The sequence below is a fragment of the Onychomys torridus genome, chromosome 1, assembly GCF_903995425.1.
Source record: "Onychomys torridus chromosome 1, mOncTor1.1, whole genome shotgun sequence".
In the NCBI taxonomy this organism is placed as follows: Eukaryota; Metazoa; Chordata; class Mammalia; order Rodentia; family Cricetidae; genus Onychomys; species Onychomys torridus.
In genome coordinates, this window is record NC_050443.1 from 98,669,947 (window position 1) to 98,741,772 (window position 71,826).

General features: G+C 42.0%; 3 protein-coding genes across 4 annotated transcripts in view; 2 read left to right on the plus strand and 1 right to left on the minus strand.

The window, feature by feature from the left end:
• Positions 1-7,011: 7,011 nt before the first annotated feature.
• On the plus strand, positions 7,012-38,729 carry LOC118585792 (cytochrome b-c1 complex subunit 2, mitochondrial). The gene is made up of 14 exons (XM_036190723.1): positions 7,012-7,140; positions 9,930-10,013; positions 10,116-10,265; positions 12,449-12,513; positions 14,341-14,397; positions 15,968-16,092; positions 21,583-21,680; positions 27,482-27,539; positions 29,246-29,341; positions 29,623-29,822; positions 32,966-33,046; positions 35,217-35,293; positions 36,899-37,052; positions 38,474-38,729. The coding sequence occupies exons 1-14, from the start codon at positions 7,108-7,110 to the stop codon at positions 38,555-38,557; spliced, it is 1,362 nt and encodes a 453-aa protein (XP_036046616.1). The 5' UTR covers positions 7,012-7,107; the 3' UTR covers positions 38,558-38,729.
• Pdzd9 (PDZ domain containing 9) lies at positions 38,157-52,403 on the minus strand. 2 transcript variants are annotated; one of them, XM_036190729.1, is made up of 4 exons: positions 52,207-52,403; positions 50,253-50,432; positions 45,409-45,598; positions 38,157-39,808 (listed from the first exon to the last, which is right to left on the minus strand). In XM_036190729.1, the coding sequence occupies exons 1-4, from the start codon at positions 52,235-52,237 to the stop codon at positions 39,409-39,411; spliced, it is 801 nt and encodes a 266-aa protein (XP_036046622.1). In that variant the 5' UTR covers positions 52,238-52,403; the 3' UTR covers positions 38,157-39,408. The 2 variants fall into 2 exon arrangements, with proteins under 2 accessions (XP_036046622.1, XP_036046632.1); XM_036190739.1 differs by lacking the exon at positions 52,207-52,403 and having other exon boundaries at positions 45,409-45,461; positions 50,253-50,324.
• A 6,405-nt stretch (positions 52,404-58,808) lies between these two features.
• Positions 58,809-71,826, plus strand: part of Mosmo (modulator of smoothened) — a 57,311-nt gene continuing 44,293 nt past the window's right edge. The window contains exon 1 of the mRNA XM_036176988.1: positions 58,809-58,968. Within this exon, the coding sequence (XP_036032881.1) occupies positions 58,863-58,968 (106 nt within the window). The 5' untranslated portion in view covers positions 58,809-58,862. The remainder of the gene's footprint in view (positions 58,969-71,826) is intronic.

A 71,826-nucleotide genomic window follows, 5' to 3' on the forward strand; every position in this document is an offset into this window, starting at 1 on the left:
AGTCAACCTCCTCAAAAACTACAACAATCATCTATTGACTCTTAGTCAATCAATCAATCACACTTCCTAAGTTGTCACTTGACAAGTATCATTTTAAATCCCATTACTTAGTTCTCATTGGCTTACCTTCTGCCTGGAAGAGGAAGTGCTGATTTCCTATGAAGACTAGAAATACACAAACCAGAATGGTTGTTCTCCGGTTATTCTGCCTTCTCTCTCACCACTCTCTCACCACTTTGGCCAGCTCTCCTGCCTTTAGTATTATTCATGGCTAGCTGTGTTCTTCCTCACCTCTAGTGTTAGCATGGCATTCTCCTTTATTCCCCCGGTATCGGCTTATATAACACCTATATTGTATACAGCACGAATCTTAAGGAGTCTTATTAATAAAAACAAACTCAGAGCCAGGTATCGGGGTAAAGCTGGAAGATCAGAAAAGCAGAACAAGCCACAGCCACCTCAGCTCACAATTCCTCAGCTGATCCTCTTTCCTCAGACTGGAAGCCTCTGAGTCCTTATCCAGAATGAATCTCAGCTGAACTGCTACTAAAAGCCTTAAAGCTTAACCAGCCCTAGTTCCTGGTCCTCTTGCCTTAAATACATTTCTGCTTTCTGCCATCACTTAAGGGATTAAAGGCCTGGCTGTTTCCAGTGTGGCTTTGAACTCACAGAGATCCGCATGGATCTCTGCCTCCCAAGTGATAGGATTAAAGGCGTGTGTGTGCCACCATTTTCTGGCTTCTATATCTAGTGGCTGTCCTTTTCTCTGACCCCAGATAAGGTTATTAGGGTGCACAATATTTTGGGGAACATAACATCACCACACTACACCAAAGAGGCTACAATATCAGCACAACATTGGCATGTAAATCCCTCTGAGTGTTGCAGTGTTTCCTGTATATTTACCTCTGTATAGAAACAGCATGTCCATCTGATGCAGGGATGAAGTGATTATTGAGAGTTGGAATATATCTTCTCTCATCTTCTCAGTACTCATCACAGTAGCTTAGTACATGGTCTCTGAGTAAATGAGTGAAGAATGAGAAGGCAGACACTCAGCCCTGATGATAATTAATTCACTGTGTGTATATATATATATATATATGAACAAATTATATTATTAATGTTAGTTTTGTATTGTAGTGGTACATACATATTTGTTATTTTTATCTATTATAAGATTCTCAGTCTTTTTTTTACTGACTCCTCCTGTTAACTGTGACGTCTCCAAGGTAAAGATTGTAATTTTTACTTTTTCTTTCTAGTGGCAGCTGAGCTTGAGTGTTGGTTCTTGGAAGCTTGTCCCTCAGGATCTAAATAACAAGTCAAGATCTACTTTAGGGAGATAACAAAAATATGCACAGATTGAAAATAAATGTATTTTCTGAAAGAATACATTTTAATGACTGTTTATATAACATTTAAGTAGTTTCCCATTAAATACACTATGTGATAACTGTATTGAAGGAATGTTTTTGTATCATATATGTATGATTAAATTCCTGTATTTAGGGGCTGGAGAGATGGTTCAGGGGTTAAGAGCACTTGCTGTTCTTGCATAGGATGAGAATTAAATTCCCAGCATCCACAAGTCAGGTGACTCACAACTGCCTGTAACTCCAGCTCAAGAGATCTAACACTCTCTTCTAGTCTCCAAGCACACCTGTATATAAGTGTGTACACACACACACACACACACACACACACACACAAGTATTTTAATCCTATTTTTAAACTGTTTCTTGGCATAAACTAATTTTTAGTGTATTTTACAAGTGAAAACATATACTACATACCTCAAATGCCCAAATTCCAGCCACTTAAACAGAATCCAAACAGCCAAGTTGTCATTCATCATTTTGATGGTGGCTTACTTTCCTTTCCCAGTATTTACCAGTATAAATGCACCTGCAGATGTGGACATCACTCTGCCACAGTCAGTGCTTTGATGTGTTACAGTCATTATAGCTCCAGCAAACGTAGAGAATTTTGAGTTTTTATCCTTTTAACTTTAAACATTGATTTATAGCCCTTCCTCAAAGAAAAAACAACTTTTGCTGAAGGCATTTCATTTTTTCTGCTTAATTCTTTTGAAAATGTCTTAATATTAGAGCATTCACATATTACCACAGTTTGCCCTGAGCAGTGCCTCTAGGACTGAGTGGCACCAATGGACTCACAAGTGCCGCCTCAGCAGGCAGGAAGAAGCTAAGGGCCTGCCCAGCGACAGAAGACACCAGCAGTCGGGTGCCATTATGGTGAGTTGCTGTGGGATGTTCTGTGTAATAAGTGTGCTGCTCTGATTGGTTAAGAAATAAAACACTGATTGGCCAGTAGCCAGGCAGGAAGTATAGGCGGGACAAGCAGAGAAGAGAATTCTGGGAAGTGGAAGGCTGAGGCAGAGAGACCCTGCCAGCCACCACCATGACAAGAGAGATGTACGGCACCAAGGGAGATGTAAGGTACCAGTAAGCCACAAGCCACGTGGCAACTTATAGACTAATAGAAATGGGTTACTTTAAGATAGAATAAGTAGATAACAAGAAGCCATTTGGGCAAGAATCCTGCCATGGCCATACAGTTTTGTAAGCAATGTAAGTCTCTGTGTGTTTACTTGGTTGGGTCTGAGCGGCTGTGGGACTGGAGGGTGAAAGAGATTTGTCCTGACTGTGAGCCAGGCAGGACCAGAAAAACTCCAGCTACGAACTCCATTTCCTTTTCTTAAGGGGAGAGTCATCCATTATCAGGGCACAGATCCAACTCATCTAAACTTCATCTCCCCAAAGGTCTCATGACCTCATGCCATCACATGGATGGTTAGGGCTTGAACGTGGATCTGGAAGACAGACACAGGCATTTGTGGGGCATGGAATAGAATGGATTTCTGAGTGATGTAGCCTGAGCAGGAGGTGAAAAGTGTGGACTCAAGGAGAAGCAGGAGGCCTGAAGCTGAAAGCCTTGGCCATTTGGTCTGCAGTGGAGGGCCAGCTGGTGCTGGTCTCGCAGGTAGCTACTCTGCCACGTGGCTCTGAGCTGGAAACCAACTCGCAAGGAACTTGTGGGAAGTAGCAGCGAAGTCAGCTTTGATGCTCTGCTGGCTAGACTCATGCTGGGTTAGGAGGCTGTGCTGGGTGACTACAGACCTGGACGTGACCACTCACTTGCATCCTGAAGGGCAGGGGGCACTGCCTTTGGCCAGCACCTGCAACCACGTTGGGGTCCAAGGAATGTGCAGCTGCCGGGACCATGCTGATCTGAGTGGCCTGCACTGCCACCCATGGAGTTGTCTGGGCCAAGGCTGCTGCTGAGGGCCATGTCTGTGTCCATGGCCCCATGGCAGCCAGGGTCTGTGTTGAAGGCAGTGAAGATGCCCAGAGTCTGGACTGACAACTGAGGACATGTTTATGCCCAAGGATCATGCTGCCATGCGGATAGGGATAGGGGTGGGTGGCCTGAGCTGCTACCTGGGGCCAAACTGACATATGGGCGGAGCTGTGGCAGAGGGCCATGTCTGGGCCTGTGGTCCTACCAAGCAAGGCCAGAGTCTGTGTTGATGTCTGTGGCTCTTTCTGCCATTGGGGGCCATGTGACTGGCCATGTGACTGCTCAGGGTCTCTAACACTACCTGAGACCATGTTGGAGTCTGGAGACCACGCTGCTGCTGGCCCATGCTGATCTGAGAAGCCTATACCTATGGTGGTGGAGGGGGACCCATACCACAACAACAAAATAACAGTAATCAACAAACATTGTTCATTGAGAGTTCTCAATCTCGATGTTCTCAGTTCCCCAATAAAAAGACACAGGCTAACAGATTGGATTCCATCCTTCTGCTGCATCCAAGGAACACAACTTAGCATCAAAGATTTCTCTTCAGAGTAAAAGGATGGAAAAAGATATTTCAATCAAATGTACCCAGGAAGCAAGCCAGTGTAGCCATTTTAATATCTGACAAAATAGACTTCAAATCAAAACTAATCAAAAGAGATAAGGAAGAACACTACATACTCATCAAAGGAAAATCCACCAAGAGGACACTGCAATTCTTAACATCTGTGGCCCAAACACAAGGGCACCCATGTTCATAAAGAAACACTACCACAGCTAATATCACATATTGACCCTCACAGTGGCAGTTGGTGACTTCAACATCTGATTCCAGCCAATAGACAGGTCATCCAGGTAAAAACTAAACAGAAATTCTAGAGGTAAATGTACCTGGCAGATATTTTTCTTCACAGCAGCTCATGTGTGATGGGTACCTGTTCCACCTAATGACCTTGAGGTCCAACCCCTAGGGCGTGGCCTCGGGGATTAGCTTAAGACCTGAGGGGCACATAAGACAGCGGCACTGTCTTCTCTCCCTCCTGGACTTGGATGGTGAGGACGACTCAGGTGACCGGAGTATCGTGGCACAGGACATCAGCCTTCTAGGACTTTGCGATGATTTTTTTTTGCCTTATTCTGTTTAGTGAGTTGTTCTCTCCAATTTATGTCCTAATAAACTCCCTATACCCCTTAAGCAGACTCCCTTGGATTTCTCGCTATACTCATGTAACTTTCTCTAAAACTGACCATGTACTTGGATACAAAGCAAGTCTCAACAGACACAAGAAAACTGAAATAGCACCCTGCATCCTAGCTGACCTTCACAGATGAAACAACACTCGATATCAACAACAAAAAACTTACAAACTCATGAAAACTGAACAATTCACTACTGAAGAAAAATGGGTCAAGAAAGAAAGAAAACTTGGTATAACTGAATGAAAATGAATGCACAACATACTCAAACCTGTGGGACACGATGATGGTGGTTCTCATATTCATGACACTAAGTGCCTACATAAAGAAACAGATATCTCACATTAGTAACCTGAAAACTCCAGAACAAAAAGAAGAAATAATACCTAGGAGTAGATGGCAATAAATAATCAAACCCAGTGCTAAAATCAATAAAATAGAACAAAAAAAGAATCAATGAAAGGCGTTTTGCCTATAGATCTGGTAGCAAGAAAGGAAACCAATCTCTTCCTGCAACACGATTTGAACTTGCCTGATAGTTTAGAATGCTCCCCGTGAAAACCTGCCAGGATAAAAGACAAAGGTCTCAAAGAGAACTCAGCCTTTCAAATTCTATGTTGAATTTCATCGACTCTTTTCACCTGCAATAAAATGTTAAGAGTTTTATGGCAGAAGCCTCCATCTAAGCATCAGTTACAATGCTGTGTAGGGCCTGACATATAGGAAGTGGCCGTCTGTCCAGAAGAAGATACTCCTGCTTTGGAGCTTAAAGCTAAATAGACAAATCTTCAATAGTCTAAAACATAAGATAACGAGACTTTTATTTACATAGCAGGTACCATGAGTTATACCAAATTTTGGACAGAATTTTTCCGTTTAGCATATTTGGGTCACAGTGTCCTGTATGGATAGTGTTATAAGCTAAGAATAAAGGGACCTTAACAAACAGGTATAGGGTATGTGTATGTGCTGGCCTGAACTGTGGCATGATGAAGTACACCCAAGTTAGGGCAGTGATTGCATCATTTAAAAATTTTAAGCAGTTATGTGGCTTAATGCAAGCAGTAGTTCTCAAATTTGACTCAATAGTGTAACACAATGATTTGTGTCATACATATATATCACCAAAAGTTAAACATTTTTGTTTTGTTTTATTGTTTTCTTTTTGTTTGTTTTTGTAGGCAATCTTAGCATGTAGCCTGGCTCACCCAGAACTCACTATGTAAGGCAAGCCTGCCTCCAGAGCGTAAGTGCTGGGATTAAACACATACACCAATAGCTAAACATTTTAAAGCCAACTTTTGTTCTTTTATAAATGCACTTAAAGAGGAAGTTTATTACTAGAATTGCTTGCCATAACAAGTATAAAACCATTAAAGTAGGTCAGTGTCCATTCACATACTAATTTAAAATCACCTCCTGTGCCAAGGTTGTAAATTACCACACCTGGATCAACTCTACCTCTCCTTGCTATGGAGGACCACCCAGAAGGCAAGCGTTGGCAACATATTTAATGACTGGATCTTGGATGACATTTAGTCAAACTGTAGTCACAGAACAATTCAGTCACCAGCAAAAGAGAACATGTCTGTCTATTATCTTGTCCTGCCTGCACTATCAGCCTTTCTGAAGCTTTAATGTGCATGTAAGTTACCTCGGAATCTTGTAAAAACAGATTTGGATCCAATCTGGAAACTGGAGATTCTGTATTTCTAACAAACTCCCATAGTTACTGACGCCTGATACTGTTTTGTTTCCCAATCATGCAAGTAGCGTGGTAAGAGACTATTTGAATTTGAAGTCCCTGAAGAGCGGGCCTATGCCTTACTTACACTGACCACACACACACACACACACACACACACACACACCACACACTACACCACACACACACCACACACACACACACACACACACACACACACACACACACACACACACACACACACACACACACACACACACACACACACACACACACACACACACACCAGAGTATTTCTTTTTCTCACGAGAAAACAATCGGATTTCTTTTTCTGCCCCGGGACGCAAATTCCACGAGATTGAGCACTTGCTGGTGACTATCCCCTTGGGTCCACCTACAAGTGTGTCGAGCTGTCACGGGGGCAGTCGTCTCGCCAGTCTCGGCGGTCACCCAGTTCACGGGTCGGTGAGGACTACAGTAAAGGTGACGAGGGTGGACCTCCGGGGAAACAGGAGGTGTCACGGAGTTCACGGACAGGCCGGGTCTCACGGGACGAGAGTCCAGCGCAGCTGGCGTGACCGTGATGGTTGCAGACGCAGTTCGGGTTACAGGCTGCGTGCTCTTGCAGGAAAAGAACACAGAAAGAGTACCCGAAGCCCCCCGCTGCGAGCTCGCCTGGACCACGGCTAGCGCTTCTCACCCGCAGGAGCTGGACGGGTCCCGCCTCCAGGAGCAGTGGAGCACGGCGCGTGTAGAGAGTCGCCCGGCCAAGGGGGCGTGGGCAAGCTCGCAGGGCACGCCGGGAAAGTCGGTCCTCCGACACCATCTTTCTTCGCTGCGGGCGGCTGTGACCGTGAGGAAGGGCACACGCTAGAGCCATGAAGTTCCTCAGCAGGGCCGGGTCCTTCTCGGTGAGCACGAAGGCGCGCGTGGGGCAGGGCGGGGGCGGCCTGTCGGCCACTCGGGGGCCGGGGGGCGGCGGGGGCGGCCCTGGCCTCGGGCCTGGGTCTGCCCTTCAGGTGAACCCGGCGGAGAAGCGGGCTGAGGCCAAGGGGAAGCTCAGCCGGCCGTGTCAGCCGCAGAGAGCTAACGCGGGGAAAGCCTTGAGAGTGGCGGCGGAGCGACTCTCGGGAGACTCCTGAAGGTCACTGGAGAAGCAGGTAGGGCGGAGGCCGACGACAGCCAGGCCGCTTGCTTTCCAAGCTGCGGCCTCTGCTCCTGAGTTTGTCCTGGAGCATCAGTTTCCCCAGAGCTTGCGAGTGTGATAAGTAATACACTGATGCGGTGCGACGCTTATCTCAGTGCCGGTACCTTCGTTCCTGTCCGTCCTGAGTCCCGGCATTCGTAACAGGCGATTTCCTCGGCCTCTTATTTAAAGGCTTTCCTCCTGAGGGGGCTCTTGATCTTTCCTCAAGGCTCCTTCCTAACGCTAAATTATGTCGTTGTCAGTTGCACAGAGGGGTGTACCTCCTGTGGCAGGCAGCGCGTTATCACTGTAAAACGGCGGCTATCAAGAGATGAAAATGGAAGCACCAAAATTTCAGCATGGGCTAATTTGCCCCTACTAGCCGGTTACATGTGGAGCTTTTTGTTCCAAACATCCCTTTGAGAGGGTGCTTTTGGCACCTAAAGGTCAGAGGTGGTGCTAAACATCTAACTGTACAACGGCAGCCCATACAGCATAAAATTACCAACACCAAAATGCCAGTAGTATCTGTGTTGAGAGACCTAGACAGTGATGCAAAAATCCAGGCCTTGGGAATGATGTTTCCATGCTACTTACATAAATGTATTGTAGAATTGCATAGATAGAGGCTATAGTTGTATTCCTTGTGCCTAGACCAACCAATTGCTAACAGTCCTTTGAGGGTAGGACTGTCTTTCCTACCATGAGGGTAAATTGACATGTGTGTTACTAAAACAAAATAGAAATTATATGGCAATTGAGAGGTTAAGTCTTTCTTGAAAGGAACCAAGAAAAGGGCAGAATTTTAAAATGTCACTACCCAGAAACACCTAAATCTTGCTTGGTAATGGGACTGAATGTGGACTGCTATACTTGGATATTGTGAAATTCTATCTTGGGAAATTACAGCCAAAAATCATAAGTGGCTACATACACCTTATCCAGCAAACTAAATTGATAATGACAAAGAGCTCCTTTTGATTCATAATTAAAAAGCAGGGCTAAAGGGAAATTAGTAATACTAAAAGCAAATGAAGACCAGCAGCCAGATTAGCCCAGTACTAGGTGGTACAGAGTTAGGAGCATTGTAGGCCTTTATTGGGCCTTTTGCCAAAGGACAGCAACGTGTTTATTGAGTCTTGGCAGCATGAAAATTTATTTGCTTGCATGTCCATTAGTAACTCTGCAAACCCTGGACACAATTGGACTGTCAGAATAACTTTATGCTCTTATGTATAACTTGTAAATATATATGCATATGTGAATAAAGTCAATGCATTTTAGATCCATCATCCAAGTTATTACATATTATACTGAGAATCTGCTGTTGATTTAATAGTTCCTTGTTGATCTTAGGATGGTGTTGGTATTTGGTCAAAGAAACTAAGAGCCTTCCTTGGTTGAATATGATTTGTGTAGCATATAAAAAGATGGAAGTGAAGTAGATAATGTTAGGGGCTTTGAGAAAAGGCCCTTAAAATGATTGGGGAGATGGAACTTATTTTAGCTGGAAAATAAAGAGACCGACAGATTGAAGAAGCAATAGTGTAGTTGGAGAGCTTCTCTCCAGGTGCCACCAGGCCCCTGCGGTCCCATAACCCACGTACAAAATAATCATACAGACACTTATGTTATTTAAACTGCTTGGCCATTAGCTCAGGCCTACCATTGTCTAGCTCTTACTCTTATATTTAGCCCATTTCTATTAATCTATACTTTGCCACATGGCTCGTGGCTTACCAGTACCTTACATCTTGTCATGGCCGCGGCTGGCAGTCTATCCCCTCAGCCTTCCTGTTCCCAGCCTTCTCCTCTTCCTTGTCCCGCCTACCTTATCCTGGCTACTGGCCAATCAGTACTTTATTTAGTTTAACCAATCAGAGCAACACATTTGACATACAGAACATCCCACAGCACAATAGTGCTGAAATCTATTCTTAAAAGTGTTGACAGGGGTTGGGGATTTAGCTCAGTGGTAGAGTGCTTGCCTAGCAAGCGCAAGGCCCTGGGTTCGATCCTCAGCTCCAAAAATAAAAATAAAAAGTGTTGACATAACAATCCAATTGTTCAAAAACTTTGAAAACATTACAACCAGAAGGAAACACTTGAAACTTTAATGAAATAATTAAAAAGTACTTAGTTTTTTTTAAAAGATCAAAAACTCAATATTCTCTATAAATCACAAATAGGTAGAAGTTAAAGAATGACTTAGACCAGGCATAGTATAAACCTGTAGTCCCAGAGGAATTGTGAATTTGAAGTCATCCTGGGCTATATAGCAAAATTTTTTTCAAAAAAGGAAAGGAAGAGAAGAAGAGAAATACAGAGGAAAAAAAATAGCTTGGGTAGACTGATTAGCTAATAAATTTATTAATGAGTTACTTGTCTGAACTTCCCATGAAGCCGGTGATTTACATGAGATCACTGTGTTATGTGGCATTGCTGATTGGATGCTTTTACATGTAAAGGACTGTTCTTGTGATAGCACATATAAACTGTCTTTGTTGTTTTTAGAGATTTTATTCCCTCAAAGTTGCCCCAAAGGTTAAAACTTCAGCTGCCCCTGGAGGAGTATCTCTGCAGCCTGAGGATCTTGAGGTTAGTCCCACTGATCTGCTCACTGGAGAGCACATCTACTTTACTTAAACTCTTCAGTAAAAGACAGGCATTGGTCACATCTCTATTCTGTCTTAACTACAGTTTACCAAATTACCAAATGGTTTGGTGATTGCTTCTCTGGAAAACTATGCTCCTCTATCAAGAATTGGCTTATTCGTTAAAGCAGGCAGTAGATATGAGGACTCCAGCAACTTAGGAACTTCTCACTTACTACGTCTTGCATCTAGTTTGGTAAGTATCTTTATTATTTTAGTGTTTGAAAATGGTATGTGGTCTTAGGCCTGTAGGGAAGAAGAAAAATAAGGGGCCAAGGAGATGATTTAGGAAAGCCCTTGCTGTGTAAGCATGAGAACCTGAGTTCAAACATCAGCACCACCTGGGCAGTAGTGCTGCACGGCTTTAGTCTTAGTACTCAGTAGGCAGAGGTAGGTAGATCTCTGAGTTCCAGGACAGCCAGGGCTACACAGAGAAACCCTGTCTCAAAAAAATCAAAAAAGGAAAAAAATCCAAACCCCCAGCACCCATGTAAAGAAACCAGTCCTAGCCATGTATGCCTGTACCCCTGGCAGAGATAAGCAGACCTTGTGAGGTTGCTGTCTACCAGCCAAGTCAAAAAAGCTATCTTCAGGTCAGTGAGAGGAGACTTTGTCTCAAGGATCTAAGGCAGAAAGCAACAGTGGACATGGCTACTATTTCCTCTGGCCTATGCGTGTATGTGTGGACACACGTAAAAAATAAAAGCAACCCAAGCAGTGAGGAACACTCCTATAATCCAAGCACTTGGGAGATGGAGACAAGAAGTTCAAGAGTTTGAGGCTAGCCTGAGCTACACCAAACCTTGTTTTGATAAAACAGCAGAAGCCTGAAAGAAATGCCCCTGTATTTGTTTCCTTGAGTTGTTGTGTCATATTTACACAAACTGGGTACAAAGAAATTTATACTCTTACAAGTTTTAAAGGCTTGACATTAAAGTCAAGGTGTTAATAGTAAGTCAAAGCATTAACAGGACCATACTTCCATAGGAAAGAATCCTTCCTTGCCTCTTTCTAGCTTCAGATAATCCTCAGCGTAAAGCTGCATCGCTCCAGTACCTACTCTTCTTCTCACTTAGCTGACTTCTGTCTGTCCTTGTGTCCAGATATCCTCTTATGAGGACACCTCTCATAATGGGTTTAGAGCTCCTGCTAATCCAGTATGATTTGACCTTGATTCATTTACAAGGACCCTGTTTCCTAATAAAGTCACATATCCAGATTTTGAGTGGACATAAACAGGGCTGCTGTTCAACCCTGTAAAATCCCATCATATAAAATGAAAAACTAAGGATATTTGCCACAGATAAAAATTGTTATTATCCAATTAGATGCTGGTGTTAAAGCATAAGAAATCAATAGGGGGGAAAGCAACAATTTTTTAATAGAAATTTTTCAATTTTTCAAAAATTGAAAAAAAAATAGTACTTTCCCATATTTGTCTTCCCCTCCCCCCTCCTTTGAGATTATAAATATTTCTGTCTTCCCTTTCGTCCTGCCAAACTCTCCCATGTCCCCTCCCTGATCTCCTTCAAATTCATGGCCTCTTTTCTCATTAATTGTTACTATATGCATTTATGTATATGTTTCTACACATATATTCTTAAATATAATCTGCATGTTACTTGTATGCATGTTTTCAAGGCTGACCGTTTGTTACCAGACAACAATTGGTATGCTCTATGTGTGGGAAGACCACCTACTCCATTCCCAGCTGCCTTCAGTTGCCTGTAGTTCTTTGTAGGATTGAGACCTCATGGACTTTTCCCCCTCTTTGACATGGCCATTGGTGTCATTCTTGTTGGATACTTCTACAAAACATTCCTGCACCTAAAGCTAAGGAAACATTGTAGAAGAAAGTTTGGGAAAACTGTGTAAGAGTCAGAGGATCAGGAAGTTTTGAGTGAGATTGTGTCTCCTAATAATGTCAGAAACTACACCAGTAAAGTCTCACCAATATACAAGTCTAGTAAGCTTATATTTGCTAATGGAATTTTTACACAATTATGTTTTGTATTAAAATCTAAGCCAGGTGTGATGGTGTGTGGCTTGTAAATGCAGTACTTAGAAAAGCTGAGGCAGGAAAGTCCATTCTAGAGTTTGAGGTAAACCTCCTGTCCTACTTAAAAGTTACAAGCCCCCCTGAAAGGAAACTTTGTCTCAGAAAAACAAAACAAAAATACACATATATATGTACATTCATGCAATACATTTTGTTGAATCTCAATTTTTATTAAAAAGTACATGTTAATTAGGACCTACTTAGTAAAATTCAGTTTGGATCTGCTAATAACAATTAAGAGCATAGATTTTGATATAGTGTGATGTGTGGCAGACCTAGAATTGAACAACTATTAAGGAAAGCATCCTTTCTTTTTCAAGACTACCAAAGGAGCTTCGTCTTTCAAGATAACCCGTGGAATTGAAGCAGTTGGTGGTAAATTAAGGTTTGTTAAATAGTAACAAGAAATAGCCAGGGCTGGAGAGGTAGCTCAGGAGTTAAAAAGGTACATTGTTCCTGCAGAGAACCCCAGTTTGGTTCCCAGCACACACACATCAGGCAGCTCACAGCTACTATAACTCTAGTTTCAATACCTTCTAACCCCTACAGTCAGCTACATGTATGTGCACATAACCCCCTATCAGACACATATTTATACACATAATTAAAAATAAAGTCTTTGGCGTAGAGGGTGCTGGGCATGGTGGCATATGTGTTTAATAACAGCAGTTGGGAGGCAGAGGCAGCTAGATCTCAGTAAGCTCCAGGCTTAGAGTAAGCTAGGACTACACGGTAAGATCCCGTCTAAAAGGGGGTGGGAGGACACAGAAATATTCACTTATAGGGTGACTCCTCTTTGTTAGCAAAGGGAGCGAAGATCGCTTAAACAGAAGGGGAAAATTGATGAATTGTCATAAAAAATGTGAAACATGGCTAGGCGTACAGTAGCTATATGTGTCGGATCTGGAGTAGATACTTATAGTACACACAATATGCAGAAGATTTCTGATTGGGAAAAGTAAAAGTCATAAATCAGGGAAAAAAGAAAAACTAAAAGGAGAGGAGACAAAAGTAGAAAAAGGCTATTCACCAAAGAGGAAAACAGTAGAATCAGCAGTGTGGTGCTGGGATGCCACACCTGTGTTGTTTTTTTTCAAGACTGGAAGCTAAAAGTCCAGTTCAAGGAAATGGGTAAAGAATGCTAGCCATGATAGAACTAATAGAACATGACAGAACATAAAGAACTAATAGTTTGAGGCTAGAAATACCTCTGTGGTTAAGAATGCCTATTGTTCCTCCAAGGGACCTATAACACCAGTTCCAGAGGATCTCACACCAGCATCTGGCCTTCATAGGCACCTGCGCACACATGGCACATGCACACATATCAATAAAATAATCTTTTTTGAAAAAAGAACTAGTGGTTCTTTTTTACAAAGCAGTTAGGAAGTGAAATAAATCTGTATATCTACCTAAAGAGTTTAAGACAAAATACTTAGGGTTATGGTTTCTAGAGTTAGGGAGAATAAGAGAATTGTTATCAAAGAGTTACAAAGAAGTCTTGAATATTTGTCCTTTTGTTTTTTCATTGTAAAGTATGTAGAACATAAAACTTGCCACTTTAAATGTACATACGGTTCTGTGGCATTAAGAGCTTTTTGTTTTGTTTTGTTTTGTTTGTTTTTCGAGACAGGATTTCTCTGTGTCGCTTTGATGCCTGTCCTGGCTGGCCTCGAACTCACAGAGATCCTCCTGCCTCTGCCTCTCGAGTGTTGGGATTAAAGGCGTGCGCCACCACTACCACCTGCCAAGAGGCATTTGATAATTATTACCACTGTCTAACTCTGGAACTTCATTACTGTCCTCAGCTGAAACTCTTGTCCATTAAATTGTGACTTCCCATTCCCTTCATCCTTGGCCACCATCATATTTTTTCTGGTTTTGATGTCTTTTTTTATTGGAATGTTAGTTCTACATTTTACTCATTTTTTTCTTCATATGAACAAATTATACAAAGTATGTTCATTAGTAACTTACTTAATATAAGGTCCTCAAGGTTCATCCATTTCATACTATGTGTCAAAACTTGATTACTTTTTAAGGTGGATTTATTTGCCATTCTTTTTTAAAAAATACTTTAAAATTATAATTGAATAAATATTTTTTCACTGTTTAGTAGTACAAAGAATTGGATGCCTTAACAAAGAATATATATATTTTAAAAAGCTATTTTCTGATTCAGATTATTTACTGTCATTTATTTTCAATTCAGTGTGACTGCTACAAGGGAAAACATGGCTTACACTATAGAAGGCATGCGAGATGATATGTAAGTACTTGCATGTATTAGAACGTCTGCTTTTATGGGGATACTAGGGACAGATAGTACAATGCTATATATGTGTCATAATGAAATTCACTATTATATTAATCAAAAAAAAAAAAAAGTTGAAAAAAGAGTTTAGGGACCAGAGAGGTGGTTTAGTGGTTAAGAACGCATACTGCTCTTGCAGAGAACCTAAATTTGGTTCCAACACCCACATCTGGAAACTCACAACTGCTTGTACCTCCAGCTTTAGGGGACCAGTGCCTTCTTTTGGCCTCCACAGGTACCTGAACTCAAATTTATGCATATATGCATAATAAAACTTTTAAATCTGAAGAAAAAAGTTTATAATAAAATTAGAAGTGACATCTGCTTTTCTAAGAAATATCAAGCTTGTTGGTCTGTTTGTGGGGCTTCTAGCAGTGGAATCAGGACCTGTCCCTGGCACTTGAACTGGCTTTTGGGAACCTATTCCCCATGCTGGTTTGCCTTGCCCAGCCTTGATACAGGGGGAGGAGCTTGGTCCTGCCTCAACTTGATGTGCCATGCTTTGTTCAAGCCCATGGGTGGCCTGCGGAGTGGGAGGAAGGGGGTAGATGGGAGGCAGGGGGAGGGAACAGGAGGAGAGGAGGGAAGAGAAACTGATCAGGGTATGTAAAAGAAATGAAAAAAATTTAATTTAAAAAAAAAGAAAGAAACCACCAAGCTTGTATTAAACAAATACCAAATTCTCTCAGCAGGTCCTAGCTTTTAATGTTTATATGTGTGTGGAGGTGTAGTTCATGACACTGGAAAGGGAACCACAAGGTATTAGAGAAGGCCAGGAGGACAGTAAAACATCTGTGACATGAAAGGAGAAAGAAAACGACAGACTATGGAAAAGTACAAGTCGAGAGGGGCAGAGGAACAGAGGAGAAGATGAGAGAGGAAGATCAATAAAAGTGTTTAAAAAGGCTGTGATGAAACCTAATACTTTGTATACTAACTTAAAAAAATAAAACAAAGACTAAGCTGCTACTCAATTGACTTTGTCACTGTGACCTTACTTGTATTCTGGAATATTATTCACAAATTTGGTGTTGATTAGGCTCCTAGCCACAAATAAGATTACAGTTTAGTATCTTAAATATTGATTTCACACTTTGTTGTGGACCTGAAGATCACCTAGAGCAGTGGTTCTCAACCTGTGGATCATGACCACTTTGGGATCAAACAACCCTTTGCAGGGTTCACCTAAGATATTTATTTACATTACGATTCATAACAGTAGCAAAATTACAGTTAAGAAGTAGCAACAAAAATAATATTATGGTTGGGGTCACCACAGCATTAAAGGGTTGTACTTTAGGAAGGTTGACAACCACTGACCTAGAGCTTTGGGGCATGCCAAGCCAGCATTCTATCTATCCTTGAGCTCCTACCCAAGGCCTTGATTTTTCAAGACAGTATTACTCCCTAGCTTAGGCTATCCTGGAAGACAAAGTCCCCTAGCCTCCACTTACCAGATGTCAGATTGAAGGTATGGGTCATAAGACCAGCATATATCTTTTACCTCATCACCTGTTTTCTACAGTGAAATTCTGATGGAGTTCCTGCTCAATGTTACCACAGCACCAGAATTTCGCCGTTGGGAAGTAGCTGCCCTTCAGTCTCAACTGAAGATTGACAAAGCTGTTGCCTTTCAGAATTCACAGACTCGTAAGTTTAATAGTCAATTCCATTCCATTACTTCCAAGATACTAGTTTTGAGAAGATATTTGTGAAGAAAAACCTATATGGACATGAAAATAACTCCCAAAATGTGCTCTATTATTTAAGAGTCCTGTTTGTTTTGTTATTACTAAACATTTGTATTGTTTTCCACATTTGGTGGTGAGCAAATTGATAGTAAAATCCTGCATGCACTCTCTGTCCCTCATTGTGTTGTGTTCTGGTTTTGTTTTGCTTAGAACAAACCCAACAGCAGTTTATTTTAATGCTTCTACTGTTGTAATTTACTGTTACTTGTTGCTGTTATCACTTAGCAGGATCCTTCCAAAACACACCCCACATGTTTTGTCTTATTGGTCTTTTGCTTATTTATTTTAATTTCTATTTTGTGGGAGTGTATGTGTTTCTTGGTTTTTGTTTGTTTTTAAAGTGGGGGGAACAAAGTTGGGTGGGAAGAACATGAGCAAAATACATTATATGAAAAAATTTTTCACAGTAAAAAATTTAAGAAAAAACATACTTCGTAATTCTTGAAATAACTTTTGTATTGATGTAATCAAACTTTTGTAATGTTTGATTATAGAACTTGACAGATACGGCTAGCCAAACAAATCCATAAACAAACACTGCTAACTTTTAGAATCATACAGCTTCTGGTAGGAGCAAGGATGGACAAGTGGACAAGCGTGAGCACCAGTTACAGTGGCTCTGTGTAGCACTGGGGACCAAATGCAAGGCTCTCAAGAAAGAACCTGTCTGTAACTTAGTAAGAGGTTTATATGGCTGATACTTTGTGGTGATGCTTTGTGTCACAGAGGGATGTGATCAAATGACAGTTGTAGAAAAGATGCCTTACAGCCAGGCTGTGGTGACACAGGTCTTTAATCTTAGCACTTGGGAAGCAAAGGCAGGTGGATCTCTGTGAGTTCGAGGCCAGCCTGGTCTACAGCGCAAGTTCAAGGACAGCCAGGAATACACAGAGGGAAGCCCTGTCTCTAAAAGCAGAGAGAGAGAGAGAGAGAGAGAGAGAGAGAGAGAGAGAGAACGAACTTATATGTGTAGAGTGGCTGCTTTTCAACAGGAGGGTTCCTGCCTTCATCTTATTCTGACAAAACATGTCCTGTTATGTCTCTTGGTGCTGTACTCATCTCCACCTCTAGGATTACTAATTTAGTCCCAAATCAGAATTCCTTGCCAGTGATCTTTCTGCTATGAAAACCAAGTGAATGTCCTTTAAAAACAGCTTGTAAGTTAGAGCCCAAACTCTTGCCTAGCCTTTAAAGTGTTCATCTGACCCCAACCCCCTTCTCTTAGTTTTGTTATGATTATTTGTATATAAAAATTGTGCTTATTAACAGGAACCATGTACATTTTGATACTTGTCTACATGTTTAATGTTCAGATCAGGTTAAACATACCTATCTCCTTAAACAATTTTCATTCCTTAACAGTGAAGACTTTGAAGAACTTTTCTTCTTTCTAACTATTGTTTCCTGCCCTTACTTTCTTTCCTTTCTATTGGTGACTCCTGTAGACAGATTTTACCCCCTGCCACCAGTCAATCCCAAGTAACCACACAAAGGCTTATATTAATTACTAATGCTTGGCTGATAGCTCAGGCTTATTACTAACTAGTTCTTACAACTTAGATTAACCAATATCTATTAATCTACATTCTGCCATGTGGCTTTTACCTCTATGCCATTTTTTGTGTCCAACTCACTCTGCATCTGGCTGCAACTCCTCTGACCGCCCTTTTCCTTCTCAGCATTCTGTTTGACTCTCCCATCTAACCTTATTCTGTTCAGCTTTTGGCCAGTCAGCTTGTTTATTAAACCAATCATAGTGACATATATTCACACAATGTAAAGGAATATTCCACATTTCTCCCTTTTTATCTAATTAAAAAGGAAAGTTTTAACTTTAACATAGTAGAATTATATACAACAAAAACAGTTATCAAGTAAGAATTACAGTTACAATATCTAGTCCATTTGTATTTGGCAAAATTAGAAAACGTATTCTATTTTTGCCAGACGTGGTGGCGCACACCTTTAATCCCAGCTCTCAGGAAGTAGCCAAGTGGAATCTCTGTGAGTTCGAGACCAGCCTGGTCTACAGAGCAAGATTCAGGACAGGCACCAAAACTACACAGAGAAACCTGTCTCGGGGGGGGGGGGGGGGGGAATTCTATTATCTATTTTATCTTTGTGACTCTAGAGTTTTATATCTAATTTATCTTTTATCATAACTAAGGAAAACTTTAACTATGACTATCTAGTCTTCAACTCCATCAAAGACCCCAGAAAGATGAAATGTTACCTAACAACAGGGACATCTGGCTGCCTGGACAGTCACCCTAAGTTCCTCTGTGACATTGGGGCATCTATCTTTGACCTACAGGCCTAGAATATCTGACAGATTTTTCTCTGAAGCAGGAAATTTTGAAGGACCGTCCTACCCTGTCTTGGCAAAGTTAGGCAGTCTCTTTTCTTTGTGTCCTGCTTGTACAGTCTAGACAGCATACTGTTAGCAGTTGAGGCAAGGGCAGTTTTTTGCCCAAATGCTTTTGCCATAAGGAAGGCCAAATTCCATATAGAGTTTCTTCAGTGTCCATTATCTTCTCTGAAGTAAATTGGTGCTGCAAGTTTGACTATTATGAGTTGCATAAACACAATACCTCAAACAAGAATAGAAATATACAGTATAAAAAAATTAATTTTAAACTTGTATCAGTATACCAAAAATCAATACCAATGTGAAATATTTAAGATTAGTAGTTGGGTTTTTGGGGGGTTGTTTTTGTTTTTGTTTTTTGTTTTCATTTAAAAGTAGATTAAATAATCTACTCTTTTATTCTATGATATCTATATACTCCTCCCCTTTTCCTTTCAGAATGAGATCCCAGTAATCTAGTCTCCTTTGTTTAATTTTTTTTAACCATTATCAATAACAACTTGTAACAACCCCCCCCTTAAGTGATAATAAATATCTGTAACTCATTTTTTGGAAATGCGGGTGTCATTCTCTAGACTACTTCCTGTTGTTTGAGGGCGCTGGTAATCTTTGGACCCTAAGAAAATTTAGGATAGTAGTTGAGTCTTGGCTATAGTATTCTGTGAGGCTAGATCATCTCAATTAGCAGCCTTGAAGCCGTTCTAGATGCTGGATTACTTGGGCCATCTGTTTTTATTAGTGTCTGGTCCCTTGTTCTGAAAATACATAAACTTTTAAAGGTAACATACATATCTATTTTAATACAAGTATAGACTGTGCATTGTACACAAGTCAGGCAAAGATGATGTTTTTGTTTTATATTTGAGCAGGTAAAGTATACATTACATGTTTTATAGTTTTTTTTAGGTTTATTTCTTTGTCTATAGCCAGGATTTCAAGAGGTCTTCCTTGATCAAACCTGATCATCTTTAACCTTGAACGAATTCATAGCCTCTCATTTCCTCTGGAAATAAAAGCATAACCTCTTCCCAAAGTAACATACCTTTGACTTCCATTTTTGAAGTCAAGACATTTTTTAAATATATAGGTTGATTTAATCTAGTATCTTTTATAATCCAGTGTCTCTTAGCAGCCAAAAAATTTAAAGACAACCCAATAACATATGGGATCCAAATCCTGCGTATTTTCCATCTTTATGTGTATTATTTCTTTTACATTACTTTACTCCCTTTTTAAGGACTTTATTATTTTCAAACCATATTGTTTAATCTATGACTATATATACTCTTTATCTTCTCTCTCCCAAGCCTGTGTATATTTTTAAACACACTGTAATCTGCTTAGAGGTTTTTTTCTGTCTGGATCAAGCATCTGTATTGTTTTTTGATCACATGAGGCAATTTTTTTTTTTTTTTGAAGTTTTTCAAGACAGGCTTTCTCTGTGTAGCTTTGCACCTTTCCTGGAACTCATGCTGTAGCCCAGGCTGGCCTTGAACTCACAGAGATCCGCCTGCCTCTGCCTCCTGAGTGCTGGAATTAAAGGTGTATACTACCACTGCACATGAAGCAAATCTTAAACTATTATATCAGCTACCAGCATTGCTCAGTTTAGCACATGGCAGTAGCACATAATGATTTACACAATGGCCCCCTCTCACAGGCAGTTTCCAGGAGATGCTTTTTTGTACTGCAGCCAGCATGAGAGACTACAGGAACCCGCCACTCAGCTTAGCTCATGACTAGTGTGAGAGAATGAGCTACCATGTAGGTGCTGGGAATTAAACCTGAACCTCTGGAAGAGTAGCTAGTGCTTTTAACCTCTGATCCAGCTCTCCAGCTCCAATAGCCAGTGTTTCTTATTTTAGAAACAAAGTTCTAAGGCATATATTTGTCTGTGATTTATGATGAACCTGGCCTGCTATGTTAATACATGTATAGACTATGCATTGTACACAAGTCAGCAAAGATGATTTTTTGTTTTACATTTGACTATGAGAACCCACCACTCAGCTTAGCTCATGGCTCACTAGCAACTCAAGCCTACAGGCAGCAGCCAGAAAATGCACCCCTGTACCACAGCCAGCATGAGAGACATGAGACCCTTTCCCAAGCTCTCTTAGGTTTTATGTGGGTATAGTTGCCAAATGTTTGGTCACCATTTGTAGGCAGAGTTTTCCTGTCCCAGCAGCACTCCTAAATACCACACAAAAACTTAATATTAATTGTAAGTGCATAGCCCATAGCTCAGGCTTGTTACTAGCTAACTCTTATACTTTAACACATATTTCTTATCTACCCTCTGCCACATGGCTTGTTATTAGAGTTTTCTTTGTCTCTTCCTCTGTATCTTATTCTATTCACAATTATTCACCTGGGAATTGCTCAATCATTCTAGAAGACTTCCCAGATTGTCTTTCTTTCACTGTTTTCCATTTCCTACTGTTGTTTCATGTGCTCGGCTGCACACTTCCCTGCTAACATTGTATTTATAACCATTTTATTTCATAATTTTCCCCATCAACATTTTGAGAGTGGCCATTATGTCTGAATCATCTCTATGTTTCTAGTAACTAACACAGTGCCGGGTATCTTGAGGTATGTCCAAATAATAAACAGATGTAGGAAATATAGTTCCAGAGAAGGCACAGAAGCCAGGAGGCAGGGACAGCAGTGCCAGGGCACCGGTAAAGAGTAAGTCCAGGTCAATGGTAACTTGACTCCTCAAACTAGTGATTAACCTAAGCTTGCCACTTTCATAGTTCCCTGTGTCCTAGCAACTTTCTCATTTCCCAGCCAGGGAACCTGGAAGTAAAGTCAGATTCAGATTCAGAGACAACTGCTTATAGTCTCCTTTTTTCTGTGCATTCCACAGGCACCACTTTAACTATTACTAGACATTGTGTGGTAGTAAATTTCAGGTCTCTGCAAATTTGAATCTGAACTCTATATAGGCTTATTGCTGGCTCTTAAATACCGCAGTCATCCATACATTTGAGTACCTGTTGCTTACCTGTCTTTCAGGTGTCATTGAGAACTTGCACGATGCTGCCTACAGGAATACCTTGGCTAATCCCTTGTATTGTCCTAACTATAGGATGGGGAAAATAACATCGGAGCAAGTAAGTGATGGAACTGCATTTTAAGATTGTCAACGCCTAGCCAGCAGACCATGTTATAGTAAACATTCTATTTCAGGAAGTTTTAGTTTTTGTTTTACCTTCTGATTTTAAGAAATCCCATAAACAGAGGCAGAGTTTTTCTGTCCCTTCCGCCTGGTCCCAAATAAACACACAGAAGCTTGTATTAATTACAGATTGCTCAGCTGATAGCTCAGGCTTGACTAACTAGCTCTTATAACTTAACCCGTTTCTATTGATCCATGTATTGCCCTGAGACTCATAGCCTTTTCCTCTATCCCATTTTGTATGTCTGACTCATTCTCTCCCTGGCTCACAACTCCTCTGCCTTCACCCGTCCTCATCCCATCATTCTCAGTTTGGCTCTCCTGCCTAACTTTATTCTGTTCAACTATTGGCTAGTCAGTTTGTTTATTAAACCAATCACAGCAACAAATCTTCACAGTGTACAAAAGGATTTTCCACAGTATTTCCCCCTTTTTTTTCTAATTAAAAAGGAAGGTTTTAACTTTAACAACAAAGTAGTTATTAAGAATTATAATTACAATATTCAGTCCATTTGCATTTGCAATTAGAGAAAATACTTAATTATCTATCTTGGTGAGTCTAAAGTTTTATATCTAATTTACTTTCTATTATAACTAAGGAAAACTATAATTATAATTATTTAGTTTTCAACTCCATCAAAGACCCCAGAAGGATGAAATGTTATTTAATAACAAGAACATCAAGGCTGCCTGGATAATCACCCAAAGTTCCTCTGGGACGTTGGGTCATCCAACTCTGGCCTAAAGGCCTAGCATATCTGACAGTCTTTCCTGTGAAGCAGGGAATTTTGAAGGCCTAGCCTACTTTGTCTTGGCAAAGTTTGGCAGTCACCTTTCTTGTGTCCTGCTGGTCCAGTTTGGCAATAACTGTCAGGAATTAAGGCAAGGGCAGTTTCTTTGCCCACATGGTTAGCTTTTGCCATAAAGAAACAAACTCCATATGGAGTTTCTTTGATGCCCATCATCTTCTTTGAAGTAATTGGTGCTGCCAGGAGCAGATGTGTCTCACTGTTAAGAAAAGTCTAAGTTCTTGAAACATTTTAAATACCATATTCTGCAGGTCCCTGAAGTGTTTGAAGATTGCCTATCTATCTAAACGATATCTATGTTTGACCTTGAAAAACTAACTAACATGACTATAAGTTTGCTATTATACATGACTATTCTGTATTTCTTAATTATATATTACATTTTTAAATGAGCTGCATAAACATAATACCCTATGAGTAGAAATATACATACAATATAACAAAATTAACTTTAAATTTGTATGAATAAACCAAAATCCATACTAATATAAAATATGTAAGATTAATAGGTTTTTTTGGATTAAAGTAGGTTCAGTAATATACCCTTTTATCCTGTCATTTCTATATCATATCCCCCTTTCTTCTAGAAAGAGATCTCTGAATTTAACTCTTTTGTTTAGCCTTTTTTTTTCTACTGTGACCGATAACAATTTGTAACCAATCTCCTAAACAAAGACAAATCTATAATCCATTTTTTGGGAATGTGGGCATAGTTGTCTAGACTACTTCTTGCTGATTGGGGGCACTGGTAATCTTTTTGGGACCCTGAGAAAATTTAGGGTAATTGTTAAATCTTGGCTGTAGTATTCTGTGAGGCTGGATCATCTCAGTCAGCAGCCTGGACGTGTTCTGAATACTGGATCACCTGGGCCATCAGTTCCCATTTGGAGATTTTTCAAGGGGTCTTTCTCGATCAAACCTGATTCTTTTGTTTGGTTGAGTTTTTTATTTTGTTTTGTTTTTTGTTTTCGAGACAGGGTTTCTCTGTGTAGTTTTGGTGCCTGTCCTGGATCTTGTTCTGTAGACCAGGTTGGCCTCAAACTCACAGAGATCCGCCTGGCTCTGTGTCCTGAGTGCTGGGATAAAAGGCGTGCACCACCACGCCTGGCTCCTGGCTATTTTTAACCCAGAATGAATCCACAGCCTCTCATTTCCTGTGGAAACAAAAGCATAACCTCTCCCCCAAAGTAACATATCTTTTGACTAAAAATTTGAAGTCAAGATAATTTTAAAATGTACAGGTTGGTTTAATTTAATAGCTTCCACAATCAAATATCTTTCAGTAGTTATCATTAGCCCATTAGCAGTCAAAAAGTCTAAAGAGAACACAATAAAATATAGAATCCATATTTCCTATCTTTATGTGGCTTATCATAATTTTATTACTCCAGGTCCTTTTTAAGGACTTTATTTTTAAATCATTTTTTAAATCTGTGACTGTTTTTACCCTTTCTCTTCTCTCTCCCAAGCCTACCTACATTTTTTTAACATGTTGTGACCTGTTTAGAGGCCTTTTTGTCTGAATCTGCCCTTTCTGTGTCTCTAGCCCTTTTTGCCTGTATGAATGAAAACTCTAAACCCGCCATGCCTCGTGTTGGCAGAGCTCTCAAGCCTGCAGGCAGAGGCTGAGGAGCCTCTCTGTACTGTGGCCCATGTTGGAGCATGTGGGAACCTGCCATGCTATAGCTGAAGCCCTTGTGCTGCGGCCAGGCCCATCTCATACCATTGCCCGCACGAGAGACATGAATTATGAAGCTGCTCTTGGCCTTGTTTGTGTGTCTAGAATCCTTTTTTTTTTTTTTTTTTTTTTTTTTTTTTAACTTTGTCAGGCTTTATGTGAATGTACATGTCCCCACATTGGGCATCATATATAATCAGAGGCAGAGTTTTTCTCTCCCAACCACCCAGTCCCAAATAAACACACAGAATCTTATGTTAATTACAAAATGCTCATCCATTAGCTCAGGCTTATTACTAACTGGCTCTTATTAATTTAACCCATTTCTATTAATCCATGTACTGCCCCTAGACTCATAGGTTTTACCTCTGTCCCATTTTGTATGTCTGACTCATTTTGTCTGGCTCGTGGCTCCCCTCTCTCGGCCCTTCTTCATCCCATTATTCTCAGTTTGGCTTTCCTGCCTAACTTTATTCTGTTCAGCTATTGGCCAGTCAGATTTCCCCCCCCCCCCCCCCGAGGGTTTCTCTGTGTAGCTTTGCACCTTTCCTGGAACTCTGTAGACCAGGCTGGCTTCAAACTCACAGAGATCCGCCTGCCTCTTCCTCCCCGAGTGCTGGGGTTAGAGGCGTGCGTGCGCCACCACCGCCCAGCCAGATTGTTTATTAAACCAGTCACAGTGTACAGAAAGGATTTTCCACAGCAAAATCTACCCAAGCGGTAGTGGCACACACCTTTAACCCCAGCACTCAGAAGAATGTCTAGTCAGCATTACTGTATAATTGTAAGAATTAGAAACAAATTATTATCCAGCATTAAGAGATTAGTTATGTTTTGGTTTTTGGTTTTTTGGTTTTTCAAGACAGGGTTTCTCTGTAGCTTTGGAGGCTGTCTGGAAACTCACTTTGTAGACCAGGCTGGCCTCGAACTCACAGAGATCCACCTGCCTCTGCCTCCCGAGTGCTGGGATTACAGGCGTGTGCCACCACCACCCGGCAGATTAGTTATGTAAGCTCCCTGTTGTACAATGGCACATTGTTTATATGTTGAGAAATGTTAACTGAGGGCCAGTGAGGTAGCTAACAGGTAAAAGCTCTTGCCACACAAATCCAGTGACCTTAGCTTGATCCCACCTTTCACCATGGAAGAAGAGAACCAACTCCCCAAAGTTATTTTTGGCCTCTTCATATTTGCTATGGCACAGGTATGCCTGTACTCATATACACCCTAATAATTAATGCAATTTATTTTTTAACAAATATGTAAACATTCCATAGCATATTTTAAATAAAGGCAGTTTATAAATTTTGATAGACCAAAAAGTCCCATTTAAAACAATAAACTATTCATAGACAAATACTAGAATGTTAACTATGATAAACTCAAAGGTCATTAATGTTTTGGTTTGTGAGGTTTTTTTTTTTTTAATGTATTCCTCAACTAAGGAGAGGCTAAGGAAATTAGTGTAATATACTTTAGCAGTTCAGTAGAAAAACATCCATAGAAAGATAATAGTTTAGCCATCTAAGGTGACTCCACAGATGTTTACCATTCTTAGGCCACAGCTTCTTGATAAACTGGTGCATGCTGAGCCAGTGTTTCTCATCAGTAACACTTCAGGCACTTTCTGAACCCCTGCAGGAGATACTGTGCCTCTATGGTGCAGAACAGTGTGTCTCTGCTTATAAACTTGATTACATGTACACTTTTTCTATAAAATGAGGGGTTCTTTCCTGACCCCAAAACAAATTTTTGCCCCTTAGAGGTAGTATTACTCCTAATAAGATAGATGCTAGTCCTGCTTTTTGTCTGCTTAGGCTAAGATAGTCATATAAACCAAGATTCCCAAATCTCACTAACTTCTGGGAACCTTGTGTGGCTGTCAGATGAATGAGTAGTTGGGTTTTTTCCTCCATATAATAACCTACACTGACCTCAGACTCACAACTTCAGACATACCAGGATCACAGAGGTGTACACCACTGCATCTGGATTCAGTTGACTGGTTTTTAAGATTCCACCTAGAATTGACTTCATCCATCTATAGTGTGATATCAGAAACAGTAGGAGTTTAGGGACAGTGATAATGTTATTTTTATATTACATTCTCTAGACAGTTCTGTCATCTGTACTGGAAACTGTATTGGTAACTTTACATAATCACATTCTTGATAAAAAGCACCTTAGAGGAAGAAGAAAGTTTATATTGGCTCAAAGTTTAAGGATATTGTCTGTCATGGCAGGAAGGCATGACAGTGAGGTGTGAGACAGCTGGTCACATTGCGTCTGCAGTCAGGAAGCAGATTGACAAATGTTGGTGCTCCACCAGCTTTCTCCTGTTTGTTCAGTCCTGGATCCCAGCCCACATTTAGGGTGGATCTTTTTGATCAATTTGATAAGCTGGATTAACCATCACAGAAACCCTGGTAAAGTAAAGTTTTAGACAAATTGGTTTCAAAATGGGTAGGACAGATCTACCACAAAAAAGAAAGAAAAGAAAAAAGAAACAATGGGTAGAAGTATAGTAATAGTAGTTTTATCACAGGGTGATTATAATGTATGATTCTGTGTGTCTTTACAGTAAATTAGATGTTGTGTTTAAAACTACATTATAATACTAAGGGCATAAATTTAGACTCATTCTTGATTTCAAGCCAGTGTATATTTCACTCATTTTTTTAATATTTCTTTCATTTTGTATCTGTGGTGTGATGTGTGTGTGTGTGCGCGTACGCGCACATGTTTTGCATGTATGTGGAGGTATACATGTGGGGGTTCAAAGCTGAAGTCAGGAATAATCCTCGATCACTCTTCCACCTTACATATTGAGGCAGGAGCTCTCAATCAGACATAGAGCTCTGGGATTGCCTGTCTCTGCCTTCCATGGCTGAAATTACAGGCAGGCCACCATGCCACCTGGCATCTCCGTGGGTTCTGGGATTCAAACTTTGGTTTTGACACTTGTATGGCACATTGAGATACAATTCTCATACTATTCATTCTGTTTAAATTCCGTGGTTTTATTAGAATTTCCATGAGAGTTGTAGAACCATGAGCACAATGAAGTTCTTGTTCTTCTAAAGCTATAGTTTTTAGTGATAAAGTCACACAGCACAATGAGCAATACCTAATCCTCCATACTCCATTATGTCAACATTCAAACCTGGGAATTTTTTCCTCCCATGATGTACATTTTTAGCTTTTGTGTTTATATTAATGTGATCTAATAGCTCTTCTTTACTTCCTCAGTTACATTACTTTGTTCAGAACCACTTCACAAGTGCAAGAATGGCTTTGGTTGGACTTGGTAAGTCTGAGATTGCCTGTGTGTCAGTTTGCTTCCCAAGAGTAACCCCTTAAACTCTATGACATATGCATGAGGTTGAACATTTTAAAAACTGTAAGAAGATGGTATAGATAGGATTTTAATTACTAGTTGTTTGGGAAACAAATTCCAATATTTTACTACTTCCTTTATAGTCTTGACAATGTTTGCAAAATTTGTGACAAAGATAAATTTTTATAAGCAAAAAGCATCACTAATAACTAAGAAAAGTTTAATCTGATATTAGCAAAAATTAAAAGATTGGCACTTCCTGGTATTACCTAGGATTTGGAGAAGTACACGTTGTCAAAAATTATTGGTGTGCTGAACAGGTGGCTCATGCATTTAATCCCAGCACTCCAGAAGCAGGTAGATAGATCTCTCTGAGTTTGAGGCCAGCCTTGTCTACATAGTGAGTTCCAGACCAACCAGAGCTACATAGTGAGACCCTATCTCCAAAAGAAAAACAGTTACTGGTGGAGTATAAATTGACACCCTTTGAATACATCTATTAAAGGTTCTTTATTTTTAATACAATATAGCCCCTTATCAAGTATGTGGCTTGCAACCTATTTCATGGGTTGTCTTTTCACTCTTGATTGTCCTTTGATGTAAAATGCAATATTCTAACAGCTATTAGAAACATATTAATGTCAATTAGGAAGGTATTGGTTCAATAAATGATGCCTCTGTAGAGTAGAATATTTTATAGCCATTTCTAACCACTTAGAAATATACAAATTATGGAAGACAAGTTAGAAACATTAAAGAGAATAATACCACTTTTATAATAGGGTGTTGGGATGTAGCTCAGTCGTAGAATATGTGGTATTTAGCCTACTTGAGGGAGGCCTTAGATTTAGCCGCTGGCACCACAAAAGAATAAAAGTGAGCTGGGCAGTGGTGCCACACACTTTTAATCCTAGCACTCAAGAGGCAGAGGCAACGCTGGACGGTGGTGGCACAAGCCTTTAATCCCAGCACTCGGGAGGCAGAGGCAGACGGATCTCTGTGAGTTTGAGGCCAGCCTGGTCTACAAAGCTTCCAGGAAAGGCGCAAAGCTACACAGAGAAACCCTGTCTTGAAAAAACCAAAAAAAAAAAAAAAAAAAAAAAAGAGGCAGAGGCAAGTGGGTCTCTGAGCCCAGCCTGGTCTACAGAATGAGTCCCAAGATAGCCAGGGCTACAGAGAGAAGCCCTGTCTTGAAAAATAAGGAATTAAAAGGAAATAAAATTAACATATACTAGTAACTATACAGAAAAACATCTAGATGAATATAATAGTTAATAACGAATTATAAATTGATACCAGGAAGAGTGGTATTTTGGCAAGATTAATGTTTTTTCTTTGCTGTTTATTTCTGTAATATTTGTGTACTTTTTTATTTAAAAAATAATTTATTCGTTTGTATATTTACATGATTAGCAGCTAAGCACATGCCACCAACACCACGTGTGTAGAGGTCAGAGAATAACTTTGTAGAGTTGATTCTCTCCTTCCACCCTCAGTGGGGTTCCAGGGATCCAACCCTGGTCTCCAGACTGATGCAGTTAGTGCCTTTGCCTGCTAAGCTGTCTCGAAGCCTGTATTTGTGTTTAATAATTACATATTTTAAAACAAGGAAAAACAGATGCTTTATAATTATAGAAACAGTGACTCTAACTTTGTTTTTGCCTCTATTGAAATAGGTGTGAGTCATTCTGTCCTAAAACAGGTTGCTGAACAATTTCTCAACATGAGGGGTGGCCTTGGTTTAGCTGGTGCAAAAGCCAAATACCGTGGAGGTAAGTATTCTTTCTCCTGGTTTAATAGCGTATGTCAATGGCATTTCTCTGCAGAAATAGCATGTGGTGGCAGTATCGCCTTGATTGTTACTACCAAATCATTTCAGTACAGAAGAAAAGAACTAGATGGCTCCACCCAAACATGCTTTGAGTGGAGAAAACCAGGCAAAACACAGACCCTAATTTAGTTAATTAGTACTGTGTCATAGAGAATGCTGATTAATAAAATCAATGGTAATAAAGCTATTTTTTCTTACTCCTCCCTCCTTACATGATCCCAGGTGAAATTCGAGAGCAAAATGGAGACAACTTGGTCCATGCTGCTATTGTAGCAGAAAGTGCTGCCATTGGAAATGCAGAAGCAAATGCATTCAGTGTACTTCAGCATCTTCTTGGTGCTGGACCACATGTCAAGAGGGGCAGCAACACCACCAGCCTCCTGAGCCAGAGTGTTGCCAAAGGAAGTCACCAGCCTTTTGATGTGAGTCCAAGCAATCACTGTTACCTGTTTTAGCTTTCAGAAACATGTTGTTTGTGATAACAGTCTCGATTATCTATTAATGATAGTCTGATTTTAAAATTCAGAATGAACAAATATAAGCTCAAACTTAGTATTCCAGCAGAGGGGAAGAGAGGGGTAAAGTGCTTACTTTGCAAGCAGGAAGACCTAAATTCAGTCTCCAGAAACCATGTAAGAAGGCTAAACGTGGTGGCACATGCTTATAATCCCAGTGCTGGGAGGTAGAGACAGATGGGTTTCTGGGACTCCATGGACAGTCTGCCCTGCCTACTACATGAGTTCCAGGCCAATAAGAGACCTAGTCTCAAAAAACAAGGTAGTCATTGTCTGACAGATGATACCCAAAGTTGTTGTCCAGCCTCTACACACATATACACACACGCATAACAAATACATTAGATATATAAAGAAAGATAATAATAATAAAAGAAAGACTTCATGTTCCTTATTTCCCTAATTGCTATTTTCCTTTCTGTTTCTGAGGCTGCTTCCTGAGTTCTGCTGGTCTTGTTTTCCAAGCAAGTGGGCAAAAAAAACCCAATGAATTGTTTACAGACATACACCTCCAGCTTGAGATTAAATTTACACAAAAATGATAACAACAAGAACAGAAGGCAGCCGGGTGGTGGTGGCGGCGGTGGCGCACGCCTTTAATCCCAGCACCCAGGAAGCAGAGCCAGGCAGATCTGTGAGTTTGAGGCCAGCCTGGTCTCCAAAGTGAGTTCCAGGAAAGGCGCAAAGCTGCACAGAGAAACCCTGTCTCGAAAACAAAAACAAAAACAAAACAGAAGGCTCAGGGCTAGAGAGACAGCTCAGTAATTAAGAGCACTGACTACTCTTCAGAGTTCCCAGGTTCATTTCCTAGCATCTACATGGCATTTCACAACTGTCTGTAACTCTAGTTCTAGGAGATACCCTCACACAGACATACATGCAGGCAAAACACCAATGTATGTAAAATAAGAATAAATAAATCATTTAAAATTGCTTAAAAAAAAAAAGAATTGAAGGCTCATGATAATGTTTTTGCTTTGGTTTGTTTGTTTGTTTGGAGACATGGTTTCATGTATCCCAAACTGGTCTCAAAACTTGCTATGTAGCTGAAGATGACCTTAACTACCTAATATTCTTGCCTCTACCTACCAAATGCTAGGATTACAGGTATGTGCCACCATGCCATGTTAACTTTTCACACTTCTATGACAGAAAAATGCTTTCAAAATGTCATCTTTGCATCAAGAATGTATGAAATGTCAACGAGGCATGGTAGCATACTCTTGTAATCCCAGCACTTGGAAGGTGAGGCAGGAGGATCAAGAGTTTAAGGCTAGCCTGGGCTACAGACTAAGACCTGCCTCAAGTGAGAAAGAAAAAGAAATTGTGATGTGTCAACCAAGTATTTATAACTCATTGGCCATTAGTCTGCCTTTAAAAGACAGATGAGCTGAGTATGATGGTGCACATCTGTAATCCTAGAACATGGAAAGTCAAGACAGTAGTAGTAGTTCAAGCAGGCCCAGCTAGGTAACAAGTTTGCAGCCAGCCCAGACAACATAACACTCTATCTCAAAGAAAGAAAGAGACAGACCAAGAGAGATGTACTTGAGATTGTAGGACTGAACAGTGGTCAGTTTCTAGTACAGTGCACAGAACATGTAGGTTTGTGCTTCAGTAAATCCTCAGTCATTTGACAGCTCAGTGGAAATCACAGTCTACATTCTTCTGGGGTTTGCCCCTCTGTTTAACATTTGAGTGGTACTTTTCAACCTTTTTAAGCAGAGAAACTTTTTGTATATTATTTCCCAGTTAAAATGCACAACACAAACATTTTAACTTACAAAGAAATTTTGAAGACAACTATGAAACCCTTTGAATCTTCTGTTCCCTGGAACACAGTTTGAAATCCTTTGTCCTAAATTTAATCTCCCGCAGATTTCCTTTCCCTTGATTCCTCATCCATTATTGTCTTGATGTGTCAGTTTTCACCAATGTATGTTACTGATGCTCTTGTGTTAGAACATCAGACTAAGACTTGTTCAGAAATGAGCCAGAAGATTGAGTGTATCTAGGATTGTCTTAGAATACAATTAAAGTTTATACTTTCTATAGAATATTTATGCTTTACATAGACTAAACCAAAGATTTTCAAACTTCATTGTGCATAAGAATCATCTAGAACACAGGTTTGAAATGTGGGCTTTTCAGACTGCATTCACAGGAACATGAGTTAATAAATCTGTTTCAAGAATGTGAAAATCTGTATCTTTTAACAACTTTGGTAAGATACATATGTCTCTCTCTCTCTCTCTCTCTCTCTCTCTCTCTCTCTCTCTCTGTGTGTGTGTGTGTGTGTGTGTGTGTGTGTGTGTGTCTATATTAAATAGTCCGCATAAATACTGTACAATGCTGTTCTGGCACTCAAGGTCAACTGCAGGAGCTTGAAACTTGACTAACCCTGTCTGTTATTCATAAGTTAAATTTCTTGCCACCTTAGATGTCACTAGGCAAAATTGGTGTCTAAGGCCTTTGCCTTTAGTTTGTAGAAGTACAAGTAAATTGATGAGATGCTTGGTACCAACAGCAGAATAAAAAATCAATCTATCACATGCTACAGTCCTCATCACTCAACCGTACTGTATGCTGTAATTATATTTGTACTGCACCTTAGTCATCAAGAGAAGCTTTGAAAAGCTCAATAAAGAGGATGGTTTAAATGACACAAGCACTTTTTTTTTCCTTCTTTTTTGGTTTTTTGAGACAGCGTTTCTCTGTGTAGCTTTGCACCTTTCCTGGAACTCACTTGGTACCGTTGGGGATTTAGCTCAGTGGTAGAGCACTTGCCTAGCAAGTGCAAGGTTCTGGGTTTGATCCTCAGCTCCACAAAAATAAATAAATAAATAAACAAACAAACAAACACAAACACTTTTTAAACCTTTGCAGTTCAGAAAGGGAATTTATACAGAATATTTCAACCCTCACCAGAATTAAGTTACTGTCTGTCTTGCTTATATCACAAAGGTATAAATTTTTATCCAAACCACATAGAGGAAACTGTGATCTCTTCTACCAGGAAAAATATATAGTAAAGTTCCATTGTATTTCAGGTTTCTGCGTTTAATGCCAGCTACTCAGATTCTGGGCTCTTTGGAATTTACACTATCTCCCAAGCTGAAGCTGCTGGAGATGTAAGTACAAACTCATTAACTCCCAAAGCTTTTCTTCCATTGCCTTGTTTTTGGTTAAATGTGAAATGTCTGAATACGATGGTTTGTAACGGATCTCTATGGTATGATACTGTTGAATAATCTGTTACAGGGAAAACTTTTTCAAAATGTATGTTAATGCTTACAGGAAAAAGGAGTGCATACTTTGGTTCTGCTTGGACATGTGGTTCTGACATCTGTATTTCAGAACCCAGGAGAGGTCAAGTCTAAGATGCATATTTGTAGGTCTTCATTGTAGAGATGGTGTTAGTAAGAAGGCTGGCGGTGTAGCTCAATTAGGATTCAGCATCATCACAGAAACAGCGAGTGGTGGCACATGCCTGTAATCTAGTACTCTTTACCCCAGTACTAGGCAGGTGGAGGCAGAAAGATCAAAAGTTCAAGATCAACCTCCACTACATAGTGAGTTCTGGGCCAGCACTGGGCTACTTGAATCCTTGTCTCAGAAAAAAGAAGGGACTCAGAAAAAAAAACAGAAAGAAAACCAGCTGAGGTTCTGAGAAATAACATGATTTGGGGGCATGGAGGAAATAGCAAGAGAAGAGAAAGTAGTATTGAGTGCAAAGGAATGAAAGGTTGTTGGAGACAAGAGGAGCTAGGTCTATAAAAAGGAGGCTGGAAGAGTTATAGGGCAGTTTTTACATGGAGAGTTTTAAGTTGAAGGAAATGTTCATAAAGATAGGTTCAAGCAGATACGGAAGTTAGAAAACAGTAAATGGTTCAAATTTGGGAAAAGAGCAGGTAATCTAGAACACAGGACATTTTAGTTTAGCAACAAAAGCTAATATTGGAAGACAATACTACATCACACATGGAGGGTAAGAGAAACTTGAAAGTATGAGACTTGGGGAAGTAAATGGCTAAAAGCAGGGAATGGGCCTGCAGCTTGTCCAAGGTCTCCTTTAAACAGTGACCATGGATTGAGAGGATAATCATCCAGTATGGGTTATAAGCTTTATTCACTGGCATTCACTCCCTTGATAGGAAAATGAAGGAGGTGGGTAATAGGATTCATGCCAGGTTGGAGTCCTGAAAGTAGGCAAGTTAGAACTAGGAAGAAGATCCAAAGTAGTTGAAAAGATTGTCAGGAGTTACTGAAGGGATGGTTTGTGAATATGGGCCAATTGGAGAAGCCAGGGGGCCTGACAGATTGAGAGGAAGTAGACAAATTAGAGATCTTGATAAAGTGTGGGAGGATAAGGACAGGATGGTTAAAGAGTGAGGCCAGGGCTTTGGAACTGGAGACTGAGGAAATTGTGGAACCTTAGGCAGTTCTAGGTATGTACAAGGCTGGGATTTTGGCCATGGAAATGAGTAACAAATAGGAAGGGAAATCAAAGTCTTAGAATTTAGGTGGTTACAGAGAATAATAAGCCACGGTCCAGAATGGTCATGATTGAGGGGGAGAAAATCCCGGGTCAGATCCTGATTTATTTGTTCAGCAAATATGTACTGAGTACCCATGTCAGTGAAACTTGGGATTCTTTCTCTTTTGATTACTGGACTCTGGTGTCCAAGGTATGTACAAGCCTTCCAGGTTAATGTTTGCATGTGTTCCTAGTAAAGCATAGTTCTGTCTTCCTCGAGGAAGAGACATCTTCTTCAGCCAGTCTCTGCCCTATGCCACTTGATGTTTATAAGAAGCTTAGCTGTGTGGATACCACCAGTTGTATCTTTATATATTATGTAAGTGTGTGTAAGTGCAGCTTCATTTCTCATGGCTGTGACAGAGTCAACATCTAAAGGAAAGGGCTTTATTTCAGCTCAGTTTCAGTTTGTCACAGAAAGGGTGTGGTGGAGGAGTTCATGAATAAGATGCAGAAAACAGGAGCAGGGGAGCTCTATCCCTCCAGGCCCAGCCCCAGTGGCTGTGTCCCAAACACTGTGTCACCTCTCAGAGCTGCACCACCAGCTGGTACAGGTTCAAACAAACATAGGAGCGTCAGGAGAACATTTCACATGAAACCCACAGATCTGTATAAACAGTGGCTTTAAGGAGCACATGGTGACCACAGCGTTCCAGTAGATACTAGAATCTTCTGTTGTGTTTTTGCCTCGGTACACGGGCATTGATTACCTTGGAAGCCGCAGGCTCTGGCCACTGATGACACTTTCCACTTGTGTGTCCTAGGTTATCAAGGCTGCCTACGACCAAGTAAAAGCGGTGGCTCAAGGAAACCTTTCTGGTGCAGATGTCCAAGCTGCCAAGTAAGTTTCTATATTTGTATATTTCATACTTACTTAAAGGCTGATTTTAAAAAACAATACTGTACACTCATAGAATTGACAAGTAAAGAATATATTAAAAAGGAAAGGCTATAATTTAGTGGTGGTGACTTGCCTTACATGTACACAACATGGGTTCTTTTCTTAACACAGTAGAAATGACCCTTGTTTCCCTTCTGAGGGTTCTTTTCTTAATTTATTTTATGTGTATGAGTGTTTTGCATGCATGTATGTGCATAACATGCATGCCTGCTACCCTCAGATCAGAAAAGGGTGTTGGGTCCCCTGGATCCAATGGTTGTAAACCACTGTGTAGGTGCTGGGAATCAAACCCATGTCCTCTGCAAGAGCAACAAGTTCTTAACCACTGAGCCATCTCTCCAGCCCCATCTTTTTTTCTTTTTTGTATGTTTGGGCTCAGCCGTGCCATTACATTTGTGTGGAGGTCAGAGGACAAATTGGAGGAGTTGTTTTCTCTTTCCACTGTGGGTTCCAGGACTGAGTTCGGGTCACTCTGTTTGGCAAAAAAGCACCTTTACCCCCGATAATTCATCTCCAGTATAGATAACTCAAGTGCCTTTTGAGGGTGTGCTTGTAAGGAATAACAATTTCTTCACAGCATAATTGTGAATTGAGTTTGTTTTATTTTTAAAAAATGAAGCTTTTGCATCCATATTTAAGCCGTGGAGCATAGAAGACACCATATCTCACCATACTTTGCCACGTGCCTTCTCCATCATGCTCTTCCCTCATTGAGATAAATCCTGATGGAGTAATGGGATCTGGGGTGTGTGTGTGTGTGTGTGTGTGTGTGTGTGTGTGTGTGTGTGTGTGTGTAAAATTATCAGCCAAGTGGATGGTGCATTAAGAGTCCACATACATAGATATTTTTCCTCATTAGAAATGCATGGAAATAAAATAAAATAAAAACACAATCATAGCAGGACATGAATGTGCACACCTTTAGTCCTAACACTTGAGAAGAAGAGGCAGGCAGATCTCTTTAGTACAAAGCCAGCCATAGTGAGTGCCAGACAGCCAGGGCTATGTAGAGAAATCCTATCATTAAGAGAGAGGGAGAGGGAGGGAGGGAGGGAGAGAGAAAAAAAATGCAGCAACAACAAATATATTTTTTTCACAAGTTCAAAGTTGCTTTATGATCCTGAACGTTTGTTTTGGGTTTGTTTTTTTTTTTTTTTACTTATTTATTATGTATACATTGTTCTGCCTGCATGTATGTCTGCAGGCCAGAAGAGGGCACCAGATCTCATTACACATGGTTGTGAGCCACCATGTGGTTGCTGGGAATTGAACTCAGGACCTCTGGAAGAGCAGTCAGTGTTCTTAACCTCTGAGCCATCTCTCCAGCCCCACCCTAAATGTTTTACATAGATCTGTAGATCTAAGCTATACTCCAAAATCAAAAGGCAGCTTTTGTTGAGTGTTGAGTACTTTTTCGTATTGATAACTTTACAGACAGTGATGTGAACTAAAGAAACACAACAGACTATTCAGCCTATTTGATGTACATTTAATATCTTGTTAAAAAGAAATAAATAAAACTGATGCCTGCCTTGTATTGGACAGGAACAAGCTGAAAGCTGGTTACCTGATGTCTGTGGAGACTTCAGAGGGTCTTCTGAATGAAATTGGGTCACAGGCTCTAGTTGCTGGCTCTTATATGTCACCACCCAGCTTCCTTCAACAAATTGATGCTGTGGCTGATGCTGATGTCATAAAGGTAAGCAAATAAAATCTGTGTTTCAGCCTTAGATTGTTTAACCTTAATGACCCACTTTCAGAAGAACTGCATAAGCTTCCTTGGGGCCTGTGTGTTGGTGCAGAGAGCAGGAGAACTCTGCATCATGTCTACGGTCAGCTTCCCTAGCAACTTGGGTGTATGTGTCTTCCTCATTCAAGGAAATGCCCATTAGGTTGAATCACTTTAAACTCTTGTAGGTCAGGAGGAGTCAGGTAAGCAACTTCACAGTTTCGTGGCTGTTTGCTGCTCCTTTACCCACAAGAAGCACCTTGCAAGTCCTTTTCCATGCAGGGTCTCATAGTTTTCTACATCCTTTCAGCATAAGACCTTCTATTGCTAGTTTTCCTCATTGACTTTTAAATATTATTATTCCCTATAAGATGGAGTTGTTTGTTACAGCTAGGTATGGTGGTGCATGCTTTTGATCCCAGCACTTGAGAGGCAGAGACAGGCAGATCTCTGAGTTCGAGGCCAGCCTGGTCTACAGAGTGAGTTCCAGGACAGTCAGGACAACACAGAGAAACCCTGTCTTAACAAAAAAAAAAAAAAATGATTGTGTTGAGTACTAATAAGGTGAACTCCGGTATACATCTTCTGCAGTGCTTCCTTTTCTACTGTAGGTTTCTTACCATCTTCTTACCATCGTGTGCTGACAATGGGATAGGAGAGACAGGCTGCTGTAGATACTAACCCTGCCTACATTTCAGCTGGCCCCAGAATTCATTGTAACATAATCTAAAAAGTATACTTATGTATAAGGACTGTGTGAATCCCTGCTCACCCACATCCACCACTTTCTCTTGCATCAGAAAAGCTAACCTAGGTCACATAGGAGCTCTTGCTTTACCTAGTCCTGCCCTTTGCTGGGACATATACTATAACCTTTGAATTTGAAATAATGACGTGGAGAATACCAGGCCAGCCATGGTAACATGCCTGGAACCCCCTAGTATTCTGGAAGCTAAAGCGAGAAGATTGTGAGTTTCAAGCAGCTTGAACTACATACTCTTCAATACTACCACCAACAGCCCCTCTTCCAAAATAAAAGGGACACCAAGACATAAAACGTACTTTCATGTTAACAATGAGGGTATTTTATTCGACCTAGGCCTTTTGCCATCATCATACAAAACAAAAGTGCAGCCTAGCTGCAGCCATCCTGTCCTCTTTTGATTGTCAGTAGGGTTTTTCTTGTACCCCTTTCAAAACTGTCCTCATCCAGAGACCGTCTACTGCCTGCTTAGTTCCCATTCAGAATAAAATACCAACCATCTCACAGTTCCTTGTCTTATGAGGATGTATTATAGAATTGCTGGCTTAGAATGTCTTGTCCATAAATTCAAAATACATGGTTTACTACTTGATGATAGCATTATTTAATTTCCTGTGTTTTGTTTAAGGCTGCAAAGAAGTTTGTTTCTGGCAAGAAGTCAATGGCAGCAAGTGGAAACTTGGGACATACACCTTTTGTTGACGAGCTGTAACAAGTGTATTCAAGTGGAGCCGGCTGAGCCTTTTCTCAGCCCAGACCAGCAAACACATGAAAGTCAGGTCTCTTAACTTAACATTCAACACTTTTTTCAATGAAGTACTTAAAAGCATAAATATGGATAACTATTGCCAGCTGCCCTAAGACAAATAAAGCATTGTGTGTAAGTGTTTTTCTTGCATTCTTTCTAGGCAGTCAACAGTTATTTATTATATGATGAGATTTTTGTTTTAAATGCTTTAAAGAAGATAGTCATACAGTAGTTGAGTTTACCAATTACATCAATTAAGAAATTTCACAAACTTAAAATTGAGGCAGCTCAAGTTTAAAATTGCTCATTTGGGGGTAACAACAAGTGAAGGGTCTGGGTTTTGCCCTCTTTATTAGATATGTTTCTAAGGACCATCCTCATTTGTGTCTGACTTTGCTGCTTTGTGGCAGTGTTTTCTCTCCTGTCTCCTTTCAATAATTCTCAGCGTGACATTCCAAGTAAAAGTATCACTGAAAGGGTGGGGGGCAGGGTTGTAATGTAAACAACCAGCCCAAAACACAAAGAAAACTTTACCTTAAAAAACAAATGGTCAGCCATGATGATTGGGTTCCTCTGCTTGATATTCTAAAAGCTGAGTAAATGATGATGTGATTCTGAGAACAAATCTGTGGAACCTGTGAGACCACAGGGAAGGAGGTCCTGAGCTATTAACTGAAGGTCTATGAAGGCTTATTTGTAGTCCTAGAAGAGCTGCTAAGTGCTGTAGGAACTCTACAAACCTATACATGGTAAGGCACAAAAATTGGATATTTAAAAATAAAAATTTCTGTGGCCACAGATGTACAAAGCAATACCTAACCAAACTTTGATACCTGCTGACCTTCACCCCGCTCCACCTGTGCATAGTCCTCCAGCCAAAAGGCATCTGAGTTGGAGGAAGTGCCAGAGGAGGAGGAGGAGAAGGCATTGTCGTGCTCCACCATTGTCCAGTATGGAGAAGGGGCCCTCAGGTCTTTCTTGTCATCTTTGTGAATTACAACATCGTGGTTAATACCTTTCCCAACACTAATAGTGTGGTCCTTCTTTTTATATCCATGCCATTCTGTGGAGATTGATATCGGTGTCCTTACGGGGTGATTCCAAACTGATCGAGGATATCTGTAATACTTGAGTCTTTTATCTAGAACTATATCTTCATGGTCATCTCTGCTTACAAAAGACCCATCCTTTGCCTGCTCCGTTGTCTTTGATGAGCTGAAATGAAGAATGAATACAGTATATTCTTAATGTCTTAGCAGAGTTCACTAACAGAACATATTATAGACTACTTTGTCTCATAAATTTCAAAAAATAAATAAAATATTTGGGGCTGGAGAGATGGCCCCTGAAAGGCAGCTCACAACTGCCTGTGACTCTAGTTCTGGAGGACCCTGTACCTTCTTCTGGCCTCTGTGGACACTGCACTCAACTTACACACACACACACACACACACACACACACACACACACACACAAAATCAAAAATAAAGCCATTGTTTTTCTTTGTGTGTGTGTGTGTGTGTGTGTGTGTGTGTGTGTGTGTGTGTGTAAACCTAAAAATACAAATTACCTTCATTATTTTCTGAGTGTTGATGAAATGGATTCTTGGTGCTTGAATACTTTGAGATTTATTGATTTTATGTGGAGTGTTTTACCTGCATGTATATATGTGTGCCATGTGTATGCTGGTGCCCATGGATGTCAAATGAGGTTGTCATATCTACTGGAACTGGAGTTATAGTCAGCACTTAAACATTTAAAGTCTCCTAACAAAACATTTTATAGCTTTCTTTAATAATCTACAGACATAGGTAAGTACTTTCTGATTCATTGATGAGGCTGCACACTGCTCTAGAGCTCATCCCACCCCCTAGCTTCAAACACTCAGATCTCCCTACCTCTGCCTCCCAGGTGCTGGGAAGTTTTACCCATTGAGCTGGAGAAATGTCTGGTAAAGATTCAGGATCACATTTTAAAATATCTTTTAATTTTTTCCCCAACCGTAAGTATAAATCCTGCCTTATTATTTCACACTACTTTAGAAGAAACCTTTACAATTTAAGCCAGACCACTGACTAGACTCTTAGGAAGCCTTAAAGAATGAACTAATTTAATTGTGCTTTGAGTGACAGGTTCAGTCTGGCCCTCTAGACAAGAACTCTGTTCTCATGGGTCATATAGCAAAGATACCCCATTACCAGGGGAGTCAGTCCATGGTGAGCTTCAAGATTCTTCAGCTTGGTAGCCATTAGTAATTCTGGGGTGTGTTTCTTTTTCCCCTAGACAACATTACACAGGCTGTCATTCTACTTGTTGGTGTGGATCACAGATACGGGTTTGTACAGCATTCTTTCCCACATCTGTTATCACCAAGTTTTCAAAGCTTTTTTTTTCCAACTTGCCCCTGTCCATGGCTTGATCATTGAAACATGGGTGATGCTTGGACCCTGCTAGCTCACCTTGCTGTTACATTCCAGAACAGATACTGGCCCCTGACCTTACTCATCCTGGTGCTCCTGCCCAGCAGACCCAAAACTGGCCCTGTGATTATAGCTCTGTTTCTAAGAATTTAAGCAACTTTTCCTAAAGTTTCTCTCTTCTATTAATGATGGTATTGAGTAGAGTTTTATTACACACAGCTAGTCTTAAAAGGTATGAAGAGAAGTCAAATGATCTCGGGACTACAATTGTTTCTCTCTGCCACATGCAGACCTCCCTGAACAGCCAAGGAATTGAGGTAAAAAACAATCCATGTTACCTTTTTTTCAGCTTCAGTAGGTACCCTTGGTTAACCAAGGGTACTTGATAAGTCTAGGCTCTTATTAACCTGGCACTAGATGATAAAGGCCCAACCAGCAATTCAGGGTTAGCTGGAAACAGTTGACCTCTACAGAGTGATAGATGACAGGAATAGCCTTTACCATGTGCACACAGCATCTGCCCCTGACAGTCTACTAACTGAAAGAACTTCTCCTACCTCCGTCCCTTCCATGTCCCTGTCACATATGTTACTAAGATTCTTTAACTGTGCTTTGCCCAATTGAGGAAGGAATTCAGAATATGCATCGTATTGTTTAGGGGCATTAGCCTTATATATAAGTTATGCTACTTATCTCTTTGCTTTTAAAGAAAAAATCTTACGTCCTTAAATTTGATACTCTGATTTCAAATTTCTCAGTGTGATATAAATACTTAAGAGTTGCCAGGTGCTGGTGACACACTCCTTTAATCCCAATACTTCAGGAGACAGAGGCAGGTGGAGGAGCTGTGTAAGTTTATGGCCTTCCTGATCTACCGAGCAAGTTCCAGGATAGTCAGAGGTACACAGAGAAACCCTGTCTCAAATAAATAACAAACAATTAAAAGCTTAAGAGTAACACTCTACAATATGAGGGCTTCCAGCTCCATGTGACTGTTGATCTTAAATTAATTACATTTGTATAAAATTTTAAGTTCCTTAGTTGCATATCTAAGTGCTTAATAGCAAGTTTATACATATTTCTGGACCCTTCATTTTTTCTAAAGTGAGAGTAAAATGGTAACCAGAGCCAGGTGTGGTGGCACATGCATGCTTTTAATTCCAGCACTTGGGAGGCAGAAATCGGCAGATCTATGTAAGTTCAAGGCCATCCTGATCTGCATAGTTCCAGGACAGCCAGATAAAAAAGATTGGGGGCTAGAGAGATGGCTCAGTGGTTAAGAGCATTGACTGCTCTTCCTGAGGATCAAGGTTCAATTCCCAACATCCACATGGCAGCTCAAAACTGTCTGTAACTCCATTTCCAGGGAACTTGACACCCTCACACAGACATACACACAGACAAAACACCAATGCACATAAAATAAAAATAAATAATTTTCTTAAAAAAGGTTGACAAGAGAATTAAATAGTACAGTACTTAAGAAGTACTGTTGCAGTGCACAGGGTGCAGTAAGCAGTGGATAAGTATTCGCTGTTACTTATGATTTATAGTCAGATACTGATTTAAAAAAGACTTTTTCCCAGTCAGCTCCATCTGAAGTGGCAGTTGCTCTCCCGCTCAGGCCTGCATCCCACTCAGGCCTGCACCGTCACCACGTGGGATCACAGGTCCATCTGATTTCTCAGGAGAAATCAAAGATACTCTTTCCATGAAATATTTGTAGACTTGGCATATAATGCAAATACTTTTCATTTTTAAAATTTTGAAATGTGCAGAAAACCAAAAACAATTTTTTTTTAATCTACAAAACCTTTGATGGCTACCACTTGGGTCAAGAAATATTGTTACAGCTACTGGTTAAACCTCCCACACATCTTCCTTGCTAAGTCACTGCTCTTTCTAGGTGGCGAGCTGTGTGAAGAACACCTGTGGGCTACATCTGACTCTTGGGTCCCAAGTTTGGGCATCTGAAGTAAGGCTGATGTGTAAAGGTCATTTCCTGGTCTTGGTCTTTAGCCGTATTTCTGAACAATGCACAGCTACAGAAACCAGCTCTTAAGAACTTCTGATGGATTAAGAGCTGCTCTTGTAGCAAAACCCTGGATTTAACATTGTAGAAAGAGCCTCATGTTCTAAGCACCCCTGGCATACCGCTTTTAGAAATGTGATCACATCGGTGATTTAATTAAAATTGGAATCATTATGGAGAGACACAGTGCCATGAACAGACATGACAGGTGGTTCTGACTGTACCAACACTTGTAGGAAGGCCTCTCAGAAAGTTTGCACTGAGCTTTGTAGAAATGAACAACAATGTAAGCATGGCATAGAACAGTGTAAGCATGCATGTGAAAAGCTGAAGGACCAGAGAACTAGACAGATGGGAAGAGCCTAATGAGATGGAGCTGAAATGGGACCCCTTCAGGCCACAGAACAGCATTGAAAACAGTGTATGGATTTTGGCATTTATCCTAAGAACAAGAAATCCTAACGTTCTTAACCTGGAATATGCCATGGTCATATTTGCATTATAAAAGGCTCGTCCTGAGCTAGGCGGTGGTGGCACATGCCTTTAATCCCAGCACTGGGGAGGTAGAGGCAGGCGAATCTCCATGAGTTCAAAGCCAGCCTGGTTTACAAAGATCCAGGACAGGCACCAAAGCTACACAGAGAAACCCTGTCTCAAAATGAACAAAAAAAAGTTCTTTAGCCACACATTTCTCACCATTACCATGTTCTGTCAAAGCACATGGGACCAAATGACCATTGACAAAACTCTTTGAAACCGTGAATGAAAATAAATTATTAAGTTACTCTGGCATGTGTTTTGGTCAAATAAATGGAGAAAGAAAAAATAAGCTGATACAACTGGCTTTTGATTCCAAGGATAAGTTGGCGGGGGGGCCATGCCATACATCTATTGGAGATAAGTGGGTGATTTAAGATGAGTGGAGATAATATATGTTGCAAGTGCTTGGTATATGGATAGTAACAGAAACCAAAGGCACTGAGACAGCCTCGAGAACAGAAGAGCCAAAGACAGCTTTGAGGAACTCAAGAGGAAGAACCCTGAGGTAAAAGGAAAATAGGGGAGAGTGATTGCACAGAAACCTGGAGAAGATCTGTCAAGGGTGGGAATAAAAGGATTGGGTAGTTGCAAAGAGTCTAATGCTTCTTAAAAGGCAAGCAAAATAAAGATGCATCCATTGGAACTGTCATATGAAGGTAGCAGATGGCCTGGGAATAGGCCTCGGCTGAGAAGAGATTAAAGCAATGCCTATATTGGAGTGCCTGAGGTGTGTGTCCTGAGGAAATGGAGCGCTCTGTCCGCCTTCTCATCGAATTAGAATGGGGAGCAGGAAGAGGAGTGGAGTTAGTGTTTACTAAGAAGGGAGAGGCTTATAAAAGGGCATTGTGCTGGTTGGGTTTTGTCAACTTGACACAAACTTAGATATATCTGGAAAGAGGGACTCAATTGAGACAAAGTCTCCATAAAGTTGGGTATTCCCTTGGTATGGGAGGGAGGGCCTAGCCCATTGTGGGTGGTGCCACCCCTGGCCAGATGGCTGTAGATGGTATAAGAAAGCAAAGTGAAAGCCAGTAAGCAGCATTCCTCCACATCCTCTTCAGTTCCTGCCCTGACTTCATTTGAATGGTGGACTGTGATGTGGAAGTATAATCAAAATAAACCCTTTCCTCTGCAAATTGCTTTTGGTCGTGGTGTTTTGTCATAGCAATAGACACCCTAACTAAGACAGGTATGAAAGTTATTGAGAAGGACCCAGAAAGTTAATACAAGAGAGAGAAGAGGAAGTAGGATTCTCAGCACTCTGTGTTCCTGCCCCTATGGAGGTCAGGTTGATGGCAGGTATCCCTTTATCACATTCTACCTTTTTGAGAAAGAGTCTCTCACTGAACTGGCAGCTCACCAGTTGGGCTAGACTGGCTGGCTGGCCAACAAGCTCTGAGAGTGTTCTGTCCTCCCTGCCACCTCTGGAGTTGGACATACTCCACCACCCCCAGCTTTCCTGTGGGTGCCAGGGATCCCAACACAAGTCCTTACGCGCTCACAGCAAGCACTTCACTTACTAAGCCAGTCCCCAGCGCCATCTCAACCTGTGTTTCAGGGCTGACAGACAGGCTGCACTGATACTGCGCAGGGAGATTTGGGGACAGAGTGCCCAGTTAAAGACTGCTGGCTGAGTGCCTTTGTAACTGCACTCCCTTGCGTGAGGTCCTGTGGAATGTCCTGCGGAATGCAGTTCACCAGGCCCTGGCAATGTCGCCAGCACTCCCACCACGGTTCTGACATATGATGGTCTCACATTAAACCAGAACCCTGCACCTCACAGGCCTGGGTTTCATGACATCGTCCTAAAGTAAACTACTTACTGTGGGACTGGAAATTTGGTCTCGGGGATTAAGTCATACACATCTTGCCATTCCTGGGGGATGTCAATAAAGTCTCGGTAAGCCTTGATTTGTAGCACTGTTCCTATGGTGATATTTTGCAAAAGCTTTAAAAATTCACGGAGGGTATATCCTAACACGTTAGCATGTCCAACACTAATCAGAACATCACCTGAAAAGGGAAAAAAAGGTTAAATCACGATAATGGGTTGAAAAGAGCCATACTGATCAGTGGCTTTATTGAAACATTTTATGGATTCATATGCTGGTTCATTTTGACTAAAGCCTGGCTTCCATCTTGACTTACTAAGAACATTCTCCTCCCGCATGAGTGTTCTTGGTATGATAAAGATACCTACCCTAGATTTTAAAAGCATTTTTGAGACATTTCTGAAGTTCCTAGCTGGTAAGTTCTTAGCCTCTGGTAAAGAAGCTAAAACCATTTAAAACCCAAAACATTTAGATTTAAGATTCTAACCATAGTGAAATGGGTGGCTGTAAGTAGTAAAGAGAAGCCACTTTCCATCCTGCCTGCCTGGGATCACCAAGCTCTCCACAGCAAATAAGCTAAATTAAGCACAAAGCCTTCTGTTTGTTTTCTGCCCCTGTCCTAAATTAAATCAGCCAAATAACTCTATGATAATTAGATAATTAGCATCTATCAATTATGTGTATGATATATACGTGCAGAGAGTGTGTTGATTTCAAAGACTCTAAACTTGTTCTGCCCCCTCGCCTCTACCTCTTCAGCATATCCCACTACAGCGCACCACTACAACCTGGAGAATTGGTTCAAAACACTGAGAGCAGGACCCCCTTATTTAAAACACGCTATGTGGGGAATTGTGATGGTCAACCATGGAGCTTCGAGCACCCAGCAGGTGGAGAGAGATAAATACCTTAACAAAAACCTAGGTCCCCAGAAGGAAAGCTAGAAGGATCAGTTTTTCACTTGTATGGATCTAACCCACACCACCAGCTCCCACTAGCTACAGTGAAGATCTATAAACTGTACCTGCATGGGGATGAGGGGAGCATCCAGATCTCTGGACCCTTTGGTCTCTCCCCATTTTCCAAGCCTGGTTCTCCAGATTTTTTTGGGCAATTCAGTCAGATACTACCCTAAATTAAGTGCCTTAGCAATCCTGCTTCCTGTTGCTTGCCATAAGGAGCATGAATCCTAGCATTCAGCCAAGCCCATAAGGAGGAAAATAGAAAGTTTGCACTTAAAGGACAGATTGACTCTGGGGAAAGTCTTAGTTATCAGTACTTCTCAGCGGGGAGTAGATGAAGTCCTGAGTGTATTGTTGACATGGGCAAGGCCTTGTCAAGGACCCCAATACCCATGGAAGTGGCAAAGCCTTCCCCAGGTGAGGCTCAGAAGCATGACAAAGACTTCCTTTGGTTCAAATATGAGCGTTTTGACCAGTGTGCAAAGACTTAGCAACTGCAGCTTCCTCCTCTTGGATGACTGCAACCTGACTGTCCTCATTTACAGAGCCCTCCTACTGAGACTAGCTAACGCCTCTTTCTTGTTCTCTACACAGTCATACTCTCCATCAGAGTGAGCACAGCCCACCCAATCCCAGCTTCTCTGTGTGTCTGTGGTTCCCTCAGTGTTGGACTTTCTTGATTCCTGTATTGCCTGTCAGGACCTTATGACTGATGCAGGATGACAGGTTACCTGTCTGTGCATGAGAAGCTAGGAGCCCTCAATAACCTTCATCCCAAGACAGGTGAAACCTACGCTCAGAGAGAAGGGTCAGGAAGAGGCTAGTGCTGGGTCCCACTGCAGGCTAGTCAGGAGTTACACGGTCCTGAGGGAGTGTCCAAGCACTGCCAGGGATACATTTCTCTAGTATGAGATTCTATTAGAAATAAAAGTTTGCATTGTTCTAGAAAGCAAGTACATACAAAGTCTGAGGAATCCTTCTGCATTGGTTTTGAGAACTAGATGGGGATAAAGCCAGGCACATAACTGAGCTGGACACAGTAGCACATGCCTGTAAAACCAATATTCAAAAGGCTGAAGCAGAAATGGTGGTGGTGACACACCTTTAATCCCAGCGCTTGGAGGCAGAGCTAGGCAGATCTCTAAGAGTTTGAGGCCAGTCTGGTCTACAAAATGAGTTCCAGAACAGCCAAGGCTACACATGGGAATCCTATCTTGAAAAAACAACAACAACAAAAAGGCTGAGGCAAGAAGATGGACAGTTCAAGGACAGCCTGAGCTACATAGTGAGACTGTCTCAAAAAGCAAGGTGAACAAAACCCAAAGCATGTGCTGAAAGTAACTTCAGAATGAAGCAAGGTTTCTCTGGGAGCTACCTGCAGGCTGTGCAGTGGGAAACAGCTGCTCTACCTGCAGGCTGTGCAGGGGAAACAGCTGCTCTACCTGCAGGCTGTGCAGTGGGAACAGCTGCTCTACCTGCAGGCTGTGCAGTGGGAAACAGCTGCTCTACCTGCAGGCTGTGCAGGGGAAACAGCTGCTCTACCTGCAGGCTGTGCAGTGGGAACAGCTGCTCTACCTGCAGGCTGTGCAGTGGGAAACAGCTGCTCTACCTGCAGGCTGTGCAGTGGGAAACAGCTGCTCTACCTGCAGGCTGTGCAGTGGGAACAGCTGCTCTACCTGCAGGCTGTGCAGTGGGAAACAGCTGCTCTTCCTGCAGGCTGTGCAGTGGGAACAGCTGCTCTTCCTGCAGGCTGTGCAGTGGGAACAGCTGCTCTACCTGCAGGCTGTGCAGTGGGAACAGCTGCTCTTCCTGCTGAGGTGAATTACAGTAACAAAGTTACCCTCTTAGGATGAGCTCACGTGCCTGATGTTAAAAGGGGTGTTTAGAGCTGAAAACTATAGCTTGGCATCCTGCTTAATTATGTTGTAAGAGGGTGACTTTTATCAAGAGAACAGAAAATAAACAGCTTAATTCCCTGACCATTCTGGCTTTAAACCAAATATGTTGGAGTATGAATGTGATTGCTCTGGCAGGAGATATTAACACTGCCTTTCATAGACACCAACTGGGTATTTATGAACACTAACCTCATAATGCATCTTTTTTTCTGCTTTAACAGGCTGTAGGAATGACATTGTATAAGCCTGTTTAGATTGCCTATATTAAATCACCTGTGTAGCAGCCACACCACTACTGAAAACAGTGTTCTTCCATCAAGGATGTAAGTTTTACACATTTTATGTGGTTAGGATCACATTTGTTTAGCTCTCCACTGTTAGTAAACAGGACCTGGACATGGAAAGGAATTAAGTAAATGCAGAATGCATGAATGGATGAGCCTGGGTATGGCTCACTGAATGAACGAAGTCAGTACATGGCTACTGTCCACTGTCAAGGCTGTATTCATATTTTCAAGCTGTAGTATTATCTTAAGGCTTTGTATATCAGACAGCCACAGAAAACCAACACCAAATTAGCAAATCAAGATAAAACACGGAAGACAAAGGACTTTAGGACATGTGAATGAGAAATAACAGGGCTGGCAGGTGTCAAAGAAGGAGCGAATCCCATGATTGCCGTCAAAAATGATGGAAAAGCAGGCTTTGAAACCTAGACACTGCACAGTAACTGGCTTCCGTGAAGAGATTTGGTGCCCAGAACGTCTGCATTGAAATCTCACTTCTTTCCAGGAGAGCCAGGCTAGCTACACAGAAAAACCTTTTTTCAAAAAAAGAAAGAAATCTCACTTCTGCTCATTAGGCCATTGGTAACATGGTATGGGTTTTCTAGGTCATGGATTCAAATCTGACCTTTGGCCGCAATCCTTGTGCTATATGTAAGGTAGAGAATGATCAAGGGAGACCCCCAACATCGATTTGTGGCCTCTATATACTCGTCACACATACATGTGCAGAAAAGCTAATCTCTAAAAGACAACTCGCTGTTGAGAAGCCATAAGAATGAGAATTGGCACTATTTCTAGAGTACTTGTTTCTAAAGCTCTCCGCAGTATTTTACCACATCCTAACAACCTCGAACAAAGATGAGATTCTCCCAATTTAGATATGAAGTCACTGAGGCTTGAAAGACTGACCTTGCCAAGGTCACAGAATGAGAGAGTAACAGATCGTGGACCTGATTTCAGAACAAATGGCCTCAGGTGGTTTTTCCTCTCATGATTTCATCCCACTGTGTCTCCCCCACTCCTCAGCACAGCACCAGGGCCCAAAACAGATCCTGGGAAAACATGTCTTGCATCAGACAGAAAATGCATTCCATTCCCCCAGAGACCTGAGAAGTTAGGTGATCTTGATGAGACCCTTGGACTTGGAATCTGAGAGGCGGGGGTGTTAAATTCCAACTCCTAGGTATACCTGGGCAAGTTCCTAAGCAGCTAGCTATTTGCATAGTGGTTTAGTGCAGAATATACCCCTGGGACTGTTGAGAAGGTGGAATGCGATCATTTGTCTCCACATGGTAGCTATGATTAACACCTCCCAGGAAAGAAGGAATCTTTATGCACAGTCCGTGAGCTGTGGAGTGACGCTGGGTCTGTTTGTCTCCCACTCACTGGTTGAAAGTGAACCTGGCGAGGAAGACTCTGCCACTAAGCTTCAGTCTCCTCACCTGCAGAAAGAAGACAGTGAGAACACAGCCACCTAGAGTGTTACTAAAACCAAATGAATGGCTAGCGAGCAGCTGCTGAGTATACACATGCTAGCAACTGACTGGCCCATAGCAAATTCTCAGACACTGTCATAGCCTCATGCTGGCTCCCTGAAGGCCATCAAAGACTGTTGGGGTCCTACTTCATATTTCTATGGCTTGCAGCAGAAGGCAGGTGGGAAGGAGGCATGTGGAAACCACAGTCACCTGGCTGGAGTATCCCATCACTGGCTGCAGCCCCTTTATTGATGAGGTGACTAATCTGGAGGTAAGGCCCATTCTGGATGATGATCAGGCCCAATCCCAGGCTGCCCACGGTGAGTTTGGTCTGCTTCATTTTGTTCAGGCTGTGTGCAGACGCCTTGCCCTTGAGGCTGTGTCCTTTTTCTAACAGAACAAGAGGAACTTGTTTCAGTCAGTTATCAAGACAACAGCATGGCAGAGTTGCTGTGGAGTTCTGAAACTGCACTTTGGGGGCATTTATCCAGTCAGTTACCTAGTCTTCAGTTTCCCCTTTTGGAAAATGAATGTTGTAAAGTGTGTGGAAGTGAAACAGGACAGTTAAAGGGCTACTGTACAGTGCTAGTACATCTTGGGTATCAGTTATTATTATCATCCATTCACTTTGGAAATGTTTACTGATGCAAGCAGTGTACTCAGGCCCTGGGTTTACTATGGGCTCATTGCCCTTGTGGATCTTACAGCCTAGTAGAGGACACAGCTGTCTGTCAATTATGCAAACACAAACTGGATGCTAACTAGGAAGAAAAGGCAGAATGCTTGGAGGGTAAACAACAGCATCTAAGTTTCACGTAGGGATAAGGACCATGTTTCCCTGAAGGAGTAAATATGGACCAAGGTGAGAGAGCCAACAAGCTAGATGGGAGGGAGCAAACAGAATCAAGGTTCTATGACAGGAAGGAACCAGCCTTGATGGGGACGTGAAGGAGCAGCATGGGAAGGTGGTGGGAGTGTCACAGCCTGGCAGATAGGCCACCATCCAGGTTTACCTAAAGGAAATCTTGGAAGTCATTTAAGCTGGACATGATCACATTGTCATTGTTGTAAATAAAATCACCATGCTGGCTTCTGTGTGATATGTGGAACCCAGAATGGAGCTGGGAATGGAAAAGCAGACTGCAGTCACTTGGCATGTCACAGCCCTGGCGACTGAAATGGACCGTGGTGAGGTCCATCCGGGAGGAAATAGACTGCTCCACACACAACTCCTTCTGTGAGGGCCAGAAATTCACCAGGCCTTAGCCGAGTCTGTGTGATTGTTGTATGATCCGGATCACTGCTGAGATGGGCTTCCCAGCTTCCCATAGCCAGCTGTGGGCACTCATGAGGCTCATGGCTGTCCTCAAAACAAGTGTCCTTGCTGGACAACTCCAACAACTTCAGTTGGAGAACTGAAGCTTACAAGTTAAATGTGTTTAAAAAGTAATCTTTTTGAAAGATAGCAGTGGAGTGGACAAGGTGGAGCAGCAGCCAAGTCTGACAACCTGAATTCAATCACCAGGACCCACATGGAAGAGAACTGGCTCCCACAATACCCCACTCTCTGACACACACACACACACACACACACACACACACACAGATATAATTTAAAAATTTTAAGAATAGCAGAGTGGGGCTGGAGGGACGGCTCAGCAGTTAAGAGCACTGCTTGTTCTTCCAGAGGTCTTGGGTTCAATTCCCAGCAACCACATGGTGGCTCACAACCATCTGTAATGAGATCTGGTGCCCTCTTCTGGTCATGCTTATAGAGCACTGTATACGTAAAAAGTAAATCTTAAAAAAAAAAAAAAAAATTATAGCAGAGTGAAAGGATTCCCTCTATACCTGATTCCACATTTAGCCATTCTCCATGGAAAAAGCAAAATTTTAGAAAACATGGGAAGTACCAGAAATCGGGGTAGAAAAGGGTGCAAGGTAATTTAGGGGAGGTGGACATGTTCCCTCACCAGATGGTGGTAGTGGCTAAGAGTGTCATATATTTGTCCAAAGTTAGAGCTGTCCACTAAAAAAGAATATCTCGTCGGCTCTTGAACAATCAGTGGTAAGAGAGTCCCGTGTGACCGCCATTTAACAGAAGAGGCAAATCTAGGAAGGCTTGGAACCCAAGGCATCACCCCTTTCCTATTTCAACATTTACCATTTTTGCTTTTGAGGGAGCCCTTCTCCATTGCCCAGGGCGGGGCTCTCTTGATCCTCCCAGGAATCTGTCCAACCTCCAACTGTTTGGAATCCCGGAGGCAGAAGACAGGACCACAGGCCACGGGGAAACATTGGCGCCGCCCGTCCCTCAGACGGCCGCCAGGGGGCGCTGCAAGGCTGCTTCTCAGCTTTTGGGCCGCCGGATAGACGTTTCAAGGCTGCAGTAGATAGACCCTGGAAAACCTGGAGTGGAACAACTCCAATGTAGAGTGTGAAAATGTATATGGGGAAAAATGGAAAGTTCTGCAGGAACGAGCAGAGTGCCTGCTTCACACAAGGCTCTTCATTCATTGCGGGGGAAACAGTGGGGGCAGGGCAAGGGCAGAGGGGAGAGGGCCTCCAAATGTGAGCAACAGCATTGATGGAGGACCGTAGAAGATCCCAGAATCCCCTTTCATGGTGGTATCAAAATATTGTTACATCAACCATGCTAACTGCCTTGGCAGTGCACTTTATTCATGTGTGTTTTAGGTGAGAAGGGGCCAAGAATGGCCCCAAAACAATGAGTCACTATTAGAAGATGGATTATTGCTTCCTTTTCTTTCCCAAAATAATCCTTCCTCCCCCACACATTCACCCATACAAGAAAAATTCACTGGAAGCCAGTCTGTGGCTTCTGGAGACGCTGAGGACATGAGAGTATATGAGACAAACATAGACTTTACCCTCTTGGAACACACACACACACACACACACTCACACATACACACACTCACACAAACACACAGACTCACACATACACACACACACACAGACTCACACATATACACACACACACAGACTCACACACACACTCACACATACACACACTCACACACACACACACAGACTCACACACACACACACACACACACACACACACACACACACACACACACACACACATTTTCTCCCCAAGACAGGGTTTCTCCGTGTAGCCCTGGCTGTCCAGGAACTGTCTCTGTAGACCAGGCTGGGCTTGAACTCAGAGATCCACCTGTGTCTGCCTCCCGAGTGCTGGGATTAAAGACGTGTGCCACCACCGCAGGGCCAGAACTTGTATTTTCAATACAGATGAAGGGGAAATTTTTAGGAAACTATATATTACAGAAAATAAATTCTAGAAGAAAGAGAAAATAGTATAGTGAGGTGGGTCACCACTCTGGTGAGAGAAAAAGTAAGCACCTTGCTGCAGGGTATCCAGCCCTTTAACAAACAGCAAGCAACACCTACTGGAAGTCAGGCTGAGCCAAGACTTTTAGGGCAAACCTGGGTAGGTCTCAGCTTAGTCTTCTGTTTCTCTAGCTCTGGCCGAACAACAAAGCAGGGCAGGTCTTCATCGGCTAGATCCCATCTTCCAGAGCTTCAGGCAAAGGGTCCCTCCCACTGCATTTCTTGTGATAGGCACCTTTTCCAGTACGGCAGGGATCTACTCAGGAGCCAAGTGTACTTAATCACAAAGAGCATCCTTTACCTCCATCCTCCTGCTGGTGGGAGAATGACAAGAAAATGTGAGGATACTGCACATTAGCCTTCTTTCCTTCTTGGGTGGGAAAATCTCTTTGACTAGATGCCAAGCTCACGATGACTAGGAGGAATGTGTGACAAACTCCCAAGGACACTGTGCTGTCTACACTTCCTTTCAGAGCTAAGTAACTTGACCTTCCCCTCTCCCCTCCATCTCCTGTTGCTCCCTTTGAGAGTGCTTTTGTCCAGGATCCCATGTCCTCAGAGCAGCTAGCAGTGAGTGGCCAGTGCAGGGTCATCCCAGAGCTTCCAGCAAACCGAGCTGTGGCCCTGCCATGGCTGCCCTATAACCTGACTCTGTCCAGCCCTGTTTCTTTTCCTCCACCCAGAGATATGGAGCCCAAAAGCATTCGCTAGTAACTCCTGCAACTCAACCTCCTTTCCAGAGAACCCACCCCACAGCATCAAGTGCTAGAGATAACCTGAAGTGTAGCTACTAAGAAGGGATTTGGGAGCTGAACCACCCAACGGAAAGAGGACCAATGTTAGGAGGAGAACTTGGGCTGTTTCTGACACAGGGAAGTCCTAGAATGCAAAATGTTTCTTTACGAATGGGGTGGTGTAACAGAGGAAGAAAATGTACTAACCTGGATCGTGAACACATGACAAGACACCCCTCAGGCCAGGAGTTGCCAACAACAGCAATCCCTAGAAAAGCCTGCTGCTCTCAGGGACAGGGGAGCAATGTTCGGACTCAACTGATCCCTCTGGTTGTCACAGTCCTCTCCTGTCCTGCTTCTCACAGTGGGTGACTATAAGAACTGCGTCTTCAAAGGTGGAGAGCAACATTGTGGGGCTCAGATACGGGGAAGTGAGGGTCTAAGCCACCCCAACGCATAAGTCACATCAGAGGTTCCGACAAGAGAGAAGAGGAATTGTGGGTAAGAGAGGGTAATTATGAGGATCAGTTTTGCCTCAAGATAGCAGTGACCCGCTCTGGTAAGAGGGCCACCACGGTCCTGCAGGAGCTGATCTCCGACCCTGAAAGAAAATCAAAATCGAGAACTAGGCCATAAAAAGAAACGATAAGCTTTCAGTTTCTTTTTGAGACAGTCTCCCTATGTAGCCCAGGCCTGTCTTAGAATCCACAGTCCTCCTCCCTCAGCCTGCCACAGACAAGGATTGCAGGCATGGGCCCCCACACCCAGCCTTGTATACACTCTTCAAATTTTTTTCTTAGTTTGGTATGTAGATACACATCTTTAACCAGTGCTCAGGAGGCAGAAGCAGGTGGATCTCTGTGAATTTGAAGCTAGCTTGTCTAGACAGTAAAATATAAGGTCTGAATTCTATACCAGCCTGGGCTACCTAAGATCCTGTCAAAAGGCTAACACTCAGGAGACAGAGGAAGGCAGATCTCTGAGTTCAAGCCCAGCCTGGTCTATAGAGTGAATTCCAGGACAGCAGGGATACACAGAAAAACTCTGTCTCAAAAATCAAAAAACAAAAACACTTCATGATTACAAAGTTACGGAATGTATTACAAAATGTACCTATGGAGCAAATACTGGCCTTTGAAGTACAGGTGTCCCCTCATAGCAGAGAGGCTGGTCCCTAGCTATGAGGATGGTGTAGATCGATTTAAGGGTGTTTGTGCATGTTTACTTGCATGTTTGAGTGTAGGACAGAGGTCAATGCCACACTCCACCTTTTTTAAAACAACAACAAAAAAAAAATCACACAACAACAAAAACCAAACAGGGTCTTTCACTGAACCTAGAGCTCACCAATTTGGCTAGACTATCTGGTCAGCAAGCCTCAGGGGTCCTCCTGTCTCCATCTCCCTTAGCAGGGGAATCGCAGAAGCTATACCTGGGTTCAAGTGAGTTCTAAGCAACCCCTCTGTACACTCCTTACTAACTGAACCATCCGCCCAGCCCTCTGCTAGTCTTCTTGGGTCCTTGGCTCAATAGGCTGCCTTCCCTCAGGTTACACCCAATTCCTGGGTTAGCACTTCATGCCTGCTCAGTACTAGAAGACTTCATCCTGACAGAATCAAAACACCGACCTTAGCTTGAGATCTCTCTTTCATTCCACCAAAGCCTCCTGCGCCTGCAGCTGATTTCTGCCCAGTTCCACTTCCTCTCTTCCCCACACAGGAATCGGTCCTAAAAGCGCTCCCTCTAAACTTCCTACATACTGATCAATAACTTTTCATCTAGGGAGACACTTCCAAGAGAACCAACTTACAAGACAAACTGCCATTTGAGCCCTCCGTCTATGACCCTCACCTCTGGATTTCACGTTTCTCTCCTCTAACGCTATGCATCCCAGGTACACATATGCAACATATCTACCACACTCTTGGCCCATGCACTAAACTTGACCCCCAGAGAAAAAGTGTGTTCATTATCCTGCCAGGGCAAAGATACTCCTTCAAGTGCAGAGTAGTATAATGTCTTCCAGTGTTCCCTGAAGTCCCATCTGGATTCAGCCTCTTCTGAGCTGAGTCCTGCCATCCATCACAATAAAGTACACCATATTCACAGCCCTGTAACAGTCACACTATGGCTATTTATGTCTTCAGGCTGCCAGCATAGATCCCTCCTGGGGGCTCTCTATGATCGTCTGGGTCCCCAAGGACTTTCTGCCATAAGGAGCAAGGTGGCTCATCACTGAATAGAAAGATCTGTTGGGGGAGTTAGGAGAAAAAGACCCAAAGCAAGGACATAGATTTCTCAAGTTCAAGTCAGCAGCAGAGCTGGGGGTCAGAATATATCTCTGCATCCTTTTGGCTCTACCTCATGCCTCCCTCCTAAGGCCCTCAGCTTTGCTTCTACTAAAATCCAGATAGAGCTGTAGGAAAGGGAACAGTTTTGTTCTATATACCTCAGATATGGAACTCTGAATTATCAGCACTATTGGAAAAAAATAATATAGTGTGGGGTTAAATAGGTAATAACAGGAACTCTATGAACAGTGTATTTGGGTCCTTATAACTATGGCCCATCCTAGTTGGCAGGAAAAGATCAGGTAAATCATGGTTATCTGCAATGATATGCAGCCACTAGCCTGATGGAAAAAGATGTTCTAATCCTTCTAACACACACACACACACACACACACACACACACACACACACACAAACACACACACTTTAATCTGAGGTCCAGAATCCTTTTTGCTTTTGTTTTTTCGAGACAGGGTTTCTCTGTGTAGTTTTGGTGCCTGTCCTGGATCTTGCTCCTAGACCAGGCTGGCCTTGAACTCACAGAGATCTGCTTGGCTCTGCCTCCTGAGTGCTGGGATTAAAGGTGTATGTCACCACTGCCTGGCTCTGAGGTCTAGAATCTTGGATAGAGTAACATACATCAAGAAGTTCTGGAAAATACTTGTAAGGTAAAAGGAAGAATTTACACATTTATTATTTGTTTGTTTGTTTATTTATTTATTTATTTAACACCAGAATTAAAGCAGCTTCATTCCACTGAGCTGGAGTTTTAACAGTTGCAAACTGTTCCAACATTTGACCTTGGCCAGTTATGACCACCAGTGAATATTGGTCAGGAATTCCCTACTGTACCATTCTAGCTTCTTTTATTCTGGGCAATCAAAACAATAGATAAGAAGCCCAAACTGTGACTCCTTCAAACTTCCCCAGTACTTAAAAAGAGAAGAAATGAAGAGCTCACAGTAAACTGGTGAGCATTCTGTCTGGACCCCAGAACATATGAATTACCTTGTGTCTAGAAAAGTAAATTATGTCATTAAAAATATCTGCCCCCAAGAGACCAATGTTTGGGCTGAAGACCAGCAATCAAAGCCTTTCTCTCCAATCTTTGTGGTGCATTGATATCACTGCACATTTCTGCAAGGATGCTGGATTTGGTGGAATTTGAAACCTGCTGAGTTTTGTGGACAAGTAGGCATTCCAGAAATAGAAACAGATATCACTCTTCTAGGTCTTTCTAGAGATAGGGTAGGTAGTACAGAAGGAGAAAAATCATCTCCATTTGCTGTATGGGGTGCTGAGAAAAAGATGGATCTTTGGTAATTTAAAATATTTGGATAATTGGTGATTTAAAAAAGAGAAATCTCCAGGGAATAGAAAAATCTCAGACAAGCCTCTGTTATCGTAACAATTTATATTACTGTTTCCTGTTTATGCACTCAATCTAAGGCTCTCCCCACACCTCACTCGGTAAATAGTATCACTAAACATCTGGCTGGTGAAAACCAACAAGCACTTCAGGTTCTTCGTCTCCTTCCGTTATCACCAGGTCCTCCCCTCTGCAAACCCGCACCTCTGCCCGCCCATTCTTGCCTATCTTGACCGCCCTAGCTAAAAGCCACAGTTCTGTCTTGGACTAGCTGGACACTCCTGCTGTCCCTACACTCACTGCCCCTCCCCGACTAGGATCTATTTACACGATAGATCATCACTAACTAACTAAAGTCTCGCCACTCTCCTTGTCGAAAACCCTCCCGTTCCTTCACCTTGCGTCTGGAACAAAATCCAAACACACGTTGGGTCCGTTGGTGAATTTAAAGACAGGGTCTCACTCTTTAGCCCAGGCTGCCTTGGAACTGACGGCTCTCCAGTTTCCGCTTCCCCAGGGTTGGGATTTACAGGCGCGTGACCACCCGAATCCCACCTCTGGCCTCCGCCTACCTTTTCTCATACCACTCTCTGGTCACACGGGCCATTTAGCAGGTCCCTGAACGTGACCACCTTTCCACTTTCTCTCTCCGCCCCGGTGGCTGTTTCCTGTCCCTGGCACAGTCTGCACCTGAACCTCGCAGGGCACATCTTTAAGATCTCAGAGGCCTCTGTCTCGAACCACCATTGAGCTCACAGCAGCCCACAACGCGGGGCAGAGCCGACTCCCCCTCGGGAAGTCTAAGCAGAGCCGTCCCGGGCGCCGCCGGCCGGCGCGTGGTTTCGCTTCCGGGTGAGGGGCGGGCGGGCCAAGCAGTTCCGGGGCGGGCGGCGGCTGCGGGTCCCGGCGCGGAGGGCGCGAGCGCGCGGCGCGGGCCGAGGGCCGAGGGCGGCGGCGCGGGGACCCCGGGGCCCGGCGGCCCATGGGGCGCGAGGCGTGAAGCCGCGGCCTGCCCTGCGGTGGGGGGTGGGGGGAGCGGGGCGGGGCGATGGATAAACTGACCATCATCTCAGGATGTCTCTTTCTGGCCGCCGATATCTTCGCCATCGCCAGCATCGCCAACCCGGACTGGATCAACACCGGGGAGTCGGCGGGTGAGCGGCTTGCACGGGCCGGGAGGGAGGCCGTCCCCCCATCCCCAGCCCCGGGTCGGCGGTCCCGAGGGTTAAAGGTCCGAGCCGGGGTGGGGGCGGGTGGAGACCGCTTAGCTGTGGCTCCCCCTTTCCCCTTTGAAGTGTGTGTGGTTATAATCTTTGCTTTATTTTAGGCCCGGGAGCTATAATAATACTAATAATAAACTTCATTTTATGGAGCATCTTTCATTCCAGCGTATCTCACGCACACGCGCGCGTGCACACACACACACACACACACACACACACACACACACATATGCTGGGGGATATCTAAATAGTAGTTAGAATATTAAATAACACATTAGAATCTCAGGCAGCCCCAGCGGCATTGCCTGCTGGAACACTGGAGCTGGAGGCGGGTGCGTGCGTGTGGGTGCCCTCAAGAAAGAGGCGGGCATCTTTCCGAAGGGTATCCCAGGTGAATGCGCTGGCAGGGTTCTCAGCTCCAGCCCTCTTTTCCTTCTCTCTCTGTCTCTCTCTGTCTCTCTCACCTAGACCTGCGAGACCAAACCCTTAATTAATGTAAACAGTTGTCAGGAGAGCCGCTCAGAATTAAGGAACCGTCTTGTTTTTGAACTGCTTGTTCAGTGCAGGTGAAGGGAATGAGGGGTGGGAAGGTCAGGGCTCCTTCAAATGATGTGTTATAAAATGTTTCTCTACGCTGTCAAACGTGTTTCGTGTCACTTAGGGCTCTCAGTTTATCCAGCAATATTTTTAGCTCTAAAAAAAAAAAGCTGTAGCTGGGACATTTGTTGCTTCCTCCTCCCTCCCTCTAATCTAGACCTAGTGACACAAAATCATGCTGTCAGATTTATTGGTTATTAAAATAACACTAAAGAATTCTACTTTTCTTGACTGCAGAGTTTTAGCAGAGCTCTTCATTGTAATGAGTAAAAAGGGAGTTTTGGAATCATGTGGAATTTTGTAATACCTGTGGGCTGTTTCTAAAAGTGTTGCTGACTCCAGACAGTTTTTTCAGCTGTGTGTGTGACAGTTCGTTACCACTGTTGTTTTTACTCTAAATGTGTGTGTAGTGATGATTCCTTTGTGAGACTGTCTTTGGAGCTTTACCTGCTTAGGAGCAAAGGGTCACACTGTTGAGAGATACTGATTGGAAGGAGATTTTTTCAGGTGGAATCCCTGTCGGTGGTGAATGAAATGTCTTTAGCCAGATAGACTCGGGAAGGGAACCGTTACTATACATTATGTAAGGGACGAGAGCGGAAGTGGTGCCGCATTCCTGAGATGATGTTGCAAAGGCCACTCACATTCAAAAGAGCGAGAGTGGAGTGAATGCAGGCTTTCAGATTGGAAGTTCAAGTCGGCGGCGGCGGCGGCTGTGAGTTGGCAAAGGCAGTAGTCTAAAGTTTGGAGAAAATGCTTGAAAAAAGGAAAGAGCTGCAGAGGGCATGCCAGATGAAGGGACGGTTAGGCAGCACCCTGTGGATGCCAGTGGTTGTGAATGTACAGTGTGACGACCTTCTCTGCCCCACTGACCTCTGGTCGTGGCCAGCTGCTTTGAGACCGGTGTAGCCTGGGTAGTGAATGTTCTAAATGCCCTTGGAAATAAGAAAACATCAAAAATACTAATACAAAAAAATCTAATAGATGCCTCATCAAGCTTGGAGGTTTTCATATACATAAGGGAAAGAAAGACAAAGCAGCTAAGGTGTTGACGTATGGACAGTAAAAGTGAAGAAAAAAGCTGATGGATCGTCAGTCAAACAGCAGGTGGTGTATGGTCATACAATTGTGGACACAATGTAATTAAAGACCACAGTGAGAACAGTTGCTGTAGCAGAGCTCAGTGGCAGGGGATGGTGGGCACAAGACCCAGAGGGTAGCAGTGAGGGTCTGTGCTGAAATGAAGGCTCACGCTTCAGAGATGATTTTTGTCCACCTAACAGTTTGCCTCGCTACCTCAGGGTATCCTTTAGTTAAATATTCTGTAGCTAAAAGAGGACTAATATGAGGCAATAGGAAAAGTTTTCAGAATTCTCTTAGTTCTTACCTTAAGTGGGTCGAGAAATAGATCCCCTAAAAGTTCAAATTAAAGGTGGCATTGTAGCTTATTGTTAGGCACCTGCCTTGCATGTGAGGCCCTGGGTCTAGTGCGCAGCCGTGGAGGGTGAGAGGGAATACACCGAAGTACTCCTGTGTGCAGTGGTGCCCTCTGATAAGGTGCACGTGACCTGGGTAGTCATTTGAATGTTCAGCGTGCAGTTTTACCTGAGCATACAGATGGTGTCTTAAGTTTAAAAGCAAAACCAAAAGATAAATATAAAAATAAAAGTAGTTACATCGTTTCACATCAGAACAATGACAAGAAGTGCAACTAGGATGTGGGTGGCGGGACTGGCCCCACTCCAAGGTCTCCACACGAGTGACATCATTTGGTAGCAAAAATTTAGCAATTTCCTTCAATGTATTCTATTTAGTCTATATACATTTTGATTGTGGTGTTTTATTACAGTCATTCAAAATTTATTTTACTTTATGTCTATGGGTGTTTTGCCTACGTGTATGCCTGGTACTGGATGAGACCAAAAGAGGTTGTCAGATCCTCTGAGACTGAAGGAACAGATGGTTATGAACTACTGTGTGGGTGCTGGGGATCAGACTTGGGTCATTTGGAAGAGCAGCCAGTGCTCTTAACTGCTGAGCCATCTATCCAGCCATCTTATTGCAAACTTTAAATTAAAAAAAAAAAATCTACAGCAGAAAGCTAAAGTGATCTGCACAGTGTAGTTTGAAAACCACTGTAGTGAACGAAGGAAAGCTCAGGATTTGGATCCAAGCCCCATCATTGGCTGGCGTTGTGGCATTGGCTCAAGTCCTGTAGCCTCTCCATGTTGGCTTCCTCCTCGGTAAAACAAAGGTGTTAGCCACTTCCTTGGTTTCTAGTGATGGCAAACTCATTAATCCACAGGAAGGATTGAAAATGGTGCCTGGGCCAGGTGATGGTGGTATTCAGGAGGCAGAGGCAGTCAGATCTTTGTAAGTTCAAGGCCAGCCTAGTCTACAAAGGGAGTTCCATGACAGCTAGGGATACACAGAAAAACCCTGTCTTGAAAAACCAAAAACAAACAAACAAAAAATGGTGTTTGACATTTGTATTGCTATTTTACAATAAGCCTTAAACTTTTACTGTGGGAAATGACTTGGTTAGATGTTCTTGGAAATATGTAAGCATCAAGAGTAACATACCTGAGCTTTGGGCTAGGTGCCTTCCCTCTTGTTTTGTGTTTTCTCAGTCACTTCTGTATTATTCTTTTTGCTCCATTTCTTTCTCACCTCCTTGGTGCTCTAACCTTGGTGCTCTTCATTCAGTGTCTGTGTCTCTTAACAAAACCCCAGCTGATAAGCTGGGTTGCCAGAAGATTGGAGACCACACTTTGGAGTGGCAGAGTTTTAAGTTTGCTTTTCTGTACTGGTCCAATACAGAAAGGGCACATTCTGTGTATTTTTACCTAGCTGTGGGAACCTTCCCTGCATTTGTTCTGATAGCTGTGGCTTCTGCAGATATAATGAAACAGTGTTTGCAAAGGAAAGTGCCTTGGGAAAGCACTTCAAGAAAGACCCTTGACAGTGTCCATTAGTACAAGCAGGAACGTTTAGTGCTGGGTATATAGAATGACACAGTTACATATTCTGCTCTGTGGAGGGCAGATTCTTGCTGGCTGCTGGACTCAGCATTAACAGCAATATTGCTTATGTAGTGCTGTGTGGTATCTGAAGCCTACAGACTTCGACTACTTGCTGTGATTCCTTTGGCTTTGTGCTTTTGGCTGATGTGAATTTGTTCTTTCCACATTCCCCGTTTTTCAATGTTGTATATGACGTGTGTGTATCATTGTGGCCAGGGTTCCTTTTAAGAAAACTTTCCTAGGGCTGTGGTGTAGAGGTTCTGTGGTAGTGCATTTGCCCAGTATACAGGAGGCCAAGTTTGAGTACTGAGAAGGAATCTGTTCCTTCAGATGTTACCTACAGTTTTTGTTTGCCTTAAATGAGGTTTAAAGTAAATTAAATTCTTTAGGGATTCAAATTTTTGCCAGATTACAGAATAGGAAAGAGGCAGATCTGAATTTCAGTCTTCAAATGTTGGCTTTGGGCTTCCTAGACATTTCTTAACCTCACTGTCACCTTTTCCTTTTGTCCCTAAAGAAACTTTTTGTGCCCCCCCCCCCCCCCGACAAATGCTGTAAATTTTAGCATGACCAATAGTTAAGCTATTTCAAATCTCTAGATTCCTATATGGAGGTATCCCTATACCGCAAGTGTTTCAGTGACCTCCTTAAACAGACTGGCCTGCTGTTCTCTGTGAAGATTGATGGAGCTTCTTCCCTACACCTCACCAAAGTCTCTAAAGTGGGTATGTAAGGAAAGGTTACATCATTTGCTCCTGAAGGCATTTCTATTCTTCTCTCTGTTGAAATGGATGTTGGTATTTGAAGGAGGGGACCCAGACATTGACACTCTCATCTCTGCTGCTCTTTCTGGTTTTTGAAGCAAAATCCACTTCAGGCTGACCCTGAGCTTATTGTATGAGGGAAGGTTCTCTAAAGGGACAGAACCAATACAGTGTATCTATGTTATAAGAGGGGATGCCCTAGACTGGCTGACAGCCGACATGTCGGTCTGGGTGTTCATCAGTGGTCATCTATATGCTCGAGAGTTTGAGAAACGGCTTGGTCCAGGACTAGATGCCTCAGCAGCCTAGACTGGCTCCAAAGGCCTGGGAGGCCCAAGGCTGGATTCCATGGCAGCAGCAGCAGGAAGCAAGGCAGGCAGGCAACACTGTTTTCCTCTGACCTGTCTAAATGGAGGCTGTCCTTCAGGTATTACCTTCTCTGAGGAAGGTCTGTCCTGTCTGGAAATACCTTCACAGACCAGCCCAAAAATGTGTCCTATGTATGGCCAACTGGAGGACTAGCCTCCAGACTGCCCAGGGCTTGAGAGGATGCATGGCATTGGTGTATCCTAAGACTTTTCTATGTGAGGGGGTTAGGGAAAAAGACACACACTCTCTTGATGGTTTCCTTTTTTTATTTTCCTATGTTCTTCTTCTTTCTACTGTATACTTGTTTTTCTCCAAGCTTATATACCCCAACCGAGTTTTTCAGGCAATATAGGAATTACAAATGCATTCTATTTTTCAAGTGAATGATTACAATGAATACAAAACAAACAATAAAAAACAGTATGTTTTCCATATTCCTTACATGATTAAACATTTTGCATATTACAGGTGAAAAACAAATTATCCCCCCAAAAACACATACATTCATACCCAAGCAACTTGTTTTAGATTACCCATGTGGGCAAGCAAGGTGTTCTTCTCAGTCAGGTCTTTTATCTGCAGTTGTGCAGATACAAAGAAAGGGCCAAATACTCTATTACTTATCTTGAAAGGTAATCTTATAAGGAATCTTTTTTTTTAAAGATTTATGTATTTATTATGTATACAGTGTTCTGCCTACACGTATGCCTGCAGGCACCAGATCTCACGGTTGTAAGCTCTCATGGTTGTAAGCCACCATGTTGTTGCTGGGAATTGAACTCAGGACCTTTGGAAGAACAGCCAGTGCTCTTAACCGCTGAAACATCCCTCTAGTCCCCTATTATAAGGAATGTTAAAGGAATCACAAACCTAAACTTTTATATATGAAAAAGAATCCGTCAGGTCTTATTTAAATCTTTGGGGTACATACCCACTCATCTATAGTTTTTTTTCTTTTTCTTTATTTTTTTTTAAGGTTTATTTATTATGTATACAGTGTTCTGTCTGCATTTATCCCTGCCCACCAGAAGAGGGAACCAGATCTCATTACAGATGGTTGTGAATCACCATGTGGTTGCTGGGAATTGAACTCAGGGCCTCTGGAAGAGCTGTCAGTGCTCTTAACCAATGAGCCATCTCTCCAGCTCTCAATGGTTTCTTATATCAAGAGATTGAGCGCAAAAATGAGAACAAGGAATTAATCATCACCTTTGGCCATCAACCAATCCTAGCAAGAAAAGTGCGTCAGCTCATAATAATTGGGCTGCTTTGTTCTTGTTCCCTGACCTTAAAGAGTTCTGCATTCAACTATGTGCCTTTCTAAAACTTTAGATTATCTTTCTTGAGTTTTTCACCTCAAAGCTATTTGACAAAAACACCTTAGTCTAACTTTAAGTTATTTTCAAAGCTTTGTTTCAGCTGTGATGCATTCAGAAACCTGTGAACACATCTTTCAGCATTAAGGTTAAAAGCATTTAAGCTAGCTGGGCTAACTGGGACTCACTTCTTTTAAATCATTATCCTATGACACAGTTTGTACAGCTCCTCAATAGAAACTCATGTGTTCTGGCTGTGTGACACTTCCTTGCATTTATTTTTATTCATCAAAACTCTGTATAAACTAACATTATTATTATCAATTAGACAGCACAGCTTAGGAAGAAATCATCTTTATAATAATCTTCAGGTAAAAATGTCCAGTAGAACTGGATGTTTCCATGAAATAAGCACACTACATTACAGGCAGTGGGGATCTCCCCAGACCCATTCACACCATATTAGATACCAGAGAAAGATGGTAGCAGCAAACACGTCAAGGCACAGCAGAAGCAAAGACATTCCAGGGTCTGTGGTCTCGGGCCTTGCCCATCCAATATTCACCCATCAGAGAGTTTCCTCCTGTGGGCTGACACCTTGAACTTCAATTGCAACCTGCTGCTCCTCTGACATGGCCACCAGCAGTGTCCCTGAGCAGTTTCTAGAGCTGGTCAAGTTTGTAAGATTATCAAATTCACTATGTAGCCCAGCCAGATCAGCCAACTGTCCTGCCTCTGCATCCTGATTACGGGGATTACAAGGCATATGGCAACATGGTCACCAGCTTTATCCCTTTTCCTATTTTAAATTCATTGAGGAGGAAATAATTAGGAGCTAAAATGTGATGTTAATACTTATAAAGAGGATATTGATGCCTGGCTTATTTGGAGATGAGCACTTCCTTCTACAAGATCCCAAAATGTAGACTTAACTCTCCAGTCCTAAGCAAAGTGGGAACCTGTGCCTGCAGGACCTCTGGAGGGAAATGTTTTCACAGGAAAAAAACCTGGGCTACATATGCCTGGTTTTGTCTCTTATACTAACAGGTGAAGTCACTCAATCCCTTCTTCATGCCCTCCCTGCTGCCTTTGTCTTTCATGGATAGAAACTTGTCTGTTTTACTCAGTAAATGCCCAGCATTTCATGAGGATATGTTTCCTTTTCCTCAAGTCTAAAGACTGGAAGATACTTGGGGAATGAGAGACTTAAGAAAAAAGGTGTCATTTCCCTCTGGTTCCTGCCATCTTCCCCATTGTTAAGTCTTACCTAGGCGACTGTGGCATGATGGACAATTCTCTGAGACTGGCACAATGTCCACACGTAGGTCCTGGCCTATGTGCTGGTTTAAAACATTAAAACGCACCTACCTAAGCAGACTCACTTATTAAGTATGGGGAAATTATTATTGAGTAATAATAACAAAGCCTTTCCTCTGAGCTGCAGTAATTTCAGTGTTCACAGACATGTGGCATGAAGCCACCCTGTGACGTCACTGCTGAAGCTAGCCTACTCAGAATGTGTCCTGTCAGTCCCATGGGGACTTGTCAAGAGAGACAAGGTCTGATCACCAGAGAGCAGAAGCCTCAAGATGTGTTCTCTGCTTTAGAAGCACCCATATTTCTTCATAAGTCTTTTGAGCCTGTCTCCAATAAAGTCTTTCCAGCCACTTTACTGAGGTACAAGTTAATCATAAAATTTGCTCAATTTGTATATACAATTCAGTGGTTTTCAGTTTATTCACAAAGTTGCATACCAGTATTACCATATCAATTTTAGAGTGTTTTCATTATTCCAAAAAGCAAGCTCATTCCTCTTAGCCATCACCCTGAACTTCCTAGCCTTAAGGAACCACTAAGTTTATTCATATTGGACTTTAAAAAATACTTTTTGTTATTGAGTAATACTCTGTTATAGCAATAAACTACTTTTTATTTGCCTATTCACTAGTTGATAAAAGAAAATTCTGTAATGATAAAGTAGTCTACCACTGTTCTTTTTAAAAGTAAAATTATGGAGCTGGAAAATTGCTCAATGGTTAGGAACACTTGCTCTTTTTGTGGAAGACCCAAGTTCAGTTCCCAGCACCTGTACCAGGTGGCTCACAACTACTTGTGACTATAGCTTCAGGGGATCCAACAACCTCTTTTGGCCCTCACAGGCATCTGCATTCATATGTACATACCCACACACAGATATACACATATATACATAACTAAAAATAATCTTCCTTTTTAAGTGACACTATCAGAACTTACACATATCAAGTAGTAAGAACTTTGGATAAAATTCAAAGACAAGTCTTCTATAGTATTCACAGAATATGCTCAAAGCTTGTAATCATTTGATACTGGACTTCACAGTGTAAACCAGATTTCCTAATATGAGATTAAAGTTCTGAGCAAAGTATTGATTTTTCCTTTATGGTCTTCCAGAATTCATTTTTTTTATCAGTACCAACAGAGATATAACCAGAGACTCAGTATAATAGGCCTGAAAGTTTTGTAGCAAAAATTGGTACTAAGAGCATGGACAGGAAGCACAAGTAACCAGAAATCGTTGAAAGAAGAAATTCAAACAAGGAGATTACAAGTGATGGCTGGCAGTGTATTCACTAGGTTGGTGGAGCCTGCCGTGGTCACAGACATCAGTCCTCCACTCCTTAGCCTGGAGTGACTACACCACTGTCACTGCTTGACTGTCTCATAAAGGAGGGTTTGTTTTAGTTCTGCCTTCTAGTAAGATGGCTCAGTAAGATTTGGAGGCAGGCAGATTTAGGTTTTGATTCTTGGAGTCTCTTTATTAGTTCCATGATTTGAGGCATGTAATATCCCTCAGCTGTGAAATAGAGGTGATATACTTAGTTCAAAAGATAATTATTTTGTTTTGTTTTTCAAGACAGGGTTTCTCTGTGTAGCCCTGGCTGTCCTAGAACTTGCTTTCTAGGCTGGGCTGCCCTTGAATTCAGAGATCCGCCTGCTTCTGCCTCCCAAGTGCTGGATTAAAGGCATGGGACATCACCACCTGGCTCAAAAGATGGTTATTAAGGAAGAAAATGCAGTATGTGAGGGATCAGCATATTGACTGATAAACAGCAAATGCCTGGAGATTAGTCATAGTTAATGCTATTACATAGAAAGCCCAAACACCTGGCTTTTTGAGGGTTCTCTTGTGCATTATCTGTCTTATTTGTTTACTTATGCCCTATCTTGTTCCAAAAAGAGATTTAAGACAGCATGGTGTGTCTGTAGTTGAGTATTCTTGAACCCCAGCTGGGTCCAGTCTGGATAGAAGGACTACACAGTAAGTGTAGTGGGAATATAAACTCAATGGGACACACGTAAGTACCCAGACCCAGAGTGCCTTGGCTTTATGTGTATCTGGAACACAGTAATGAATTTTCTAAGTGACAGGCAGCCAAATATTGTAGGAATGATGCACAGGTTTGGAACAAAGCAACCCAGAGTTGCATCCCATTGTCACTATTAGCTATGTTATTATTTTTAGACAGATTGCAAGGTGGGTTGTTTTTTTGTTGTTGTTGTTGTTGTTGTTTGTTTGTTTGTTTGTTTTTTAAAGAAAGGGTTTCATGTGTTCCAAGCTAAGGATGACCTCCCAGGTGCTGGGTTACAGGTGTGGCTGTGGCCATCATGTGGCTGAGAGAGTTAAGAATTTCTTTTTCTTGTCCACAGCTTTTTTTTTTTTTTTTTTTTTTTTTTTTTTTGGTTTTTCGAGACAGGGTTTCTCTGTAGCTCTGGAGCCTGTCCTGGACTACCTCTGTAGCCCAGGCTGGCCTCGAACTCACAGAGATCCACCTGCCTCTGCCTCAGAGTGCTGGGATTACAGGTGTGCGCCACCACCGCCCAGCCACAGCTTTTTTAATACAAATGTGAATTTAGTTTCTCCGTACTTCACTGCATATACTTAGCCAGTGGGCATCATATATAACATTATAAGGTACATTTGGGCACGTAATGAAATGTTGCTGTTTGTGAAATTGTTATTGCATTTAAATCAGAACTTAAGTAACCTACATGGGTCATTGTGTGTGTGTGTGTGTGTGTGTGTGTGTGTGTGTGTGTGTGTGTGTATGCTAACGTTAGGCCCTCCTCTCTGATCCCCAGGAGCTCAGGTCATATGCACAGTGGCAGCATGTAGGTGTCATTTCATACAGCTTTACCTGCTTGTGATGCTTGGGTTATCAGAATGTTTTCTTTCATCCTTGTGTTACTGGTGTTTTTTTATTTGTTTGTTTCTTAAGTACTTCCTAGAATTTCTTTGTCCTGCTAAGCAGTTAGCTCCTAAAAAGCTTAATAATTACAGAAACCATTCCACTTTGTAACAGCAGATTGGGTAATTTCATGTTTTGACCATAGTCTAATAAAGAAGTGCCTGGCTAGGAGTTACTTTTCCATAATGTTCCTGTACTGGTCTTGCTGTCTGCTCTGTAACCGTAAATTACACTGAGTACTTGCCAGCTTTTCATCAAGCAAGTAGAATATGATGTTCCTTTGAGACTGCCTGCTTCAGAGTTGACAGAAGAGTGTGTGTGTGTGTGTGTGTGTGTGTGTGTGTGTGTGTGTGTGTGCATGTGCATGCATGTGCATGCATGTACCAACCAGCATGTATGATTTGCTTCTGGAAAGTTTCAGTGTGTGACTCCAGTTTAGTTTTGAAGTAGACATTTCTGTGAAGTGCTCCTTTAATTGATTTATTTTTTTAATTAGAAATGTGCTGCACTTTTTTTATGTGACTCAGCTATAAATAAAATGTCACATTTGGCATTTTGACACTTGCTGCTGTGTATGTTGAGCAGAAAGGCAGCTGCTGACTTTTAATATAGATCTGTTCAACTAAGGGCCATCCATATTCTATAGCCAGAGATTAAACAGGAGTGAGGAAAAGTACAGTTGTGTGACTAGAAGAAGAAAATGGAAGCACAATTTGTTACTAGCTCTTGTTTGTGAAGTAGTGTTTACCTTGAAGCATTGGCTCAGCTTTTAACGACGATGGTAGAAGTTTTGAAAAATAGACCAAGTTCAGATCACTTATGTCAATCAGTTCACTACTTGCAATGGCAAGTCTCAGACCCCTTTTAGATGATCTAAAATGTGACCATTTCCTTTATAAATTTCCATCATTTTGATAAATCTAATCTTTATCTCACTATGAATGTTCCTTGCTGTTCCCATGGGTATTTCCTGAATCACTGGACTTATTTCCATTTTCACAACAAAACATATTGAAGTGTTTGTGGTTCAGAAGGAACTTGTACTGAATATTCAGAAGGATTTTTAAATTTAAAAATATTTCTTTTATTTTATGTGTATGGGCGTTTTGCCTACTTGTATATTTGTGTACCTTCTGTGCATCTGGTGTTTATGGAGGCCAGAAAAGGGTGTTGGATCCCCAGAACTAGAATTATATATAGCAATAAGCTGCCTCGTAGGGACCGAGAATCAAACCCAGGTCCTCTCAAAAAGCAACCAGTGCTCTTCTTAATCACTGAGCCATCTTTCCAGCCTGAATTTTTTTTTAGATTTATTTATGTGATGCATAGGAATGTTTTGCTTGCATTTCTGTGTGTATATCACTTGCATGGCTAGTGCCTACAGAGGACAGAAGACAACTCCAGATCCACTGGAACTGGAGTTACAGAGTGTTGTGAGCCACCATGTCGGTACTGGGAATTGAACTCAGGTTTTCTGCATGAACAACAGGTGCTTTCAACCATCTCTCTAGCGCCTATTCAGAAGGATTATATTTAAGCACATGGAAGAAATATTTATCCTTGAAATATCTCTACTCTACAAAGATAAAATAGACCAGATGGTCAAAAAGGAAGTAGGTTTTGAACATAACAGGTGATAATGAGTTTTTAAATAATCAAGAGGTCTTTTCCTTGGAGGTGGACTCACTGCATGAGTGAAGGAGGTACAGCAAAGAAATTTCCATTCCAGTCGACTTCTGCTAAATTTATCTTTTCAGAGTACAAGTATAATCAGTAAATACTTAGCATAGCACTTTGTGACATATACTGTTCCAGGCTTTATCTGTGTTAACTAATTTAATCCTCACAATATCCTTATATAAGTGCTGTTATTACCCTGCAGAGAGATGGACAAGATGGACAGTACTTGCCCACATAGTTGATCCCGGCCTTTAACTATTGCATGTGTACTTGGACAGAAACCATGAGTACATACATCTGCATCTGAGTACAAAAGGCACTCAGCAGTTATGAGTGTGGCTCCACTTTCCCTTCAATGCGAGGTCCCATTTTCTTCTTACAGAACTCTGTATTCTAGCCTCACTGTGTTACTATGTCCTAAGTACAACTCTCTTCTTACCTCGGAGATTTTGCTTATGTTTTCTCAGCCTACAAAGCCCTCATGTTCATTCCGGTCCCTGTTTTATCTACATCTGCCCATCTGGCATGCATCTTCAACCGACTTCTTTATAAAGCCAAAGTGATTTTACCTTAACAACTTGCACATTTCTCATGGTGCCATGCCTGTGTCATGGTTATTTGTGTATTTCTTGCAATATTTTTTATTTGTAAAGATTTTTCTTAGTTTGGTTTCTTTTGAGACAAGGTCTTACACAATAGCCCTGTAAGTCACAAGCTGGACTTGAACTCAATATACTTCTCCTTCTTCAGCTTGCCTAGTGATTGGGATTTCAGATGTAATAGTACAGAATTTTTTTAGAGTTCCTTGAGA

Excerpts from the sequence above, each read along its gene's own strand:
- LOC118585792 (XM_036190723.1), top strand. The coding sequence starts at position 7,108 with ATGAAGTTCCTCAGCAGGGCCGGGTCCTTCTCG. Across the intron at positions 7,141-9,929 it reads GCAGGGCCGGGTCCTTCTCG|AGATTTTATTCCCTCAAAGT; the intron begins GTGAGCACGAAG and ends TGTTGTTTTTAG. Across the intron at positions 10,014-10,115 it reads TGCAGCCTGAGGATCTTGAG|TTTACCAAATTACCAAATGG; the intron begins GTTAGTCCCACT and ends TCTTAACTACAG.
- Pdzd9 (XM_036190729.1), bottom strand. The coding sequence starts at position 52,237 with ATGGAGAAGGGCTCCCTCAAAAGCAAAAATG. Across the intron at positions 50,433-52,206 it reads CTCCCTCAAAAGCAAAAATG|AAAAAGGACACAGCCTCAAG; the intron begins GTAAATGTTGAA and ends TTGTTCTGTTAG. Across the intron at positions 45,599-50,252 it reads TGATGGGATACTCCAGCCAG|GTGATGTTCTGATTAGTGTT; the intron begins GTGACTGTGGTT and ends TTCCCTTTTCAG.